The sequence below is a fragment of the Cetorhinus maximus genome, chromosome 3 (assembly GCF_964194155.1).
Source record: "Cetorhinus maximus chromosome 3, sCetMax3.hap1.1, whole genome shotgun sequence".
NCBI lineage: Eukaryota > Metazoa > Chordata > Chondrichthyes > Lamniformes > Cetorhinidae > Cetorhinus > Cetorhinus maximus.
Genome location: NC_135881.1, coordinates 82,943,932 through 83,016,020, shown reverse-complemented (window position 1 = coordinate 83,016,020; position 72,089 = coordinate 82,943,932). Strand labels below are relative to the sequence as shown.

The 72,089-nt window shown below is 44.0% G+C and overlaps 1 long non-coding RNA gene across 1 annotated transcript; it reads left to right on the top strand.

Moving 5' to 3' along the window:
• The first annotated feature begins 17,847 nt into the window (after window positions 1-17,847).
• LOC144672896 (uncharacterized) lies at window positions 17,848-46,752 on the top strand. The gene is made up of 3 exons (XR_013574200.1): window positions 17,848-17,923; window positions 40,610-40,742; window positions 46,469-46,752. It is a non-coding gene; the product is annotated as an uncharacterized LOC144672896 (long non-coding RNA).
• Window positions 46,753-72,089: the final 25,337 nt, after the last annotated feature.

Sequence of the window (72,089 nt, the reverse complement as noted above, 5' to 3'; positions counted from 1 at the left end):
GCCCAAAAAGGGAGGGGGCAGTTCTGGACTTAATATTTAGAAATGAACCCGGGCAGGTGGAAGGCGTATCAGTAGGGGAGCATTTTGGAGATAGAGACTGTAACTGTTAAATTTAGGATAGTTATGGAAAAGGATAAGGTTGGGCTGGGAACAAAAGTTCTAAACTGGTGAAAGGCTAATTTTACTAAGATGAGATACAATTTGGCCCAAGTTGACTGGGAGCAGCTACTTGCAGATAAAATTGTGTCAGAGCAGTGAGAGGCATTCAAGGAGTAAATAGTGAGAGTACAGGGCAAATATGTTCCCGTAAAGACAAAGGGGGAGACGAAGTCTGGAGAACCTGGATGTCAAGGGACATAAAGGTTACGATTAAGAAAGAAAGAGAAGCTTATGGCAGATACTGAGGGTTCAATATGGCAGTTCCCAGAGGAGTATAAAAAGTGCAGAGGGGAACTTAAAAAGGAAATTAGGAAAGCTAAGAGAGTGCATGAGAAAGCATTGGTGGGTAGAATAAAGGAAAACCCGAAAGGTTTTTTTTTAAATATATAAAGAGCAAGAGAATAACTAGGGAAAGAATAGGGCTAATTAGGGACCCTGGAGGTAATCTGTGTGTGGACCCGGAAGACGTGGGTACAGTCCTGAATGAATACTTTGCGTCGGTCTTCACAATGGAAAAGGACGACCCAGGTATAGATATCAGGTTGGAGGACGGTGAAATATTAGAGGAATTAACATAGAGAGAGAGGAGGTACTAGTGGGTTTAGCGGCCTTAAAAGTGGATAAATCTGCCGGCCAGAATGAGATGTATCCTAGGCTGTTGAGGGAGGCAAGGGAAGAGATATCAGGGGCCTGGCAGTAATTTTCAAATCCCCTGTGGCCACATGTGAGGTGCCAGAGGACTGGATGATTGTTAACGTTGTCCCATTATTTAAAAAGGAGGAAGGAATAAACCAGGAAATTGCAGGCCAGTCAGTCTAACATCGGTGGTGGGGAAGTTACTAGAAAGAATTCTGAGGGACGGGATATATCTGCACTTGGAGAGACATGGATTAATCAGGGATAGTCAGTGTGGATTTGTTAAGGGGAGGTCATGTTTGACAAATTTAATCAAATTTTTTGAGGAGGTAACCAGAAGTGTTGATGAGGGTAATGCATTTGATGTGGTCTTTAGCAAGGCTTTTGATAAGGTCCCTCATGGCAGACTGGTCAAGAAAGTAAGAGCCCATGGGATCCAAGGCAAAGTGGCACACTGGATCTAAAATTGGCTGGGAGGCAGGAAGCAGAGGGTGATGGTAGAGGGATGTTCCTGCGACTGGCAGTCTGTTTCCAGTGGGGTTCCACAGGGCTCGGTGCTGGGGCCCTTGCTGTTTGTGGTGTACATAAATGATTTGGACTTAAATGTAGGGGGTATGATCAAGAAGTTCGTGGGTGACACAAATTTTGACAGGGTGATAAGTAGGAGGATAGTCGTAAACTGCAGGAGATATCAATGCACAGGTCAGGTGGGCAGAGCAGTGGCAAATGGAATTAAACCTGGAGAAGTGTGAGGTAATGCACTTGGGGAGGTCTAATAAGGCAAGGGATTACACTATGAATGGTAGGACCCTGGAAAGTACTGAAGATCAGAGGGACCATGGTGTGCACATCCACAGATCCCTGAAGGTAGCAGGGCAGGTGGATAAGGTGGTTAAGAAGGCATATGGAATACTTGCTTTTATTAGCCGAGGCATAGAATACAAGAGCAGGGAGGTTATGCTGGAACTGTATAAAATGCTGGTTAGGCCACAACTGGGGTACTGCATACATTTCTGGTCACTACATTATCGAAGGATGTGATTGCACTGGAGAGGGTGCAGAGGAGATTTACCAGGATGCTGCCTGGGCTGGAGGGTCTGAGCTATGAGGAAAGATTGGATAGGCTGAGGTGGTTTTCCTTGGAACAACGAAGGCTGAGAGGAGACCTGATAGAGGTATGTAAGATTATAAGGGGCACAGATAGGATGGATAGGAAGACACTTTTCCCATTAGTAGAGGGGTCAATAATCATGGTGCACAGATTTAAGGTAAAAGGTAGAAGGCTAAGAGGGGAGTTAAGGAGAAATCTTTTCACCCAGAAGGTGGTGGGAGTCTGAAATTCACTGCCTGAAAGAGTGGTTGAGTCAGAAACCCTCATAACATTTAAGAGGTATTTAGATATTCACTTGCATTTCCATAGCCTCCAAGGCTACGGGCCAAGCGCTGGAAAATGGGATTAGCGTAGTCAGATCTTTGTTGACCGACGCGGACATGATGGGCCGAATGGCCGCCTTCTGTGTTGTAGACACCTATGAGTTTATGAGGTATACCAGCAGCTACTGCTAGTACCTTTCAGCATGCAGCCTGAGTCACTGTCAGATTGCTCCAAATCTCTGATAATCCAAGTTAACAGAAGTTGGTCATACCTTGTAGGAATGCTTTGTAATAAAAAACACTTTGTCTTTATTGCATTGACCACCATGTGTAATTTACCAGCTAAGCACACTATGTTCTACGGTGTCACTTGCACACTCGTTTTCATCCTGCAAGTGTTCCCTGACTCACAGACACAAATGTAAAAGTAGCAGAAGAATTCTCACATGATATGTAACTCATTTCCAGTGCCTGATTGCAACCCAATTAAGGAATACCTTCTGACATCTGGATTGCATTGCATTTGATAGCATGCAGAAGGGATGATTATAACTTTTGAGGGCAGCAAATCAGCCACTGTTATCCAGCCCAATTTTAATTTTAATAAAAAGTTCAGGCCGGATGTGTAATGGGTATATAACCTAGCCAGCTCCTTCACAAGGAAGATAAAAAGCTTGCATTTGTACAGTATCTTATCGCATCACTCACAATGCTTTGCAATCTACTGTAGTAGATGAATGTTGCAGTGATCTTATATGTAGCAAAAAAGTGCAAACAGTAATGGACTGAATGATGAATCATGTTTTATGTTTTTAGGTAGTGCAGAGTATGGGAAAATATTGGCTCGGACGCCAGGAAAAATCACTATCATTCTTTGAATAGTGTCATTGAATCACTAACAGCCACTTGAGCCATTAAAACGGGCATTTAGGACTCAGTTTAATACCATCTAAAAGGGAGCACTTATAACAGTGCAGCACTCCCCTCATTGCTAGACCAGCATTTCAGGTTAGATTGTGTTTACATCTTGGAGTAGGGTTTCAATCTGCGACCTTCTGATTCAGAGGTTAGAGAGTCAGCAACTGAGCCAAGACTAACATAGAAATGTTGATATTTTTGGTGGTGGAAGTTGTGTCCAATCACTATGTTCTTTTTGGGTGATCTTTTTTTATAAGGACTAGAGGAGTGATAATTAGTACCAAAAATGGCAGCACTCCTTATCCAGCATAAGGGTAACCTGAGATTTCGTAAGATATGTTTCTTACTGTTTTCTACAATGTAGGGATTGATTTTAACCCTACTCAGTCAGTGGAAAATAGGCAAATGGCATTAAAAATCAAGGGGGTTATTTATGTGTTCATAACTTGACTCTTTCTCATTGTTGCCAATGTTAACTTACATAATACTGCAGGAAGTTGAGCAGCTGATCTAAGGTAGGCAGAAGCTACATGGATGTCTACAAATCAGAATCAAAAGGATCTCAACTGCATTTTAGCTGGAGCCTGAGAAGGAAGCCAACAGCTTTCTGTCTAGGTTGAAGTAGGTTTTAGTGTCTGCCAAACAGCCTCTGGCTGATCAAACTGCTTTTCCCATCTGCCAGCCAGCTTTGGCTTTACACCTGATTCAGGTGAGCTACTGACCAACAGAATTTAGTTGAAGTCCAGGAGTTAAAATATCCTAGGCCTCTACTTTAAGCCAGAGTTTCGCATTTGACCTGCCCAAAGCTCATTCAGGGTTCAAATTGAACTTAGAATTTCAGTGTTTTTGATCATTACCCCCAGCTTGTTTTCTTACAGGAATCAAGTGCCTTACTTGCTGTTTTGCCAGGTAACTGAATCACAGAATTGTTAAGTGCAAGAAGGAGGCCATGCAGCCCATTGTGCCTGCACCGGCTCTCAGAATGTGCATTTCACCTTGTGCCATTCTCCTGCCTTTTTTCATAACCCTGCAGATTGTTTCTTTTCAAATAATCATCAATTTCCCACTTGAATGCCTCGATTGAACCTGCCTCCACCACACTCTCAGGCCGTGCATTCCAGATCCTAACCACTCGCTGTGTGAATGAGTTTTTTCTCATATCGCTTTTGCTTCTTGTTTTAATTACTTTAAATCTGTGCCCTCTCGCTCTCAGGCCTTTCACAAGTGGGAACAGTTTCCCTCTGTCTACTCTGTTCAGATCTCTCATGATTTTGAATATCTCTATCAGATCTCCTTTCAGCCTTTTTTTCTCCATGAGAAAGAGTCCCAACTTCTTCAACCTATCTTCATAACTGAAGTTTCTCATCCCTGGAACCGTTCTCATGAACATCTTCTGTACTCTCTCCAATGCCTTCACATTCTTCCTAAAATGTGGCACCCAGAACTGTATACAATACTCCAGCTGAGGTCTAACTAGTGTCCCATACAAGTTCAATATAACCTCCTCGCTCTTGTGCTCTATGCCCCTATTAATAAAGCGTTGGACATTCTATGCTTTATTAACTGCTCTCTCCACCTTCCACCTTTAATGACTAATGCACATATCCACTCAGGTCCCTTCTGCTCTTGCACCCCTTTAGAGTAATACCCCTTATTTTATATTGCTGCTCCATGTTCTTCCAACAAAATGCATCACCTCACATTTCCCCGCATTGAACTTCATCTGCCACCTATATGCCCATTCCACCACCTTGTCAATATCCTTTTGAAGTTCTACACTGTCCTTCTCACAGTTTATAATGCTTCCAAGTTTTGTATCTTCTGCAAATTTTGAAATTGTTCCCTGTACACCAAGGTCTAGATCATTAATACATATCAGGAAAAGCAAGCCTCCCAATGCCGACCCCGGGAACTCCACAACAAACTTTTCTCTAGCCCAAAAAACAGCCATTAACCATTACTCTCTGTTTTCTATTACTCAGCCAATTTTGTATCCATGTTGCTGTTGCCCCTTTCCTTCTATGAGCTATAATTTTGCTCACAAGTCTGTTGTACGGCACTGTATCAAATACCTTTTGGAAGTCCATGTACACCGTCAACAGCATTGCCCTCATTAACCCTCTCTGTCACCTCTTAGAAAAACTCTAGCAAATTAGTTAAATATGATTTTCCTTTAAGAAATCCATGCTGACTTTCCTTAATTAACCTGCATTTGTCCATGTAGCTATTAATTCTGTCCCAAATTATAGTTTCTAGAAGTTCCCCTACCAACAAAGTTAAACTAACTGGTCTGTAATTGCTGGGCTTATCCTTACAACCATTTTTGAACAAGGGCATAATGTTTGCAATTTTCCAGTCCTCTGGCACCATCCCGAGTCTAAGGAAGACTAAAAAATTATGGCCAGTTCCTCTGCTAGTCCCACTCTCATTTCCCACAGTATCCTTGGATGCATCTCATCCAGTCCCAGTGCCTTATCAACTTTAAGTACAGACAGTCTATTCAATACCTCATCCTTATCAATTTTAAACCTCTCTACTGACTGAATTCCTTCCGCTTTCACCATGGCCTGGGCAGCATCCGTTCCTTAGTAAAGACAGTTGCAAAGTAATCATTTGAATACATCCTTTTTGGTCCCTAATCCGCCCTACTCCTCCTTTTACCATCCTTTTGCTATTTATCTGCCTATAGAAGACTTTGGGATTACCTTTAATGCTAGCTACCAGTCTCTTTTCATACTCCATCTTTGCATCTCTTATTTGCTTTTTGACCTCCCCTCCGAACCTTCCGTATTCACCAAGGGCAACTAGGGATGGGCAATAAATGCTGGCCCAGACAGCAAAGCCCACACCCTGTGAATATTTTTTTAAAAATCTGCCTGGTTCTTAATTGTATTTTCTACCTGACACCTGTCATAAAAACAGTTTTTCTTCTTTATCTTAATTTCTACCTCCTTTGTCATCCAGGGAGCTCTGGATTTGTTTGCTCTACTTTTCCCTTTTGAGGGGATAAACCTTGACTGTGCCTGGACCATCTCTTCTTTGAAGGTAGCCCATTATTCAGCTACTGCTTTTCCTGCCAGCCTTTGGCTCCAATTTATTTGGCCCAAATCCATTATTATCCCACTCACATTGGCTTTCCCCCAGTTAATTGTTCTTACTCTGTATTGTTCATTGCCCTTTTCGATAATCATTCTAAACTTTATGATGCAATTATCACTGTCCCCTAAATGTTTTCCCACTGACACTTGATCTACTTGGCCCACCTCTTTCCCAAGAACCAGGTCTAGCAGTGCCTCCTTTTTTGTTGGACTGGACACATACTGCCACAGAGAATTCTCCTGAACACACTCTAAGAACTCTTGCCCTCTCTGCCCTTTACGCTACCACTATCCTAATCTATATTCAGATAATTAAAGTCCCCTGTTATAACTATTCCATATTTTTTGCACCTCTCTGTAATTTCCTTGTAGATTTGTTCCTCTACGTCCTTCCCACTAGTTTGTGGCCTATAGACTACATCGACTAATGTAATTGCACCTTTTTTATTCCTTAGCTCTAGCCAAATCAATTCTGTTCTTGACTCCTCTGGGACATCCACTTTCTCCAGCACTGCAATACTCTCCTTAATCAATACCACCACTCCTCCCTCTTCCTTTCCTATCTTTCCTGAACACCATGTATCCAGGAATATTTAACAACCAGTCCTGCCCTTCCTTGAGCCAGATCTCTGTTATAGTTACAATAACATAATGCAACACGGCAATCTGTGCCTGTAACTCATCAATCTTATTTACTATACTCCATGTATTCACAAAAAAGCACTGTAACCCTGATTTAGACACTATTACTTTCTCCCTTACTCTGACCCCACCTATTAACTTACTATTCTCTATCCTAGTGCTATCTGTCCCTCCCAGTGTTTTGTGCACCTTGGTATTCCTCTTTGATATTTTATCCTAATTCCCACACATCTGCCAAATTAGTTTAAACCCTCCACAACAGCACTGGCAAGGAATTCAGTTCAGATGCGAACCATCCAGCTAGTACAGGTCCCATATCCCCAGAACCAGTCCCAGTGTCCCAAGAATCTAAAGCCCTCCCTCCTACACCATCTTTTCAGCCACGCATTGATCTGCCTTTTCCTCCTATTTCTGTACTCACTTGCATGTGGCACTGGGAGTTATCCAGAGATTACTAAATTTGAGATCCTGCTTGCTAATTATCCAACTAGTTCCCTAAATTCTCACTGCAGGACTATGTATCTCTATCTATCTATGTCACTGGCATCAATGTGCTGGCTGTTCACCCTCTCCCCTCAGGTTGCTCTGCAGCCAATGACATTCTTGACCCTGCACCAAGGTGGCAACAAACCATCCTGGATTGACGTCTGTGGCTGCGAAAGGCTTATCTGTTCCTCTAACTATTGAATCACCTATTACTATTGCTCTTCTAGACTTTCTTATACCCAGCCACCCCCTACTCCCCCACCCCGTGCAACTGAGCCACCCATGGTTCCATGGACTTGGCTCTGGCTGCACTCCCCAGCAGAACCATCATTTTAATTAGTATTCAGAACTGAATACTGGTTGGAAAGTTGGATGTACTCAGGGTACTCTTTGTACTGCTTGCCTGTTCCTTTTTGACTGCCTGGTGGTCACCCATTCCCTCTCTCCCTGCATACTCTTAAGCTGTGGGGTCACCACAACTATAAACTTGGTATCCACGTAGCTCTCAACTTCACGGATGCATCACAGAGATGCCAGCTGCTGCTCAAGTTTTGAGCCCGAAATTCAAGCTGCTAACAACTGATGACACTTCTTGCAGAAATGTTGTCCAGTTCACAGAAAGCATCCTAGAATTCCCACATTGCACAGAATGTGCACTCTTGAGGTTAGAGCAGCCCTGCCATTCCTTTATTTATTAGTTAACCTTGCTACTGCTAAAAAAAGAACTTACTTTTTAAAAAAAATAATTCATGGGATGTGGGCTTTGCTGGCTGGGCCAGCATTTATTGCCTATCCCTAGATGTCCTTGAGAAGATTGTGGTGAGCTGCCTCCTTGAACCCCTGCAGTCCATGTGGTGTAGGTACACCCACAGTGCTGTTAGGAAGGGAGTTCCAGGATTTTGACCCATACTGATACTAATACACCTTACTAGTACTGATAAATCTGACTAATACTTAACGCACATTCCTAGTTGTAATAAACCTTACTTAAAAATAAAAGATAATTCTCACCAGCTACTCACTTGTTTCTGTTATTATTGCTTAGAATCAATCCCTCAGCACCAATACTCACCAGCCAATCAACTTATGAGTTTCCTGTAATGACAGACCTCGATTTCTGTTTCCTAACGTGGCTCTGACTCTCCTCAGTCCCACTGCTCTCAGAACCCTTGCTACTGTCCCTCTACTCTCCTATATTATCTCCAACCATATTGTCATTCTGGCTGTATGCCTGGGTGTCTTTAATTTGGTGATGGCTATGATTTGGACCGCTCTTTGCCAGAAATTACAGTACTTCCACAAGACTGCTAATAATTTGTCATTACCAAGGAAATTGTAACAAAGCAGCTTTAATGATTAAAAGTTTAAAATATTACCCCCTTTGTAAACTTATTCTTTCGCTGATAGGCATTGATTATTCTGACCATGTCGCATAATTAGTAATCGTATCCTGAAGCAAAAATACCTTAATTCTCATATTGAATTGAAACTTGTTTTATATTTTTGAATGAAAATGTTCAACACCAAGTTGGGTTCTGTAGTGCATATGGTTTCAGCACGTGCAGTTTTGGTTGCAAAATGGCATCCATGTGTGCACACTTTTGGCAGTAGACCTGCCAGATGCCATTCTTGATAGACCAGCAGTGTGGACATTTGGAAAATGCACCAGAGGTCTGCGGACTAACCAGATCATGACATCCAGTCAGCGTGGAATACTGATTTGACATAAGCACTTTCTTTTTTTCAATTCTTCCTGTTGTATCTCCCTTGGCCTACAGCATGAGGTGGAGATTAAACAGAGGCAGCACAGAAGAGGACAAGCTGTTCACAGAGATAGGGGGAATGGGAAGGGTTCTCTGCAAGAGATCCGATTTACCCAGGATCTTGCAAGCACATTTCTCTTGCCTCCAAATAAGCCAGAAGCAGTGTGTGGATTAACTCCATTTTATGAAGGAGGTGCTCACAGAAATCTGCCACACAGACCTGCAACCTCAGAGCAGGGCGAGGAAGGCACTGCCAGTGTCTGTGAAGGTGACCATGGCTCTGAGCTCCTTCACATCTGGATCTCTCCAGCCGGGAGCAGGTGACATCTGTAACATCTCAGTTTGCTGTACCCTGGTGCTTAACGGTGATGTTTGACGCTCTTCATGCCGGAAGATGGATGTTCATTGCCGCAGAATTCTTAGCCTCTGACCTGCTCTTGTGGTCACAGTATTTATATGGCTAGTCCAGTTAAGTTTCTGTTCAATGGTAACCTCAGGATGTTGATGGTGGGAGATTCAGTGATGGTAATGGCATTGAATGTCAAGGGGAGAATGTTATATTCTCTCTTGTTGGAGATGGTAATTGCCTGACCCTTGTTTGGAATGAGTGTTACTTGTCCAAGTTTTGCTGCATATGGACACAGACTGCTTCAGTACTTGAGAAGTCATGCATGGTACTGAACATAGCACAGTCATCTGAAAACATCCCCACTTCTGACCTTATGATGGAAGGAAGGCCATTGATGAAGCAGCTGAGGATGGTTGGGCCTAGGACACTACCCTGAGGAACTCCAGTGATTTCCTGGGGCTGAGATAATTAGCCTCCAACAACCAACTCCATCTTCTTAATGCCAGGTATGACTCCAACCCGTGGAGAGTTTTCCCCCCGATTCCCATTGACTTCAGTTTTGCTAGGGCTCCTTGATGCTGTAATTGGTCAAATGCTGTCCTGATGTCAAGGGGAGTCATTCTCACTTCACACCCTAAATTCAACTTTTCTGTCCATGTTTGCATCAAGGCTGTAATGAAGTCGGGAGCCAAATGGCCCTGGCTCAACCCAACTGAATGTCAGTGAGCAGATTATTGCTGTGCAAGTGCCACTTGATAGCAAAACACTTTCCCTGATGATTGAGAGTAGACTGATGTAGCGATAATTGCCAGTTTGGAATTTTCCTGCTTTTTGTGGACAGGTCATTCCTGTGCATTTTTCTCAATGTCAGTTTGATGCCAATGTTGTAGCTGGACTGGAACAGCTTGACTAGATGTGCAGCTAGTTCTGAAGTACAAGACTTCAGTTCAATTCGCGGGTATAGCCATGGCCCATAGATTTTGCATCTTCAGTGCTTTCAGTTGTTTCTTACTATCACGCAGAATGAATGAAATTGGCTGAAGACTGGCACCTGGAGGTCTTGTAGGGTCCAGTCTAGCAGGCCAGGCACAGGGGTGAAGTGGAGGAGGTTTGGGTGGATGGCTGATGTAGAAAGGCCAGGGGTGGGGGGGGAATTGGGGGTTGAGGGAAGATCTTGGTGGGCTCTCCGATGGGCCCAGAGGCCTATTGAGGAGGCACCCATCCCTTGAGCGAAAGCTTCTGGACTGAATATTCGGCATGGCCCACCCTTGCCACTGGTTAAATGCCTGGGGACCTTGGGAGGAGGCCAAGATAGATCATTCACTTCACACTTCTGGAAGAAGATGGTTGCAAATGTTTCAGCCTTGTATTTTGACCTGATGTGCTGCGCTCCTCCATCATTGAGGATGGGGATATTTGTGGAGCCTCTTTCTTCAGTGAGTTTAATTGTCCACCATGATTCACAACTGGATGTGGCAGGACTGCAGAGCTTACATCTGATCTGTTGCCTATGGAATCGCTCAGTTCTGTCTATCACTTGCTGCTTACGCTGTTTGGCATGCAAGTAGTCCTGTGCTGTAGCTTCACCGGGTTGACACCTAATTTTTAGGTATGCCTGGTGCTGCTCCTGGCATGCCCTCCTGCACTCTTCATTGAACCAGGATTGATTTCCTGGCTTGGTGGTAATGGTAGAGTGAGGCATTTGCCAGGCCATGAGGTTACAGATTGTGGTTGAGTACGGTTTGTGCAGTGCCAGTTTGCTGAGCTGGTGGTTGTATCAGATCAAATGAAGGTCCTTCTTCATCATAAATGTCCTGTTCCTCTTGCAATTTAATCTTCTGCATCACTGCTTGATACCAACAAAAACAACTTACATTTATTTAGCAGCTTTGAAATAATGTAACATCCCTAGGTGCTTCACAGGAGCATTATAAAACAAAGTAAGACACCCATCCACATAAGCAAATATTAGATCAAATGACCAAAAGCTTGGTCAAAGAGGTGGGTTTTAAGAAGTATCTTAAAGGAGAAAAGTGAGGTAGAGAAGCAGAGAGGTGTATGGAGGGTGTTCCAGAGCTTGTGGCCGAGGCAGCTGAAGGCATGACCACAATGGTGAGCAATTAGATTAGGGAATGCAACAAAGCCCAGGATTAGAGGAGCGCAGATATCTTGAAGGGTTTGGGGAGATTACAGAAATAGGGTGGGGCAAGGCAAAGGTGGGATTTGATGAATAAAACACTATGTGAGGCTAATGGTTCATTTGTAAGGATATGTTATTGAAGATGCATTCACTAACCTTGACCACTCATGTGAAGTCATTAAATTTCTTCCTGTACTGCATCCCTGTACTCAGGGTTAGGCTGTGTGCATTGACAGTAATGGCTATCTGCTCCCATTACCTTCTCAGTATCTTTCTGGAGAGCCTCCTGGTCCCCTGAGGGATGAGGACCTCTCTATTTCTGTCCACCTCCCTGTCAACCCTGCAAAGTCCTCCTTACTAACATCTGGGAGCTAGTGCCAATATTGGGAGAGCTGTCTCACAGACTAGTCAAGCAACAGCCTGACATAGTCATCCTCATGGAATCATACCTTACAGATAGTGTCCCAGACTCCACCATCACCATCCCTGGCTATGTCCTGTCCCACCAGAAGGACAGACCCAGCAGAGGTGGCGGCACAGTGGTGTACAGTCAGAAGAGAGTTGCCCTGGGAGTCCTCAACATCGACTCCGGACCCCATGAAGTCTCATGGCATCAGGTCAAACATGGGCAAGAAAACTTCCTGCTGATTACCACGTACCGCCCTCCCTCAGATGATGAATCAGTGCTCCTCCATGTTGAACATACTTTGGAGGAAGCACTGAGGGTGGTAAGGGTGCAGAATGTTCTCTGGGTGGGGGACTTCAATATCCATCACCAAGAGTGGCTCGGTAGCACCACTACTGGCTGAGCTGGCTGAATTCTAAATGACATAGCTGCTAGACTAGGTCTGCAGCAGGTGGTGAGGGAACCAATAAGAGGGAAAAACATACTTGACCTAATCCTCACCAACCTGCCTGCCGCAGATGCATCTGTCCATAACAGTATTGGTAGGGGTGACCACCGTACAGTCATTGTGGAAATGAAGTCCCGCCTTCACATTGAAGATACCCTCTATCATGTTGTGTGGCACTACCACCGTGTTAAATGGGATAGATTTCGGACAGATCTAGCTACTCAACACTGGGCATCCATGAGGCGCTGTGGGCCATCAGCAGCAGCAGTATTGCACTCGAACACAAGCTGTAACCTCATGGCCCGGCATATCCCCCACTCTACCATTACCATCAAGCCAGGGATCAACCCTGGTTCAATGAAGAGTGCAAGAGGGCATGCCAGGAGCAGCACCAGGCATACCTAAAAATGAGGTGTCAACCTGGTGAAGCTATAAAACAGGACTACTTGCATGCCAAACAGCATAAGCAGCAAGTGATAGACGGAGCTAAGCGATCCCACAACCAACGGATCAGACTTAAGCTCTGCAGTCCTGCCACATCCGGTCGTGAATGGTGGTGGACAATTAAACAACTCACTGGAGGAGGTGGCTCCACAAACATTCCCATCCTTAATGATGGGGAAGCCCAGCACATCAGTGTAAAAGATAAGGCTGAAGCATTTGAAACAATCTTCAAGCAGAAGTGCCGAGTGGATGATCCATCTCAGCCTCCTCCACATGTCCCTGGCATCACAGATGCCAGTCTTCAGCCAATTCGATTCACTCCATATGATATCAAGAAACCGCTGAAGGCACTGGATACTGCAAAGGCTATAAGCCCTGACACCATTCCGGCAATAGAACTGAAGACTTGTGCTCCAAAACTTGCCGCGCCCCTAGCCAAGCTGTTCCAGTACAGCTATAACACTGGCATCTACCTGGCTATGTGGAAAATTGCCCAGGTATGTATTGTACACAAAAAGCAGGACAAATCCAACCCGGCCAATTACCATCCCATCAGTCTACTCTCGATGATCAGTAAAGCAATGGAAGGGGTCATCAACAGTGCTATTAAATGGCACTTGCTTAACAGTAACCTGCTCATTGATGCCCAGTTTGGGTTCCGCCAGGGCCACTCAGCTCCTGACCTCATTACAGCCTTGGTTCAAACGTGGACAAAAGAGCTGAACTCCCGAGGTGAGGTGAGAGTGACTGCCCTTGACATCAAGGCAGCATTTGAACGAGTGTGGCATCAAGGAGCCCGAGCAAAACTAAAATCATTGGGAATCAGGGGGAAAACTCTCCGCTGGTTGGAATCATACCTAGCACAAAGGAAGATGGTTGTGGTTGTTGGAGATCAAACATCTCAGCTCCAGGACATCACTGCAGGTGTTCCTCAGGATAGTGGCCTAGGGCCAACCATCTGCAGCTGCTTCATCAATGACCTTCCTTCCATCATAAGGTTAGAAGTGGGAATGTTCGCTGATGATTGCAGAATATTAAGCACCATTCACGACTCCTCAGACACTGAAGCAGTCCATGTCCAAATGTAGCAAGACCTGGACAATATCCAGACTTGGGCTGACAAGTTGCAAGTAACATTCGCTCCACACAAGTTCCAGGCAATGACCATCTCCAACAAGAGAGAATCCAACCATCGCCCCTTGATGTTCAATGGTATTACCATCACTGAATCCCCCACTATCGTCATCCTGGGGGTTACCATCGACCAGAAACTGAACTGGTCTAGCCATATAAATACTGTGGCTACAAGAGCAAGTCAGAGGCTAGGAATCATGCAATAAGTAACTCGCCTCCTGACTCCCCAAAGCCTGTCCACCATCTACAAGGCACAAGTCAGGAGTGTGATGGAACACTCCCCACTTGCCTGGATGAGTGCAACTCCTACAACCCTGAAGAAGCTCGACACCGTCCAGGACAACACAGTCCGCTTGATTGGCACCATATCCGCAAACATTCACTCCCTCCACCACCAATGCACAGTAGCAGCAGTGTGTACCACCTACAAGATGCACTGCAGGAATTCACCAAGGCTCCTTAGACAGCACCTTTCAAACCCACGACCATTACCATCTAGAAGGACAAGGGCAGCAGATAGATGGGAACACCACCACCTGGAAGTTCCCCTCCAAGTGACTCACCATCCTGACTTGGGAATATATTGCCGTTCCTTCACTGTCACTGGGTCAAAATCCTGGAACTCCCTTCCTAACAGAATTGTGGATGTACCTACACCACATGGACTGCAGCGGTTCAAGAAGGCAGCTCACCACCGCCTTCTCAAGGGCAACTAGGAATGGGCCATAAATGCTGGCCCAGCCAGCGAAGCCCACATCCTGTGAATGAATGAAAAAAAATGATGAGCAGAAACAGATAAATACCTTAGCATGGAGATAGCTCCTCGCCTGCACCCTTTACTGTGCATGTGTAAATATTTCTACTTGTTAATAAATACTTATTACAGTTAACCTGCTGAAGACTACAAAAACTTCTTTAAGAGACACCGCACTGTAATCAGCACCCTCCCAACATTGTGGCAGCTTGGGATCAAAAACCCTCAACCTCTCCAAAATGCTGAAACAAATCGAGATGCTGGAAGATGAAAACAAAAAGAAATTTCTGACCTGAGAGAAACTCACAACAGAATCAGAAGGTTCAGAGAAACTTCACCAGAAAACACTCCAGAGAAAACACTTGAAAAATGAAGGCAGAGATTTTTACTGCACAGAAGACTCCATTAAATCTCTCTTGGAAGTCCAGCTGCAGAACACAGATTCCACAGAGCCTGCAAGGATAGCTAAATCTTTTAAAGTTCCAGGCTGCAGCCTATCCTGAGAACCCTTCCCTAATTCAGCGTCAGAGGCACTGTGGAGGAAAACCCGTCGCTAAATCTCAATTCCCCAGTTGGAGCTCCAATGTGTAGCCTCCGAATTAGTAACATAAGACAAAAGAGTGAACAATTTAAGTCTCTTGGAAACGTTGTCACTACCCAGCTCAGAAAACAGCAAGCATAACTAAATTTGAACATCTCATTACTCGTCATTGCAAAATGCGGAACTAAAGAAATCAGAACAAAGCCGATCCAGGCAGCCATTGCTAAGAGTCTTCTTCAAGAAGATCACCATCAAAACCGGCAAGTGCGGGAAATCCCTTTGTTTTGGAGACACCAGTGGTGCCATCTTGAAAGCCTGTAAGTTCTTAAAGCTGCATCTACAAATTAAATTTTTTTAACATGGATCACAAATCAACACTTCCAACTTCATTTGGACTAACCTAAGGGCCAGACCACTCAAGATTGGGGTCTTTGGAGGAAAATATTTTTAAGATACTGCATTTGCATTAATCTTCTGTTTTAAATAAAAAGTCAGAAAAGACCAGGTGAAAATGCTACTTTACTCTATAGACCCGTTTAGAGACATCATTATTGTAAGGCAAGGTATTAATGAGTGATCCACCAAATGCGAGGAGATTTTAAAATCTTTTGACATTTATTTTAATTTGCGAAGCAATGAAATACTGAAGAGAGCTAAATTCAATAAGAGAGCCCAACTGCCAGGGGACCAGGCAATTCCTTCATCAATGATCTCTACAGGATGGCAGAAGGGAGTAATTATGGAGATTTAAAGTCTGAACTCATCAGAGACAGAATAGTGGTGAGTGGTACAGACAAAATACTCTCTGACCTCCTCCAGCTGAAGAAGATCTAACCCTAGACAAGGCAATCTAGATATTTAGACTGACTGTACTCCATGAGCAGCAAAAGACAATCGTGAGGGGAGAGAATAAAACATGGGGCAGAAGCCAACCCTCAGTCCAGCTTATCAGGCCACAAAGACACAAGGACAATCCAAGTCAGGAAAAGAGCGATTCCCAAACCAGCCAGCAGAGTGACCTTGCCAGCGCTGCAGTGTGAAATGCCCTCACAGGAGAGATCAGTATCCTGCACGTATAGCCCATTGCTTCCACTGCAACGGCTGGAACACTTTGGCAAACTGTGCAAGTCAAAACCCCAGAAATACACAGAAGGCCCAAAAGTAATCCACGAGATCGAGACCGATGACACAGAAGACACACAGCCATGCTTCTTGGGTGACGTCAAGGATTGTGGTTTCTCATTCTGGAACGCTGACATCTTTATCGATGGCCATTTTGAATTATATTCAGGTGCCAGCGTGACACTCCTGCCAGACAAGGAACCTTGGCTCAAAGACTTCTGGCTTCGAACAATGGACACTCCACTTTATGGGGCAGGAGGAATCCGACTTCCAGTCATTGGCATGATCCTGGAACCACTGAGGTATGATGGAAAACAGATCTTTGAGCTGATGTCCGTCATCCGTAACCGACCTTTCTGTCTCCTGAGCAGGGATGCCTGTGTAGCTTTGGATCTCCTCTGTTGTTAGACAACCAAAACTGCACGGTCCTAAGTATTCAAACACTGAAGAGCATTCAAACTCGGACTTTAACTCTGAACTCTCTTCTCTCTTTATGGAGCAGGTTTGTCCATTCCCATTGCAGGTCCCATAAACCCTCCAGTGGTTAGATCAACCTACTGCCCATGAGTTAACCACAATGCCTCCAGTGGAAGTGCTACAAGAGAGTGATCAGCCACTTGAGAAGCCTCTATCTCCAATTATGATGATAGTACAGCTGGTCAACACAGCAACCAGCGTGCACACACTGCAGCTTCCAGCCAGTGTGCCACGACTACAAGATGTGCTGGAACCTGGGAACAGTCTCCTACCATCGTCAACAAAAGGCAGAGGTGAGTGTACCACTAAACCTTCTTCTCACCACAGGAATGCTCTTCCTCAGCCACAGAGGGTATTGAGATGGCCTACATGTAGAAAGAAGAAAAGAAAGAAGGGACATGTAGGCGAGCACAACATTCATCCACCCTGCAAGAAACGGTTTAGAGTAGCAGCAACCACTGATTAATATAACAGCCGAATTGACCAAGTGCTGTTCAACATGAAGGAATGGAAGAAAAGAAGGAAAGCATACCCAAATGCCAGTCCAACCTCCAAGCCACAGGAAGAACCAGGAAAAGAGACCCTACCACTCCTCCGACAGGACAGCGATTGAGATATGGTAGGGTTATAATGCCTTCAGACCACCTGGCCCTTTAAATTCAAGGAGTCAAAGTGAGGAGATGGGATAGTGAGAATGTTGTAATAATACTAATACAGCAATAGCAATAATGTACTACTTACAATAATGTCATAACAGCAATGTAAATGTATGAGACTGATAACAATATAAGTCATGAAATGAACTGGTGTAACACCATATACATTGGTGGGGGGGTGGGGGCGGGCGGTGAAGAGGTGTACTATAAGGGTCTGGCACATACAGAGTTAATGTGGGACTGAGTACAGTACCACCCAGACAGTGATGTAAGAAGGCACATGACCTGGACCCAGGGTTCAGTGTGGTGTTAAGCAGAGACGTGTAAAGACCTAAATCTGGAGATAGCTCCTTGCCTGTACCTTTGCTGTGCATGTGTAAGTAGTTCTATTGTTAATAAAGACTTATAGTTAATTCTTTAACAGACACCTTTCTGTAACCAACACCTTCCCTAAGCAACCACACAGCAAGACCTTTAATGCTGGGCTGCATGCAACTATATTTTAAATGAGCAAGCAGCACATAGCTTGCCTGCTGCCTACATCACAACTAGCAGAGGAGGGTTAATCATAAATCACAATGCCCTGCCTCTTTTCGGGCCTTATCCTTTTTTTTTAAACCCCCTTTATTCTGGCTGAATGTGCATAAGGCAGCCAATCCAGAATAGAGTTTCTCCTTTGGCCTATTTCACTGCACATCCCTAACAAAAAAGTTGTTCTTTTATATTCAATAAAAAGACAGGAAAGTGAAGCTCAATTATCTAAAAAGGTCAATATGGCAAAGCAGACTAGTGAGCCAGAAATAAGAAGAAAGTAGTTTTAGTGAAACATTTGTTTATCTTTTGGAACAGAATATCCAACATGTCCCAATGCCAAAATTAAACTCCCACTGCAGGAAATGAAAATGATTAAAGTACCGTTTACAAGATTCAAGAAAATCTGAGCATTGGTAATTCACCAACTAGAACACAACAACATTATATGATGTAAGTAAAATGTTCCACTGCAATGCAAGTGGCCAGTTTAAATACAGTCTTCCCTTAGATTTCAATTTGATCCTAATAATATTTGTCATGTTCAAAGTAAAAACTTTTCTTTAATTACAAGTCTAATGATCTAAGTTATGACTGGCTCTGTTTATACTGCACTCAGGTGTTGGAAAATCCCACACATCAACCTACATGTGGAAAATTGCAGCCCTAGCCCAAACTCACTCACTGTTCATGAAACACCCATCAGGCCTCCTTCTACCGCCAAATCTCCTCCACACTGCATTAGATACTTATGGCCTGCAGCTGCAATTAACTTCCAGCAGATAATTTTGAACTATTATTCAGTGTTTTATTGAAGATTCATATGATTTTGATCAGGGTCGGATTAAGTTAAGTCTAGTGGACAATTTTCAATAAAAGGAAGGTGATACTGCAATAGGATGGGGAATAAGCAGGAGGCAAGAGTCAAAGTCTGTCAGGGTTTATTGGATCTTGTAACTAGGGGAAAGCCAACTCAAGCAGTGGAAAGTGAGGGGAGTGAGTAGCATGAAGGCTGCTGATAAATGTTAGGAAGACAAGGCTTATCTCAGTTTGTATCTTTACTAGACCAACTGTAAAGATTGATGCAAGTATGGAACTGTCATTGCAGCTGCATTTCAGAGAAAAACATTCCTAATAATTAGAAACATACCTGACCCTACAATAGAATAGCATGCAAACTCGGACATAATCTAGAGCAACAGAGAAAGGGGACGCAGTGGCATAGTGGTAATGTCGCTGGACTAGTAAGCCAGCGGCCAATGCTCTGGGGACATGGAGTCAAATCCTACCATGGCAGATGGTGGAATGTAAATTCAATTAATAATTCTTAAATTAAAAGCTAGACTCAGTAACCATGAAACCATTGTTGATTGTCCTAAAAACCCACCTGGTTCATGCCCTTTACAGAAGAAATCTGCTGGCCTACATGTGACTCCAGACCCACAGCAATGTGATTGACTCTGAACTATCCTCTGAAACAGCCAAGTAACCCACTCAGTTGTATCAAACTGCTACAAAACCTAAAGGAAGCAATGAAATAGGACAGACCACCTGGCATTGACCTAGGCACCGGAAACAACTACAGCACAGTCAGCCATGTCAGCCCTGCATAGTCCTCCTTACTAACATCTAGGGACTTATGCCAAAATTGGGAGAATTGCCCCACTGGCTAGTCAAGCAACATAGTCATACCCATGAAATCATACTTTACAATGTCCCAGACACTACCATCACCATCCCTGGGTATTTCCTGTCCCACCAAGAGGATAGACACACCAAAGGTGGTGGCACAGAGGTATACAGTCAGGAGGGAATTACACTGGGAGTCTTCAACATTGACTGTGGATCCCAGGAAATCTCATGGCATCAGGTCAAACATGGGCAAGGATGCCTCCTGCTGATCACCACCTACCACCTCAGCTGATGAAGCAGTACTCCCCCACATTGAACACCACTTGGGGCAAGCACTAAATGTGGCAAAGTCACAGGATGCACTCTGGGTGGGGGAACTTCAACATCCATCACCAAGAGTGGCCCAGCAGCACCATTACTGACTGAGTCCTAAAGGATAATGGCTGCTAGACAGGATCTACAGCAGGTGATGAGAGAACAAACAAGAGGGAAAAACCTACCTGACCTTGCCCTCACCAATCTACCTGTCACAAATGCATTTGTCCATGGTAGTATTGGTAGAAATGACCACCTTCACAGTCCTTGTGGAGACGACGTCCCACCTTTGCACAGTATACAGGATAGTTTTGTAGACCTGCCTGCCAAGGAACTAACTAGAAAACAGGCTATTTTGGATCTAGTATGGTGCAATGAGAAAGGGTTAACTAATAACCTTGTAGTAAAGAAGCTTCTGGGAAACAGTGACCATAATGTGATAGAATTTTTTATTGAGTTAGAAAGGACTTAATTGAGTACAAAACTAAGGCATTAAATCTAAACAAAGTAAACAAATAGGTATGAGGGTGATGTACTAAGATAGACTTAGAAACTACATGAAAAGATATGATGGTAGACAAGTATTTAAAGAATTAATATATAATTTGCAAGACTTAAATATTCCTTTAAGGCACAAAAGCCAAGAGAAAAGCCACCTGACTGGCTTATAAAAGCAGTTATAAAGAGGTTTGTAATTTAGCCAAAAAGAGCAGTAAGCCAGAGGATTGGGAGGATTTTAGATTTCACCAAGGGAGGACCAAAGAATTTAATAAGAGAAAAGAAAATATGAGAGTAGACAAGCAAGAGACTTCCAAACAGATTGCAAACTTTTCTATAGGTATGCAAATAGCAAGAAATTAGTGAAAGTGAACGTGGGCCCATTAGAGGCAAAGACAGGTGAAATTATAAAGGGAAGAAAGAAAATGCATCAATCTTTTTTTCCACTTCCTTTTAAGAGGCAGGCTGCCTTAAGAAAAAGCAGGCTACCTGCACTACATAGAATCATAAGCCAGGATTTTCTGCTCCTATTTGTGGCAGGCCTCATAGCCGGTGGGAGTGGAACATATTGGGAGGTTACAAAATTCAATTTCACGTCATTGTGAAACCAGTTCGCTTCACTCATCAATGGTGGGTCACATTTCCCACCACCACACATCAGAAGCTTAACCTCAATACTTTAACATCTCATTATAAACCCTGCTCGCCGAAATCATCCCCCCATGCTGGATTATGAGCTCACGTCAGCTTGATTGCACGCCAACGTGTTTCACAATGGTACATAAGCAATGTGCACCTGGCAACCTGCACTACGCTCAGGACTTCAGGTTCATTTGCCTACCTTGCTTCGAGCACTCGCAGTCATTGGCATCAGGCTTCACAGGCAGCACCACATTGGTTTTAGTAGGGCTCATGGGAGGTCTCTACCTACCAGGCTAGCCGTAAGGCGGGGGTGGTTTTCAATGGCTGCAGGGCTAGTGCATGTTTGGGGAAGGGGGTGCTATCCCAGGGTGTGTGTGGGTCACATGTTGATCTGCGCAAGCGGCCTCGAGATGGTGAAGGCTGTGGAGGCAGTGTCCAGGGGAAATGAGGACAGATGGATATGTGAGGATGTGTGTGAGAGAGTGGTAATGCCCTTTGAGCTGCCAGTGAGTGAGATGCCTGCGAATGTGTGATGGCCTTGTGAGCTTTTTAAATTAATTCACGAGGTGTTGGTGTTGCTGAAGCTATAGTTTAAAAGGAACGGGTTGCTGTACTTTCCAGACAACTGTTCATTATACCAAAAAGTTAAAAGATGAAGAAAAGTCAATGAACAAATTTAAATGCTTATTGTTTACCAAGTAACTAATTAAAATACATTTTTCCCATTATACAAAACTCATTTTAATATTAAAAAAATACAAATATGCAGCAGAACCACACGACAGATGGAAACAGCTTTTTTTTACAGCTGTTTATTACTTCAAAAAGACATTAAAGAGTATGTTCATTAAGATTGTAAATGAGGAAAAGGACTTTTGAGTTTACTGTGTAAATGGTTGAGCTCCAACAATCAACCATTCCAGTCAACATTGAAAGCCAGAGCGACATCAATGTAAACCACACAACCGCTGTTTACTTCTTCAAAAGGCCTGAAATAAAGCACCACTAATTGGAGATGGGAAAAGAAAGTTTTGTTTTTCTTTAATAGTGTAAACAACTACTCAATAATGTTCCAATAGCAAGAAACAGGCAAAGCGAAGAACACTATCCAAATAGAACAACCATCACTGCATCTGAGGCATGTTTCCCTTTCTCAAATTGCTTTCTCATTGAATGTGGCATAAAAGGTGGTTCTGGGTTAGAACAGTTTGCGATCAGATTTTTATCTTTGAAGAAAACTAACCTTTACAAGACAGGGTTCACCTGACCTCACAAACTTGGTATTTCTGGCCAGATTTCTCTTTATTAAAACTGAAGTCTGAAAATAAAATCTGTGAAGCAACACGTATTGACCAAAAAAATAGTGTCCTACATACAATACCTCTATATTAGTTCCCACATGATCCAACAAGCAGCTTCTAAAAGAATTATGAGGGTTAAATTGGCCTGAATCTGAACTTTGTTCCTCCTTCCACAGATACAGCCTGACCTGCTGAATATTTCAAACATTTTCCATTTTTATTTTAGATGCCAAGCTTCTGCATTATTTTGCTTTTGTTCAAGTGGATTTTAGCTACCTAGATTTTAGGAAAGATTTAAAATTGAAATCTAAAATTGAATCCAAACATGCTTTTCTGCTATGAACAGAATTTAGCATAAAGGGCCATATTTACAGATTAAGGACAACAAAATAAAATAGGAAGTGAAGGAGGAACATTTGCACTAAAAGGGTGATAAGTATGTGCAACAGATTTGCATCACACATTGATAACGTTAATAAAGATTGGGCTGACTAACATGCATTTACTGTCCCTTGATATGATTTTTGGAGACCAAAATGGTTTTCTGGCTCCATCAATCTTCATGATCTTAAATGTTGTGGCATTTATAGATTTTGATATACATCTAGGCCCAATGGATGCTATGGGGAGAATTTTCTCCCTGTCAGGGGGATTGGGTGGGAGTGGGTGTGGGCGGGTGTGCAGCTGATCGCCACCCACGATTGGCTGTGCACCGCCATTTTACTTGGGCGTGCCAATTAAGGCCCGACCATCGTGACGTGCACCCGGAAACGCTGAGCATCCCTGTGCAGGCGGGGTGCCTGCGCTGTTTCACGCATGTGCGCAAAAGGGCGCAGAAATCTCCCTGAGGCACAAAGCTGCCTCAGGGAGATTAGTATGATTTTTAAAAATTTAAATAAAGGGGAAAAAAAAATTAAGACAAGTCCCCTCATGCAACAGTGTCACATGAGCTGGGACATGCCCATTTAAAATTTTCATTAAGGTTTTTCATGGGTTGTGGGCATCACTGGCAAAGCCAGCATTTGTTGCCCATCCCTAATTGCCTTTGAGCTGAATGGTTTGCTAGGCCATTTCAGGAAACAGTTAAGTGGACCTGGAGCCTTATGTTGGCCAGACCAGGTAAGGATGGCATATTTCCTTCTCAAAAGGGCATCAGTGAACCAGATGGGTCTTTACAACAATTGATGATAGTTGTCATGATCACCAGAACTGAGACTGGCTTTACATTCCAGATTTATTAATTGAATTTAAATTCCACCAGCTGCCATTTGAACCCATACCCACAGAGCATTAGCCTGGGCCTCTGAATTACTATTTCAGTAACATTTCCAGTACACCACCATCTCCCCCAGCATGGCTGGTGGAACACAAAATCTTAGTGGGTTTCAAGACAGCACTAGAAGGATTCTTGTCAATAAATGGGATTCAGAGTTATTAGAAATGCTCCAATGTATTTCTGTGGATAGGAGCTACAAGATGGACTGGAAGACATCTGCTGCTAGAAACTGTTACTATGTTACAATGTTATGTTACTAGTGTAAACAGAATACTCCATTGGGAACAAGGATTATGTCTCACTTTTATGGAAGACTTGTATATCACCTATGATTTTTCACTTTCAATTTATTCCACTTTTCATTCATATCCATTGAGAATCTTCTAAATATATATTACATTTCCTGTAGCACAATAGAAGGCTTATGTATATAGGAAACAATGAGGTATGAATACTATTAGGAAAATAAGATGGAACAGATTAAAGCCACCTATAATAAGAACAAAGTAAACCATTCAACAGAGAACTAACGCAAGACAGTTACAATTTACAAAAGATCCTCTTTCCTGGGCAATGTATACAACGACTAACTACAGGTTTAATAAATGAAAAATAATGAGGAGCCATGCACTGATCTAACTAATTCTAGCACATGTCTCATTTAACTAATTTAATACTACTAATCTTTTTACTATCTTCATTTGAGTGCACAGCTAACTTACAGTGCTTCTGAATTGAAAACTGAAAAGTTTAACATATACATTTCATATTAAATTAGTAATCCACAGCACAGTGATTACTAATCGACACAGGCAAGAGCCTATGCACTTTGACCAGGCTGTGATAACTGTTTTAATGAACAGTGAGAAGATGCACCCATTTATTAATATTGATAAGTTTGTGATAGAATACTCTCCCCTTGACTGGATGAGTGCAGATACAACAACAATCAAGAAGCTCAACACCATTCAAGGCAAAGAGTCTGCTTGGTCAGCACTCTATCCATTAGCCTAACCATCCACAACCAGCCACACCGGCATAATGTAGCTATAGAGTGTACTATCTATTGGTTGCGCTGCAGCAACTCACCAAGGCTTCTTCAACAGCCTCCAAAACTAGCAACCTTTAGGATACAGAAGGCCAAAGGCATTAAATGCATGGAAGTAGCATCACCACCAAATTTGCCCCAGTCACTCATATTTCGCTATTCTTTCTTCATTCCTGGATCAAAATTTTAGAACTTCCTGCCTAACAGTATTTTAGGAATGCCTTCAATATACAGACGACAGTGGTTCGAGAAGAAGGCTCACCACTTTCTCAAGGGCAATTTGTGATGGGCAATAAATGATGGCCTTGTCAACAATACCCATAATGCAAGAGAATTTAAAGGAAAAATTTGTAGAGATGTTCATTTTCAACATTTGATAAATCACCACAATGGGGAAGGTTTTCACTAAATAGTAGCAGCACTGTGAACAGAGTGAAAAAATCCTTCAAAATCATAAAACATATACTTTAATAGCCAAAGGACAATTTCTTCTAAAACAGAAATTTAATACTGGAGCAGAATAAAACATTCACATATGGAATAGAAAGATTGAAAAAAAAGTTAATGAGCAAATTATTGAAGTAAAACTAACTCACTTAGCCACACTGTTCTCAACCTAAAATGGAAAGTGTGCAGCAATGCAGGAGGCAGTGTTATTCCTCTCCATTTTTGAAGAGATCAAAGTCTTGATTTTGTCAGTTCAATAATTTTTGGAGTGGATTACATAAATTTGTCCCAACAAAACTGTAAGAGATCTGGCCAAAAATTATTTACTAGGTCAGCATGGTCTCTCATGTCCAAAGGAATCTGTGAATGCCATTTGAACCCAATAGGATGAACTTCTGTGGTGGTTCCAAAAACCAGGCACCCAGTAGCTTTAAGAGAGTAGTTTACCCTCTGGGATGACAGAACTCCAGCATCTAGAGAAGATCAGTATGAATCACCAAAAAAAAAGCAAGCATATAATTCTGCTGCTTTCAATTCAGATATGATTTTATAATAGCGGCCATAGCAAGATGATATTATTATATTGTATGTCCTTTAATTTAAATCCTTTAAAAAAATCTTGTTTCACCCATTTACTTTGTTGCTTGTTTCGTCCTTCAGATGTGAATCCAGAATAAACAGCTGAATCCTATCAGAAGCCAGGGAAACTCCACACACTGAGAAAGCAGAGAGTATACTTAAAGTACATGATGTTTTCAGTCCAGTATGAGGTAGATGGATCCTTCTGAATGATAGATGGTGGTCTCTCAAAGCCAATACAATAGTCTCTTGCAGAATATTAAATAAGGACCCAATCCTCATTGATACAAACTGAAAATCTGCTTTTGCCCATTTTGAACATATATTCAGCTCTGTTCTTTAGTCTCTTTGTTCAAGAGCCTCTGTTCAAGAGGGCAGATAGACAACATGGTCACGAATGGTACCCTTAAATGTACAGCTACCTGGCGTGCAACAGCAGCTCGGGGCATTCATTGACTATCCTTGTGGAGAAGCACCTAGGTTTCATTCACTGTATCCCCCCGCTGGCACAATTGAAATCAAGATTTCACGGCGAGCGTGCAAAACTGTTTCTGACCACTCTGTGGCACAATGTGGGTTATTTTAGCTCCCTTCACCCAGTGGAAATGGGGCAGTTGTAGTGTGAGCTTATTGTCCGTAGGGGCTATAACCCCAGAATAGTTTGACGATTAGTACATGAGGAAGCATCACTCCTCAAAAGAGGCTGTCACACACCTGTATTGTTTCTTACAGCAAGAACTGCAATCCACTCTGTCAAGTGGTCATACATCGTCTATGCCACTCAAAAAGTGACCAGGGCCCTTAACTTCCTTGTCTCCAGTTGCTTCCAAACTGCAATGATTGATATCAGCTACCTAATCAGTATGCTGTCCATATATACATAAAGCAGGCCATTAAAGTCCTCTTTGCCAAGGTCAATGACTATATAACTTTTCTAATGAATGCCAGCAGTTAGAAAGAAAGTGTTATGGGCTTTGATATAATAACTGGCTCCCGTGAGTGCAGAGTATTATAAACTGCATAAATGTAGTCATTAGGGACAAACAATCAGCCAAAAACATTTGTCAACAAAAAAGGCTACCATTTATTCAATGTGCAACTGGCCAGTGATCACCAACACAGAACCATGCTGACCTCTGTTTGCTTTCTTGGAAGTTGTCACAATGCTCTCATTCTGTGCCAGTCAGCTAACCCCCACTATTACACCCAACTCAGCACATCGGTGGATGATTGCTAAGACACAAGTTTTACCCCCTGCACTCAAGAATCAGGACACCTACCCATAGCCCAAGCTTGAAGACACAAGATGAAACCACCCTGATCAGCAGAACTATCATTCAACGTGCTATTTGGCGACTCAAACAATGGTCCTGCTGCCTAGATAGCTCTAACAGCTTTATGCAATACAGCCCACACAAAGTCTCTCATATTTGGTTGTGTGCTGCATTCTGCACAGCCTTATTATGGAAACATGGAGTGCATATGGAACCAGATCAGCAAGAGGATCTTCCCACATCTGAAGATGGAGGTAGATGAAAGCAAATACAGTAACAGTTCAATCATGTAAAAACAGAATGCTGCTAGTGCTGTTGTGAAGGCGGTAAACAACAGGTGAATGTGTAACTTTGTAAGCGCGAGAGAGCGGCAGAGAGATCAGAACCAGTGCGAGTGCAGGGACGCTTCCAAAAGTGATGTCAGGACAAAGGTGAGAGCTGATTGGTGAGTAGTGGGTAAGTGTTTTTCTCCAGTTTTTTTTTGCAGTTTTTCTCCACTTTAATATAGATTAATCTAAGAAAAGGTAAGGGTTCTGATTTTTATTTAAAGTACATAAATAATATAACTTTTTTGTTACTGTATTTAACTTAAAGTAAGGGTTTTTTTTCAATTAGGGACATAGCAGGGCAGCTCAGTCCTGTGTTATGTACCACCTGCAACATGTGGGAAGTCCTAGATGCTCCTTGCGCTCTGACCGACCACATGTACAGGAAGTGCCACCAGCTGCAGCTACTTGAGCTATGGTTTTAGAGCTTGAGCGGCAGCTGGAGGCACTGAGGTGCATCCGCAAGGCTGAGAGTTTCGTGGATAGCATGTTTTTAGGTGTGGTCACCCCACAGCTTACGGAAGTGCAGACAGAGAGGGAATGGGTGATCATCAGTCAGAAGAAAGGTGTCAGGCAGGTAGTCAGGAAATCCCCAGGGTGTATCTCGCTCAAGAACCATTTCTTTGTGTTTGAAAATAGTGAAAGTAACAGTTCCTCTGGGGAGTGCAGCCACGCTCATGGCACTGTGAGTGGCTCAGCTGCACAGGGGGGAGGAAAAAAAGAGGAAGAGTAATCGTGTAGGAGACTCGATAGTAAAGGGAACAGACAGGTGTTTCTGCAGCCACAGATGTGACTCCAGGATGGTTGTCCTGCTTTCTACCTTTCTACCCTTAATGTCACCTATTAACACATTCCTTAGATAATATCACCACCTTCAACAACTCTTTGTCCTTTTGTTTATGACATATTTTGGTTATCTCCACCTATCACTGGCCCTCTATCCAGCTCTACTTGTCCCCCCCCCCCTCTAAACCAGCTTATATTTCACATCTTTTCTATTTTTCCTTAGTTCTGTTGAAGAGTCATACGGACTCAAAACGTTAACTGTGTTCCTCTCCGCAGATGCTGTCAGACCTGCTGAGTTTTTCCAGGTATTTTTATTTTTGTTTTGGATTTCCAGCATATGCAGTTTTTTGCTTTTATCTAGGATGGTATGCTGCCTCCCTGGTGCCAGGGTCAAGGATGTAACTGAACAGATGCAGGGCATTCTAAAGGGGGAGGGCAAACAGACAGAGATCATGGTACATATTGGTATCAATGACATAGGTAGAAAGAGGGATGAGGTCCTGCAAGCAAAATTTAGGGAGCTAGGAAACAGATTTAAAAACAGGACTACAAAGATAGTAATATCTAGATTACTAAATTATTATTAAAAATAAGAGGATAACTAGGGAAAGAATAGGGCCCATTAAGGACCAAAGTAGTAATTTGTGTGCGGAGCTGGAAGCCGTAGGTAGGGTTCTAAATTAATATTTTGTGTCGGTGTTCACAAGTGAGAGGGACGACGTGGGTATGGAAATCAGGCAGAAGGACTGTGACATAATTAAAGAAATTAGTATAGAAAGGGAGGAGGTTCTAAGTGGTCTGGCAGGTTTAAAAGTAGATAAGTCTCCAGGCCCGGATGAAATGTATCCCAGGCTGTTGAGTGAGGCAAGGGAGGAGATAGCAGGGGCAATAATTTTCAATATCTCTCTGGCCACAGGAGAGGTGCCAGAGGACTGGAGGACAGCCAATTTGGTACCATTATTCAAGAAGGGAGGAAGGGGTAAACCAGGGAACTACAGGCCAGCCAGTCTAACCTCAGTGGTTGGGAAACGATTGGAAGCAATTCTGAGGGACAGAATTAATCTACGCTTGGAGAGGCAGGGATTAATCAAGGACAGTCAGTGTAGTTTTGTTAAGGGGAGGTCATGTCTGACCAATTTGACTGAATTTTTCAAAGAGGTGACTAGGTGAGTAGATGAGAGCAATGCGTTTGATGTAGTCTACTTGGACTTCAGCAAGGCTTTTGATAAGGTTCTGCATGGGAGACTGATAATGAAGGTAGGAGCCCATGAGATCCAAGGCAATTTGGCAAATTGGATCCAGAATTGGCTGAGTGGCAGGAAGCAGAGGGTGATGGTGGAGGGGTGTTTTTGTGACTGGATGCCTGTGCCCAGTGGGGTTCCACAGGGATCGGTGTTGGGTCCCATGCTGTTTGTGGTATATATAAATGATTTAGATTTGGATGTAGGAGGGTTGATCAGTAAGTTCGCGGATGACACGAAAATTGGCGGGGTGGTAAATAGTGAGGAGATTACAGGAGGATATAGACAGGCTGGTTAGATGGGCTGATAGTGGTAAATGGAATTTAATCCGGATAAGTGTGAGGTGATGCACTTGGGCAGGCCAAACAAGGCACGGGAATACACAATGAATGGTAGGACCCTGGGAAGTACCGAGGATCAGAGGGATCTTGGTGTGCATGTCCACTGGTCCTTTAAGGTAGCAGGACAGGTAGATAAGTTGCTTAAGAAGGCATATGGGATACTTGCCTTTATTAGCCGAGGCATAGAATAAAAAAGCAGGGAGGTTATGCTGGAACTTATAAAACGCTGATTAGGCCACAGCTAGAGTATTGCGTGCAGTTCTGGAATCCACATTATAGGGAGGATGTGATTGCACTAGAGATTGTGCAGAGGAGTTTTTCCAGGATGTCGCTTGGGCTGGAGAGTTTTAGTTATGAGGAGAGAGTGGATACACTGGGGTTATTTTCCCTGGAGCAGAGGAGATTGAGGGGGGACATGATTGAGGTGTATAAAATTATGAGGGGCATAAATAGGGTAGACAGGAAGAAACTTTTCCCCTTGGTGGAGGGATCTATAACCAGGGGGCACAGGTTTAGGTTAAGGGGCAGGAAGTTTAGAGGGGGTGTGAGGAAGAATTTTTTCACCCAGATAGCTGTGGGAATCTGGAACTCACTGCCTGAAAGGGTGGTAGGGGCAGAAACCCTCATAACATTTAAGAAGTATTTGTATGTGCACTTGCGATGCCATGGTATACAAGGCTGGAAAATGGGATTAGAATAGTTAGGTACTTGTTTGACCGGTGCAAACTCGATGGGCCAAAGGGCTTTTTTCTGTGCTGTAGGCCTCTATGACTCTATGAGAGTTGGTATAATGTCCCCTTGTGATTGGTGGAGAGGTTTTTTTAATTTGCTCATGGGTTCTGACTATCGCTGGCAAGGCCAGAGTTTATTGCCCATCCCTAATTGCCCTTGAGCTTGTGCTGGTGAATCACTTTCTTGAAACCCTGCAGTCCATTTGATGTAGGTACACCCACAGTGCTATTTTTCTGTAGCAGTTTGATACAACTGAGTAGCTTGTTAGGCCATTTCGGGGAATAGTTAAGGGTGGAAATTTATTTTATTCATTCACGGGATGTGAGCTTCACTGGCTGGGCTTGCATTTATTGCCCATCCCTAGTTGCCCTTGAAGTGGTGGTGGGGAGCTGCCTTCCTGAACCGCTGCAGTCCCTGTGGTGTAGGCACACCCACAGTGCTGTTAGGAAGGGAGCTGCAGGATTTTGACTCAGCGATAATCGGGTGGCGGGGGGGGTGGAGGGTGGGGGGAGGGGTGTTGGGGGGCGGTGGACATAAAATGCAGCAATCCATCATTCAAAAGTTCATTGACTTTGGCAGGACTGGAAAATACTGCTGGCGGGAGGGATTGTAAAATTCCTCCTGAACTGTCAAACACATTGTTGTTGGTCTGGAACCACATGTAGGTAGATTTCCTTCCCTAAAGGACATTAATGAACCAGATGGGCTATTTCGTGATCATTATCTCTGAGACTAGCTTTTTATTCCAGATTTATTAATTGAATTTAAATTCCCACAGCTGCCATGGTGGGACCACGTGCCATGCTCTGGAGCATTAATCTGGGCATGATGAGTAGGAGAGGGAACTGTTCAGGGTGCTTGGGGAAAGGAAATCCTTGCAGAAAATTGGAAATCAAAGATCCTTGGCACAACCTGGTTGTTCTGGTTAGGTTGTTGAAGTGCTTTCTGCACTGAATCTAGATCCTGGGGTGATGTCATGCATCCACAATGTCTGCCCTCTTCTCCAGGCCTGCTGCAGCATTTGTTTGGACAACATACTGCATCTGAGAGGAAAAGTATCTCCTTCTGCACCCTCACCTGCTCCACAAGCATCAGCGCTGCCGGGTCAGTGGACAAAGGTGCTCTTGTCCGAGTCATTTCAAACTTTTCAATCCTCTGCAGTGGAAGTAAAAAGACTTCAGCTGAGTTGAATGAACCTTCTCTTTAAGAGTTGCATTCACATTTTAAATGATTGACAAACCCACAGAATCCCACTCTCTGATTGGGAAGGCCGTCGGTCATTGATGTAATAATGTAGGCAGTCTCCCAATGACATTCCAATGAGATCTCACCATAAAATTTGGGCTTCAGACGAACGCTATCAGGTAGGTGTAATGCATGGCTGGTCTAATAGCTGCCTGAAAATCACCTGGAGGTAAAATCACCTCTAATATGGCCATGTTAGAACATAGGAGTAGGTTATTCAATACCTCAAGTCTGTTCCGCAATTCAATGAGATCATGGCTCATCTATGACCTAACCCTGCACATCCACATTTGCCCCATGTACCATAATATCTTTGGTTAACAAAGATCTATCAATCTCTGACTTTAAATTAACAATTGATCTAACATAATTGCTTCTAGCTGAAGAGAGTTCCAAATGTCTACCATCCTTTGTCTGTAGAAGTGTTTCCTAATTTCACCCTCGAAAGGTCTGGCCCTAATTGTTAGATTGTGTCCCCTAATTAGTCCTGGACTTTCTAGTGGAATTAGTTTCTCTCTATCTACCCTTATTGGCTCCCCTCAATGGATGGATTTTAATGGTCACGGGTAGGGGGGTTGGGTTGGGAGGGTACCCATCCGCCTGCTGGAAAATCGGAAGCAGAAGCCACTGCTAGCAATACAGTTCAGGCTAGGCAGAGGATCGGTGATGGAGCTCCAGGTATAAGGGTGGGTTCATCAGGGCTAGACAAAAAGCCCTGGTGAAGGGAGGGAGGGGCGGTTAGTATTTAGGGCAGGTGGAGGTCTTCACCCATGGGCAACTCATGCCTCTGGCAGGTTTCTCCATTGGGTATGGGTTGCAAATAAAAGCGCACCCCCTTACCAGGCCACAGGCATACCCACCGCAGTTTACCTAGCGGGTTGCACGTGTGTCAGGGCCTCCGCCGAATGCTGGTTAAATTTCAGTGGTGGAGGGATGAGGCCCCTAAGTGGCCTTTAAGTAGCCACTTAAAGGCCTCAATTTAAATCCTGGCGAGAAGGCTGTCCTCAGGCCTTCCCGGCCCTGATTATAGCCGAAGGAGGTGGGAAGACAGCAGGTCCAACTTGCACTTTCCAGCCTGATCACACGCACCCCCCATCTGCCACTGAACCCACCGCCTGATAGAGGGGGACATTAAATTCTGCCCAAGAACTTTAAAACTTCGATTAAATCACCTGATAACCTATGAATTCCAGGGAATGCAAACCTATTTTTTCTCCTCACAATTTAACTCTTTGAGTTCAGGTATCATTTGGACAAATCTACATTCTCTCCAAGGCCAGGATATCCTTCCTGAAGTGTGATACCCAGACCTGTTCACAGTACTCAGTGTGGTTTAAATAGGGCATTGTAAAGCTGAAACATGGCTCCTACCCGTTTGTATTCTAGTCCTCTAGATATAAGGGCCAGCATTTCATTAACCTTTTGATTGTTTTTTGTGCCTGTTCACGGCTTGCTGTCCCAGACTCTGCTGCATGAGAAACACATTATTATTGTCAGGCTGGTTATTGCGTGGGTGAAATTACTACTTGTAGGTTTAGCAAGTTCTCTTGCAGCTGTTTAAGAAAAGGGCCACCGGTTTGTGGAATATCCACTTGGTGAACATTAAGGAGTTTGATATTTTTTATTTCCACTTCAAAGAAGAAAATTTGGATTTTGTCCAGGAAAAAAAACAGCAGTAAATCTGCTACCATAGGCAAGAGGGAAATCTCAACCTATTTGAGTTTTTAAAAAATAAACTATTAACCTGTATTTTCATTGCTATCCATAATTTTCACAGTAGCCATCTCTGATGGAGAATATTGAAGGATCCAAACAGTATTTTGTTGGCTTTACAATTAACTTCATCCAATCCGATGCCTCCCCTTTAGAAGCTAAGGAGGAACAATTAATGCAGGCATTTAGGACAGGACTTACCAAACTAGAACAATTACAATGTATGTTAGGGTAGGATTTTCAGGCCCTGCAGGAGTGGGAATGGAGGTGAATGGGGCCTGAAAATACCGACACCGGCCAGTGTGCCAGTTTCCCAGTGCCGGCCATTTTAGGGTGGCGGAGTGACATGTTTCCATGTGGTGGGTAACCAATTAGGTTCTCTAAATTTGGAAACTCCAATCAAAGGAGGTGATCTGGAAAATTCCGGACCAGAATTTTCCAGCTCACCTCCAGTTTTCTGCATGAATGGGGGACAGTTTATAGATGCCTGGGGGAGGTCTTCTGGTGAAAGTCCGAAGTAGGGCCCTTCCTGCCTGCATGGAATGAGACTAGTCACATGGTTCCTTCTAGAGGGGACCCTGGCACCCCCCTACCTGAAAAGATTGACATCATTTGCATTCAACAGTGTTCATTTGCGCTCATTTGATATCAGTTGTGCTCAAAAGCAATCATTTAGCTATCATTCAACATCTATTGTATTCAAAAGCAATCATTTGGCCGTTATTTGACATCAGTTGCACTCAAGACCAATTATTTAGCTATCATTTAACATTACGAGTACCGTAACTGACATCAATGACATCAATTGCCCCAAACCAGAGCACTCAAACATTCACGATCAGTAACATCACTTAAGCATTCAGACACCAAAAACAAACATAGAGTTTATTTTCCATATTTCTGAATTTCAATAGCTTCAAACATCATAAAACTGAACAAGGAGATTATGTTTTGATTAGGTACACTTAAGTTTTTCTTCATAACCTATAACTCATGCAGCACTACCCTGCCTCCCCCTCTCCACGGCCACCCACTTCCTCTCCCCTGCTTTGGAGCAGTTCTCTCCCCATCAACACCACCACTGCCCCCCCCCCCCTGCTCCAGAGCAATTTTCTCCTCTGCCACCCCTGCCCTCCTGAGCAATTTTCAGTCTCCCCAGTGCCCCGAGCAATTTTCTTCCACCTTGTCCCAAACTTTCAAAAGTCAAACTTTTCAGGTAGGGTGAGCCAACATAAGGCAGTATTAGGTCATATAACCAAAAGCTTGGTCAAAGAGGTTTAATGGGCTTTGAAGATTCAGGGGAAATTACAGACCACTTTCCCCACAGTGCAGGCTTCTGATCCCTACTTAACTCTGACATCAGGATCCTGAAGCCTAGGGGAAAAATCCTGGCCTGGGTGCCTGAAATGGAGTGCAGGATTTCCTGGTCCTGCCAGTGGCGGGCCCCTTGGCTGGTGAGACCGGAAAATCCCGGCTGGAAGCTCTTTCAGTCCTTTGCATTTACCTTGATTGGTGTAAAAATCCAAACCAGAAACATGCCCCACTTCACCCCCAAGAATGCAGCAACTTTCTTCCTCTCTTCCCCAACTCCACCTCCCCATCTCTCTCTCTCCCCTTACCTCTGTCTCCCCATTCTCCCCCCTCCCCACAGTCCTGTGACTCCTGAGGCCCTGCTTTTGTGCCCAGCTGAGCAGGGTGGTGTCTGTCCTCCCTCCTCTGAGGGGAAGTGACCACAGATCCCTCTGCCTGTGATACCTCCTCCTTCACACAAGTGCCCTGCTCCTCACCCAGTGCAACCCTACCTACACGTACGTGCGGACTCATGGAGGCGAGAGCATCTGCGCTGAAAGCCAAGAAAGTGCAGCCCCCCGATTCAGTGACACATCCCTTCTGGACGCCATGGAGACCCACCGTGAAGTCCTCCACCTCTGCTCTGGCCGCAGATGGCCCATCAGTCTCACCACTCCAGCTTAGGAGGTGGTGGCAGAGGTGGCCTGTGCCAATGCTGCACTCAAGATGTCAGCCATCCAGTGCAGTTAACCATCTCATCAATCTCAACTCACCCACTCACAGCCCGTCACACAATCAATGGTATCTCACTCACTGCCAGCTCAAGGGACATCACCACTCATTCTCTCACACACACATCCTCACATCTCCATCTGGACTCATCTCCTCTGGAGACTGCCTCGTCATCCCGTCAGCACTCATCACACACAGACACCTGGCATCCTTCTCATTTGGCCTGGCATGCACCTTGCTCACTCTAATGATTATGGGCAGGATTTTGCCCCCATTGGGGGTGAAGTTGAATGGCAAGCGCACGCAGGCACGCCTCCAATCGGCACCCCCAATTGGGGGCACGGCACCATTTTACATGGGAAGGCCAATTAAGGCCTGCCCAGCGTGATATCCGCACGGAAGTGCTATGTGCTCCCTGTGTGGGCGGGGGGGGGGGGGGGGGGGGGGGAATCCCTCAGCCGAGAGTGCGGTCTTTCGCGCATGAAAGAGCGCATTCATCTCCCTGAGGCTAAGTGCCACCTGAGGGAGATCGGCTCTACTCTCAAAAATATTAAAAACAGAAAAAAAAATTCCCTGACATGTCCCCTCATGTGACACTGTCACATGAGTTGGGACATGTCCATAATTTTTACAAAAACTTTAATAAAATTTTTTAAAACCTACATGAACCCTCATCCCGCCCGTGGATGAGGTTTCATGCTTTTTCTAATTCCCACCTGGGCTCCTGGCCTGCCCGCCAACCTTAAGGCCATTGACAGGAAAATTTAAATGGGGCAGGGTGACATCGGGAGTTCCGCCCGACATCACCGCGTGTCATTTTACGGGTTGGCGAGTGGGCTCCGCCCCTCACTCGCCGATGGGAACATCATGCCCTATAAGTTAAACCATTTCTTACTGTTATGGGGATCATGTGATTGTATAGACCAATCAGCCCTGAATGTGGGGAACCTTAGTAACGGAGCTTTTTAGCCTTGGTCTTGGAACAAGCATGTAGTCTCCTCTTAAGTCTGTTAATAAAGTTCACTGTTTCTTACAAGAAACCCGTTCTGTACTCGCCAGGTGTGTTGCAACTGGCGACAAGTATAAATAGCGCCGATGCAGCACCTCATCTCACGACTGAGTATTCCAATATTTTAAGAGAAGATAAGAAGTATACTCACCAGCAATGCCTCACTTTGGCAGAATTTACCCGTACGATTTATCTGTCGAGGACTGGAGTCAATACATTGAGCGATTAGGGCTCTACTTTGTAGCTAACAAAATAACGGCGGAGGGGAAGCAGAAGGCAATTCTCCTAAGTGTCTGCGGGAGTAAAGCCTATAACGTAATCCATAGCTTGATGACTCCGAATGTGTCAAATTCCAGATCCTTCATTGAGCTAGTAGGACCTCGTGAAAGGACATTTTCAGCCTAAACCCTCTGTGATCATGCAAAGATTCAAGTACAACTCTCGATTGAGGGCCCCCAGTGAGTCAGTCGCAATGTCTATCAGGAAGTTACAACAGTTATCGGAGCACTGTGACTTCAGTGATACTTTAAGCGACGTTGCGAGATCGTTTGGTTTGCGGCATAAACAACGATGTCATTCACCGCCGTTTGCTTGCAATCTCCATGGAGATAGCGCTAGCAATGGAGAGTGCTGAGAGGGATTCACAGGCTTTGCCATGGCGCCATTTTGCAGTTAGGGTGGGAACCTGCCGCTGGGCGTGGCGCGAAGACCAGGGAGGCTACCGCAAAGCGGAACACGGCCCCTATCGCTAGAAAAATAAAAAGAAATACTGGAAGCAGCTCACCAGTAACCCAGAAGTTAAAGTGTTTCCATTGTGGGGGAAATCATGCATCTGAAATCTGTAGATTTAAAGAGGCAGAATGCACTACTGCCACAAAAAAGGACATGTTGTTAAACAGTGCAGGACTAGATCAAGGCAGCCATTCAGACATCAAGTTAAGTTAAATGAAGTGCACAATATAGAACAGCCAGAAGTTACTGAGGCTGCCGTTTATTCCCTGCACAATCTGAAGGCTAGGAACACTGAACCAATCACTGTTATGCTTCAAGTAAATGGAAAGCCTCTGTTCATGGAGGTTGACACAGGAGCATTGACCACAGTGGTGGGAGAACACATCTTTAAATACCTCAGAGAAGGTACCCAGCCATTGAGTTTGGAGAAAACTGCTGCTCAATTAAAAACATACACAGGGGAAGCAGTACAGGTGAAAGGCATCACCTCTGTACCTGTATCATACAGGCAACAGACAGCTCAATAATTGTTGTAACAAGAGAAGGACCTAGCCTTCTAGGCCATGATTGATTGAAGGAAAGCAAACTATATTGGTCAGAAATTTTTCAGATCAGGACAGGAGAAATTCCAGAGTTGCTGACAAAGCATGACCAAGTATTCCGAGATGAGTTGGGGAAAATCAAAGATCTGCAACTAAAATATACATGGACCCTGAAGCAACACCCCGGTTTTTTAAGGCAAGACCTGTGCCTTACACTCTTACACTCTGAGAGAAAAGGTTGATGCAGAATTATGTCGTTTGGAGAAATTGGGAATAATCCAGCCAGTCCAATTTTCAGAATGGGCAGCACCCATTGTCCCTGTAATAAAGCCGGACCAAACCATTTGCGTCTGTGGGGATTATAAATAAATGGTAAACAAGGCTGCAAAATTAGACAAACACCCAATCCTAAGGATTGAAGGTCTGTATGCTAAACTCGCAGAAGGAAGATCCTATATTAAACTGTATATAAACCATGCGTATCAGCAGCTCGAGTTGGACAACACATCAAGAAGTCATGTCACCTTAAACACACAGAAGGGCCTGTGCCAATATACATGCTGACTCTTCGGTGTGTCTTCTGCCTGTGCGAATTTTCCAGAGAACCATGGAAAGCCCACTACAAGGACTCCCGCGAGTTATAGTGTATCTCGACAACATCCTAATCACAGGATCCACGGAGCAGAACATGTGGCAAACCTGGAAGAGATTCTGAAAAGATTTTTAGAGGCTGGTGTTTGTTTAAAAAAAGAAAAGTGTACCTTCCAAGCAAAGGAAGTTGCATATCTGGATGATCGTGTGGATGCCCAAGGGTTGCATCCATTAGAGGAGAAAGTCAGGGCAATCAAGGAAGCACCCTCTCCAGCATTGTAATGAGCTGAATCATTTTTGGGCATGGTAAATTATTATGGTCGATTCTTGCCTAATCTATCTACAGTGTTAGCCCCTTTGCTTTTATTATTGAAGGAGAACCACAGATGGTCCTGGAAAGCACAGGAAGAGGAAGCCTTTACAAGAGTTAAGAAGCTTTTACACTTGTCATGTCTGCTAGTGCATTATGACCCATCTAAGGAATTGATACTCACTGTGATGCATCTCCCTATGGAGTGGGAGCAATATTGTCACACAGGATTGAGGACCTCAAGATGTGGTACTTGCATTAAATTTCCTGGATTCCTCACCAGTCTGCACCAGGCAGATAAAGAATTGGACAAATTGGGATCCAGTTTTAGCAAAAATCCACAAACAAGTATTGCAAGGATGGTCAAATGCACAAATCCCTGGGGAATAAAACTATTCTTTGTACGTCGATCTGAACTGAGCTGTCAAGATGGTATCTTATTATGACGTGCAAGAGTCACTATCCCTGTGCAGGGAAGAAAACCATTATTGGAAGAACTTCATAGTGTACATCCTGGTATTTCAAAAATGAAGATGCTCACACAAAGTTATATTTGGTGGCCATCTATAGAAAAAATGGTGAAACACTGTCTCCAGTGCTAGCAACAGCAGAAGTTGCCCATTTCAGTTCCACTGCATCCATGGGCGTAGCCTGGTTGACCCTGGGTTAGACTACATATAGACTATGTAGGTCCATCTCTAGATACCATATTTCTCGTGATTATCGATACATATCCCAAATGGATGGATGTGTTTGAAATGAAATCACTTACTTCGTCTGCAACCATTGAAAAACTGCGCCAAAGTTTCAGTGTCCATGGTTTACCTAAAGCTATTGTGTCAGACTATGATACTGCTTTCACTAGCACTGAATTCCAAAGATTCATGAACATAAATGGGATTAAACACACCAGTACAGCACTGTACCATCCCTCTCGCCTAATGGCTTGGCAGAAAGAGCAGTACAAACCTTTAAAATAGGCATGAAGAAACTATCAGAGGGAACATTAGAAACACGAACTTCAAGATTCCTGTTCAGCAATCGCACAACTCCTCATGCGACCATTGGTTTATCACCTGCAGAATTGTTAATGAAGCGCTGACTTCATACAAGATTGAGTCTAGTATTCCCTAATTTAGAGGGGAAGGTGGAGAGAAATCAGGGCAGTCAGAGATGAAATCATAACGTTCACAGTAAAGGTCGAGAGTTTACAGTGGGAGAGACAATTTTTGTACAAAATTTTGCAACTGGACCGAGATGGATCCCTGGCACAATCGTCTGTGAAACAGGACCTTTATCTTATCAGGTGGAAGTGGAAAACAGGATTGTTAGGAAACACGTGGATCATCTCAGAAGTCGAGAAACCCTCCAACAACCAGTTAATCCACCTGAAACCAAAGTAAAAACTTCGACTCCTAAGGTGCCAGATTGGCAAAGAATAGACATACCGGATGTCTCTGCTGAAGTAAATAATTCTGAATTGCCACTGTCTAGGGATTTCCCTGAAGCTACAGTTCCTGTGCAAGTAAATCCAATAGAAGAATCTCCAGCTGTGGAGTTGTGTCGCTCTATCCAAATCCGAAAACCTCCTCAAAGACTAAATTTATAATGGCATGAACTGTATATAATTGAATATAGTATGAGTTATGATGTTTTCTAAAGTAGAGGGTAAAACAAAAGTAAAGGGGGAGGAATGTAATGATTATAAGTTAAACCATTTCTTACTGTTATGGGGATCATGTGACTGTATAGACCAATCAGCCCTAAGCGTGGGGAACCTTAGAGGCAGAGCTTTTTAGCCTTGGTCTTGGAATAAGCATATAGTCTCCTCTGAAGTCTGCTAATAAATTTCACTGTTTCTTACAAGAAACCCGCCCAGCTCTCTCCAAGTTTATTACATTCACACCCTCTACATCTGTCTTTATGCAGGACAAGATGGGACACAATCAATGGGAGAGGTCCCAGACCTGGGGTGGAGTGCCAGAGATCAAGGTTCTCACTCCGTTTGAGAGTCGCTTGTTGGAGCTGGCTGGAGAGGACATGGACCGTTCCTGCGGTGACAGTGAGGTCAGCGGCAAACACACATGTGAGGGTCCTGCACCACATCACCTCTCTCTCAACTGTACTCGGAGTCCAATGTTCTGTGTTCAACGTGCTGCCAAGCACATCTGATAGGTTGCCCTCAGGCAAGCGTGACCCCAACCCCAGCGCTGAGAGCACCTCAGATGAGGACCCTGAGGGAAGCTCCATTGAAGACCCATCACAGCGCTCACCCATACCCTCCAAAGCACAGTGACACACACCTCAGTGGGACCTACTTGTAGAGTAGCCTTGGGATCACAATCTGATGAGCACAGCACACAATCTGCGATGGCTTAGTGGTATTGTTGCTGGACTAGTAATCCAGAGACCAAGGCCAATGCTCTGGGGATCTGGGTTCGAATTCTGTAACAGCAGATGGTGTAATTAGAATTCAATAAAAATCTGGAATTAGAAGTCTAATGATGACCATGAAACCATTGCTGATTGTTGTAAAAGCCTATATGGTTCATTAATTTCCTTCAGGGAAGGAAATCTGTTGCCCTTACCTGGTCTGGCCTACATGTGACTCCAGATCCATAGCAATGTGGTTGACTCTTAAATGCCCTCTGAAATGGCCACTCAGTTGTATCAAGCTGCTACAAAGTCACAAAAAAGGAATGAAACCGACCTAGGCAATCTCAGCCCTGTCAACCCTGCAAAGCCCTCCTTACTAACACCTGGAGCTAGTGCCAAAATTGGGAGAGCTGCCTTATAGATTAGTTGAGCAACAGCCTGACATAGTCATCCTCACAGAATCATATCTTACAGACAATATCCCAGACACCACCATCATCATCACTGGGTATGTCCTGCCCCTCCCGCAGAGGTGGTGGCACAGTGGTATACAGTCGGCGGGTAGTTGCCCTACGAGTCCTCAACATCGACTCCAGACACCATGAAGTCGCATGTCACCAGTTTAAACATGGGCAAGGAAACCTCCTGCTGAATACCAGTGCTCCTCCATGTTGAACACCACTTGGAGGAAGCACTGAGGGTGGCAAGGGCGCAGAATGTACTCTGGGTGGGGGACTTCAATGTCCCTCGCCAAGAGTGGCTGTGTAGCACCAGTACTGGCTGAGTCCTAAAGGACATATCTGCTAGACTGGGTCTGCAGCAGGTGGTGAGGGAGCCAACAAGAGGGAAAAACATAGTGGGGGATTCAGTGATGGTAATGCCATTGAATTTCAAGGGGCAATGGTTGGATTCTCTCTTGTTGGAGATGGTCATTGTCTGACACTTGTGTGGTGCAAATGTTATTTGCCACTTGTCAGCCAAAGCCTGGATATTGTCCAGGTCTTGCTGCATTTGGACATGGACTGCTTCAGTATCTGAGGAGTCGCAAATGGTGCTGAACATTGTGCAACACTCAGCGAACATCCCCACTTCTGACCTTATGATGGAAGGAAGGTCATTGATGAAGCAGTGAAGATGTTTAAGCCTAGGACACTACCCTGAGGAACTCCTGCAGTGATGTCCTGGAGCTGAGATGACTGATCTCCAACAACCACAACCATCTTCCTTTGTGCTCCATATGACTCCAACCAGTGGAGAGTTTTCCCCCTGATTCCCACTGACTTCAGTTTTGCTAGGCCTCCTTGATGCCAGACTCGGTCAAATGCGGCCTTGATGTCAAGGGCAGTCACTTGCGCCTCACCCCAGGAGTTCAGCTCTTTTGTCCATGTTTGAACCAAGGCTGTAATGAGGTCAGGAGCTGATTGGCCCTGACAAAACCCAAACTGGGCATCAGTAAGCAAGTGCCGCTTGATAGCACTGTTGATGACCCCTTCCATTACTTTACTGATGATCAAGAGTACACTGATGGGGCAGGATTTGTCCTGATTTTTCTGTACAGGACATACCTGAACAATTTTCCACATAGCCAAATAGATGCTAGTGAACTGCACTGGAACAGCTTGGCAAGCGGCGCGGCAAGTTCTGGAACACAAGTCTTCAGTACTATTGCTGGAATATTGTCAGGGGCCATAGCCCTTGCAGTATTCAGTGCTTTCAGCAATTTGTTCATATCATGTGGAGTGATATCATCCTCACCAACCTGCCTGCTGCGGATGCATCTGTCCAGGACAGTATCAGCAGGACTGACCACCACACAGTCCTGCTTTCACATTGAGGATACCCTCCATCTTGTTGTGTGGCACTACCGCCATGCTAAATGGGATAGATTTCGAACAGTCTAGCAATTCAAGACTGGGCATCCATGAAGCGCTGTGGGCCATCAGCCACAGCAGAATTGTACTCAACCACAATCCGTAACTTCATGGCCCGGCCATATCCCCACTCTACAATTACCATCAAGCTGGGGGATCAACCCTGGTTCAATGAAGAGTGCAAGAGGGCATGCCAGGAGCAGCACCAGGCATACCTAAAAATCAGGTGTCAACCTGGTGAAGGTACAACAGAGAACTACTTGCATGCCAAACAACATAAGCGGCAAGTGATAGACAGAGCTAAGTGATCCTGCAACCAACAGATCAAATCTAAACTCTGCAGTCCTGCCACATCCAGTTGTGAATGGTGGTGGATAATTAAACAAGTCACTGGAGGAGGAGGCTCCACAAATATCCCCATCCTCAATGATGGGGGAGCCCAGCATATCAGTGCAAAAGATAAGGCTGAAGCATTTGCTACAATCTTCAGCCAGAAGTGCCGAGTGGATGATCCATCGTGGCCTTCCCCCGGAGGTCTTCAGCATCACAGATGCCAGTCTCCAGCCAATTTGATTCACTCCACGTGATATCAAGAAATGGCTGAAGGCACTAGCAGGTCAGAGGCTAGGAATAGTGTGACTAGTAATTCACCTCCTGACTCCCAAAGCCTGTCCACCATCTATAAGGCACAAGTCAGGAGGGTGATGGAATACACTCACTTGCCTGGATGAGAGCTGCTCCCACAACACTCAAAAAGTTTGACACTATCCAGGACAAAGCAGCCCATTTGATTGGCACCACATCCACAAACATTCACTCCCTCCACCACCAACGCACAGTGGCAACAGTGTGTACCATCTACAAGATGTACTGCAGGAATTCACCAAGGCTCCTTAGACAGCACCTTCCAAACCCATGACCACTACCATCTATAAGGACAAGGGCAACAGATAGATGGGAACACCACCACTTGCAAGTTCCCCTCCAAGCCACTCACCATCCTGTCTTTGAAATATATCGCCATTCCTTCACTGTCGCTGGGTCAAAATCTTGGGACTCCCTTCGTAACAGCACTGTGGGTATAACTACACCATATTTACTGCAGCGGTTCAAGAAGGCAGCTCACCACCACCTTCTCTGGGGCAACTAGGGATGGGCAATAAATGCTGGCACAGCCAGCGAAGCCCATATCCCATGGATGAATATAAATAAAAAGGAGGCAGGGACATCAGCTTTAGCACTGACGAAGGGTCATACAGACTCAAAATGTTAACTCTGTTTCTGCAGATTCCGCCCAGAGTCTGATAATATGATCTCGGATCCCAGCCCAAGGACACCTTCTGGACAGCCCTGAGCACAAACTGGCAGTGTACCATGGCCAACGCATGCGCAGACACAATGCCTGCAGAGATGGAAGAAATCAGGAACGTGTCCCAGGAAGATATGACCCAGGACGCAAAATAAAAAGCCAAATTACAGGACAGTCCCAGAAATTCCAGGACACTTGATCACCCTGGTTGGACAGGCTGCAATACAATGCAACTTCTTAATGAGTGCCCTCTGTTATCACCATGTCCACGATGATCACCTATTTCACCAGGACTATTTGCTCCTCTCCTGTAATACTGGGAATTTCCACAACTCAATTCTCCATTGGTATGATTATCTGGAAGTATGGCACTTCCCCACCTGTTTGGCCCTCTCCTGGGCACTTCATACCCGTTTCTCTTGAAAGAACAAAAGGGAGTGAAATAAGACACTGCTGTCCTCTGTGGCCAATGCCATCTTCTCCTATTCATTAAAGGTGCATGTTTCAGTGGTTACAGGTCCTCAGCTACACTGTGGCTCTGAGCCATTCTGAGGGGTAGTAAGTGCCCTGGGCACACACTCCTCCGATGTTCAGGAACAGCATGCCCTGTTATTCCTCCGATGGTGTTTCTACTGGAGGGTGAAAACCCAGAGGCCTGTCCTGAGAGTTGGAGTTTGCACTCATCTTGCTAGAATGAATCAGGTCATTGAACCTCTTCTACACTAGGATTGGCTACCAACATTTCTGCAACTCACAGTGGCTGCTATTCCAACCCAGGCTTGTTTTGTCTGTACAGATGGCCTTCTCCTGCCACCCTCCTGGAAAATGATGTCTCTCCTCACCCTCATGGCCTCCAGCATCACTTCAAGGTCACTGTCAGAAAAATGAGGCATTACCTTGCCCTGGGTCCCAGGTCCCTGACTCTCCTGAGACATTATGAAATTATCTCTCTACTTGCAGCAGGGAATTGGCAGTCACAGTGATGGCTGCCCATGCTGACTTTCAGTCTGGTTCGCACTTCATTTGGCCCGCTTCCATTCTCACACCCATGGCTACTAATTGGCCTCTGAACCCATCTTCCTTTCAATTAAGCCCATGGAAAGCATGTTTCAATTCTGTTTTCCCCCAGGCACAGGTTCGAAGCCCAGAAAGAACCCTGACTTCCATTTCCTGCCCTGACCTGAAGATTCAGCCAGGTCAGAGGATGCCTCCATGTTTAAGCATCCTCTCTGTTTCTTACCTGCCATTATATCTTGCTGTTCCTCTCAAGCTGGAAGGCCGGAGTTGCCCTCCAGCTTTACAAGCCCGCTAGCCCCCACTTAATTGGAAAGGGAACCTGTCTCCATGCCAGTTAAGAGGGCATCTCTCTGAGAATCACAATGAATGACTGTTTTCCTCCCAACTCTGTCCCCACTGCTTGGGGCATGGGTTGGGACCGCAAAAGTAGTCATGATGTCTGTTCCCCCTCCTGTCAGGGAAATCCAGCCCTTAAAGTCTGATGTGTTAAAACCTAATATTAGATAGGTTTAAAATCCATCAATATATTAGAATATGGGCACTCACTTTAGAGACAATGATACTTTAGCCTTTGACAGCTACATTCAGGTTCCTACAATGTGGCCAAGTTGATTAAAGTTTGCTTTAGGTTAAATTTAAGTGTGATTCCAAAACTTGTGTGCAAAGGGGAAAACTCATAATAGCGTGAGTACGTAATACACAATCTTTCCATCCATTAAAATTCTAAAGTTAAAGTTAAAATGAATGGACAGAAAATCTAAGGCTCTGCATCTAACAACTTTCCAAGATGCACTCACTGTGAGGGCTACTCCCCGCTGGATTGTAAAATGAAGCCCTGTAATTCTTATTGCTGTCTGTGATTTGATTGACCACCATAATAGCTGCGTCATGGAACTGTGGAGGTCTTGGAAACTGAATGAAACTGCGGCAATGAAATGATGCCATGTGACAGTAGAACAAACTCTCCCTGCTATTTTCGAGGAAGTATTAATTTATTTATTCTAAGCATCGTTGGCAAGATTACCATTAAGAGTGGGAAAGAGGCAAATCAGAGCCTTCCAAATGAGCTCATGGCTTTGTACAGTGCTGTCCCATTCAATGAATATGTGTTTGAGCTGAAAAACATAATAGAAAGAATCATACAATGAAAGTTGAATGTGAAGGTACTATTTCAGGGAACACTTTGACATTTCTTTCTCTTCTGTTTTTTTTTAGGGATCGGTGAGTAGAACATGCCACAGCTAGTGCTCTTTAGCAAACCAGCATCTCACAGCAACTTGCGTTACCATCTGCCTCTGCAAACATGAGCACAGCATCCAGCAGCATCTAAATAGCAATGGCAAAGACAAAGTGTGGAATGAATCACAACAACGAAGGATGAGGAGCTGATGAGGACACCCAAAGATAGAAATCTGCTGTCCAGAGTTGCAGCATTGTTTCTGTCTCTGTTGTGGTACCTGAGCATTTGCACCAATTGGGATTGGCATACAAACATATATTGCTTTATGAACATGTTTGTCTACATGAGTTACTTTTGTTCATGCCATATACTTTGCAAGCAGTATTGAGGGATTCACCAAATTGTAGGTGAACTATTTGCTGCATCAGACTCTTCCATGGGTCACATGGCAATTCCTGTGGCATGTGCAGTAGTCCTCAGTAACACAGGTCATTAATAACATAGACAAATAGAGACATTTACAGCACAGAAGAGGGCCATTTGACCCATCAAGTTCATGTTGGCCTAAAAAGAACTATCCAGCTTAATCCCATCTTTCAAGTCTTGGCTACCACATTTCAAAAGCATATCCAAGTGTGTTTTAAATGTCCCCACCCCCGTTTCAGGCGGTGAGATGCAGATCTCCACCTCCTTTGGAGGTGGGGGTGCGGGGAGCGGGGAAATACTCCTCCACTCCCCTCTAATCCTTACACCAACTACTTTAAACCTATGCTCCCTTCTCTGCTAACAGAAATAGGTCCTTTCCAGCCACTCTAGCTGCAGCTCATAATTGTGTACATCTCAATGAAATCTTCCCTCAACTTCCTCTGATCCAAAGAAAATAACACCAGTCTATCCAATCTTCCCTCGTAGTTAAAATTCTCCATTCCTGGCAACATCCTCATAAATTTCTTCTGTATCCTCTCTAGTGTGATCATAATTCTCTTGGATGCAGTGGCCAGTACTGTACACAATATTCTATCTGTGGTTTAACTAATGTTTTATACAGGTTTAGCACCACCATCCTGTTCTTACACTTTAGGCCTTGGTCAATAATGGAAAGATTTTTTGAAATTCTTTCATGGGACGTGAGCATCAGTGGTTAGGCCAGCATTTTTTTGCCCATCCATAATTGCCCTTGAGAAGGTGGTGGTGAGTTGCCTTCTTGAACTGCTGCAGTCCCTGTGTTGTAGGTACACCCACAATGCTGTTAGGAAGGGAGTTTTCAGGACTTTGACCCAGTGACAGTGAAGGGACGGCGATATAGCTCCAAGTCAGGATGTTGTGTGATTTGGAGGGTAATTGCAGATGGTAGTCTTCCCATGTGTCTGCTGCCCTTGTCCTACTACGTGGTAGAGGGTCGCAGGTTTGGAAGGTGCTATCAAAGGAGCCTTGGTAAGTTGCTGCTGTGCATCTTGCATATGGTACACACCGTTGCCACTGTGCATTGGTGGTGGAGTGAGAGAATGTTTAAGGTGGTGGATGGGATGCTGATCAAGTGGGTTGCTTTGTCCTCAATGATGAAGAGCTTTCTGCATGTTATCGGAGCTGCACTCATCCAGGCAAGTGGAAAATATTCCATCGCACTCCTGACTTGTGTCTTTTGGAAGAATAGCCTTTGGGAAATCAGAGGGTGAGTTACTCGTTTCAGAATTCCTAGCCTCTGACCTGATCTTGCAGCCATGGTTCGACTGATCCAGTTCAGTTTCTGGTCAATGGTAACCCCAGGATGTTGATTTTGGGGGATTCAGTAATGGTAATCCATTGAATGTCAAGGGAGATGGTTAGATTCTCTCTTGTTGAAGATGGTCATTGCTTAACAGTTGTTTGGTATGAATGTTACTTATCACTTATCAGCCCAAGGCTGAATGTTGCCCAAGTCATGGGCATGGTCTGCTTCAATATCTGAGGATTCACAAATGATACTGAATGCTGTCAAATCATCAGTGAACATCCCCACTTCTGACCTTATGATGAGAGAAAGTCATTGTTCAAACTGTTGCAGGTTGGGCCTAGGACACTACCCCGAGGGATTCCTTCAGTGATGTCCTGGGATCGAGATCACAGAATCACACAGTGCAGAAGAGGCCCTTTGGCCCATCGAATCTGCACCGACACGTGAGAAACACCTGACCTACCTACCTAATCCCATTTACCAGCACTTGGCCCATAGCCTTGAATGTTATGACGTGCCAAGTGCTCATCCAGGTACTTTTTAAAGGATGTGAGGCAACCTGCCTCCACCACCCTCCCAGGCAGTGCATTCCAGACCGTCACCACCCTCTGGGTAAAAAAGTTTTTCCTCACATCCCCCCTAAACCTCCTGCCCCTCACCTTAACCTTATGTCCCCATGTGACTGACCCTTCAACTAAGGGGAACAGCTGCTCCCTATCCACCCTGTCCATGCCCCTCATAATCTTGTACACCTCGATCAGGTCGCCCCTCAGTCTTCTCAGTTCCAACGAAAACAACCCAAGTCTATCCAACCTCTCTTCATAACTTAAATGTTTCATCCCAGGCAACATCCTGGTGAATCTCCTCTGCACCCCATCCTGTGCAATCACATCCTTCCTATAATGTGGCGACCAGAACTGCAAACAATACTCCAGCTGTGGCCTCACCAAGGTTCTATACAACTCCAAAATGACCTCCCTACTTTTGTAATCTGTGCCTCAATTGATAAAGGCAAGTGTCCCATATGCCTTATTCACTACCCCACTAACATGCCCCTCCGTCTTCAGAGATCTATGGACACACACGCCAAGGCCCCTTTGTTCCTCAGAACTTCCTCGTGTCATGCCGTTCATTGAATACTTCCTTGTCAAATTACTCCTTCCAAAGTGTATCACCTCACAGTTTTCAGGGATAAATTCCATCTGCCACTTATCTGCCCATTTGACCATCCCGTCTATATCTTCCTGTAGCCCAAGACACTCAACCTCACTGAAATACCCAACCAATCTTTGTGTCATCTGCAAACTTACTAATCCTACTCCCCACATAGTCATCTATGTCATTTATATAAATGACAAATAATAGAGGACCCACACGATCCTTGTGGTACGCCACTGGACACTGGCATCCATCCTTCTGTCATCACCCTCTGTCTCCTACAACTAAGCCAATTTTGAATCCACCTTATTAAATTACCCTGTATCCCATGGGTATTTGCCTTCTTTATAAGTCTCCCATATAGGACCTTGTCAAAGGCTTTGTTGAAATCCATATAAACTACATCAACTGCACTACCCTCATCTACACACCTGGTCACCTCCTCAAAAAATTCAATCAAATTTGTTAGGCATGACCTCCCTCTGACAAAACCATGCTTACTATCCCTGATCAAATTTTGCCTCTCCAAGTGGAGATAGATTCTCTCCTTCAGAATTTTGTCCAATAGTTTCCCTACCACTGATGTGAGACTCACTGGCCTATAGTTCCCTGGCTTATCTTTACAACCCTTCTTAAGTAGTGGAACCACATTAGCTGCTCTCCAGTCCTCTGGCATCTCCCCCGACGCCAGAGAGGAATTAAAAATTTGGGCCAGAGCCCCTGTGATCGCCTCCCTTGCCTCCCTCAGCAGTCTGGGACACAAATCATCTGGACCTGCAGATTTGCCCACTTTTAAGCCTGCCAACACCTCCAATACCTTGTCTCTCCCTATATCAATTTGCTCAAGAACCTCGCAGTCTCTCTCCCCGAGTTCGATACCTTCATCTTCATTCTCTTGGGTAAAGACGGATGTGAGGTATTCATTCAACACTCTAGCAATGTCATCTGGCTCCACCCATAGATTGCCCCCTTGGTCCCTTTTGGGCCCTACTCTTCCCCTAGTTATCCTCTTCCCATTGATATACTTATAGAATATCTTGGGATTTTCCCGACTTTTACCAGCCAGATGATTGGCCTCCAATAACCACAACCATCTTCCTTTGTGCTAGGTTCCCTCAACTAATGGAGAGCTTTCTTGATTCCCATTGACTTCAATTCTGCCTCGGCTCCTTGATGCCACGCTCAGTCAAATGCTGCCTTGATGTCAAGGTCAATAACCCTCAACTCACCTCTTGAAGTTAATTTCTTTTTTTCATATTTGGATCAAGTCTATAATGAGGTCAGGCACTGACTGAAGTATCCTGTGTGCCTTCTTGACCACCTCATCTACCTGCCCTACCACCTTTAAGAACCTGTGGTCAGACACTCCATGTCCCCTTTGTCTCTCTGCACTTTTCAGAATCCTACCATTTGTTGTGTACTCATTGCTTTGTTTATTTTCCCCAAACGCTCTATCTTATACTTCTCTGGCTTGGATTCCTTTTGCCACTTTTCTGCCCACCTGAGCAGTCCATTAATATTGTCCTGCAATCTACAGCTTTCTTCCTCACTAGCAACCACATGGCCAATTTTCATATCATCTACAAACTTCTTAATCATACCCCTACATTCAAATCTAAATCATTGATATATGCCAGGAACAGGAAGGGGCCTACTATAAACAGTCTGCCAGTCATAAAAATACCTGTCAGCCATCGACCTTTGCTTCCTACAACTGAGACAATTTTGGATGCAACTTGCCATTTTCACTTGGGTCCTATAAATTTATAATTTTCAGATCAGCCTGCCATGTGTCATTACTGAGAACCTTGCTGAAATCAATATGGACTATGTCAAACACTCTAATCTGATTGACCCTCCTTGTTAAACAATGGTACATCAACAGTCATCTTCCCATCCTTCAGTACCATACCTTTAGCCAGAGAAGATTGGAAAATGTTGGTCAGAGCTTCTTCCCTTGCTTCTTTTACCAGTCTGGGACACGTTTCATCTCAGTCTAGTGATACGCACTTTCAATGATGCTACACACCATGATATTCCCTCTTTCACTAGGTTTATCCCATTCAATATTCCACACATTTCCTTGACTCCAATGTCTGCTTCATCTCACTTTTTTGTGAAAACAGGTGCAAACTAGTCATTAAAAATCATACCCATACCTTCAACTCCACACATAAGTTATCTATCTGGTCTCTAATCGGCCCTACACCTTCCTTCATTACCCTTTTGCCCTTTAAGTATTTATTTATAAACTATCTTTGAGTTTCGCTTGATTTTCCTATTCAATTTCATCCCGGCACTGACCAAACTCCTCTAGGCTTTCTGCAGTATTGAGCTTTTGGCATCTGACATATGGGCTGGAATTTTGACCCCCACTGGGAGCACGCTGACAGGCAGCGGAGAAGGTGGGGTATAAAATCGAGTGTGATGGTAGGAGGGGGGATGCCGTGCATGTTGTCTACATGCCTCTGCTAGTATTTTGCCAGCAGTGAAGGGTGCTCAAGCCACTTGGTGAGGCTCCCAAGTAAACTCTAGTGGCCTGGCTGCCGGCTTCGGGGGAGGGGGGCGTGGTGGTGGAAGCGGGGTGCAGGGTCACTCCTGTTTGATCACCCTGTGACCAATAAAGGACATCCCTAGTGGAAAGGGCCATCACCACTTGAACCCCTTTTTGATCCCCTTTTTTCAAATATTTATTTTTTACTTTTATATATATATATATATATATATAGATATATTTCCCACCTATTTTTAATTTATTTCCATTTTTATTCATTGCTTTATCCCCACCTTTTAGCCTATTTCAATATTTCTTCCCACACCGTCCCCTCCCCTCACCCCATCCCCACTCGGGCCATCTGTCACTTGCTCATTCTGCTTTCTACATTTAATGCCACCATTAGCATCGGCTTTAGCCAGTATCACCACCATCAACACCTCTTCAACCTTTTGTTTATGACATCTTTTGCAATCTGTCCTTTGCCTCCACCTATCACTGGCCTTCTATTCAGTTTCACCTATCCACCCCCCTTAAACAGTATATATTTCACCATATTTTTACTTCTCTTTAGTTCTGAAGAAGTCATACGGATTCGAAACGTTAACTTTGTCTTTCTCTCCACAGATGCTGTCAGACCTGCTGAGTTTTTCCAGCACTTTTTGTTTTTGTTTCAGATTTCCAGCATCTGCAGCATTTTGCCTTTACCATTCAGTGGTTGTTCCCTGTCCACTTTTGTCAAATCACATATCTGATCAGAAAAATTTGCTTTTCTCCTATTCAAATCTTTTATTCTTGGTCTATCTTTATACTTTTCCATAAATCAGTTATATTTAGTGTAGTTTTGATCAGAACCACCAAAATGCTCATTCTTCAACCTTCCAAGCTTCATTGCCTAAATCTAAGTTCCAAACTGCCCCTTCTCTTGTTCAGCTTACTACACACAGCTAAAAAAGGTTTCCTGAATTTTAAGAACTCTGTGCCCTCTACACTTTTTACACTATTTCTATCCTAGTTAATATTTGGGTATTTGAAATTCCCTGCTATTTCTGTCCTTCTCAGCAATTTGCCTACATATTTGTTCTAACTCCCTCTGACTGTTTGGGGGTCTATGGTACAATCCCAGCAGAGTGATTGCCCCTCTTTCAATCCTCAATTCAACACATATGGCCTAATTTGATGGTCCTTCTAGCATATCATCCCTCCCAACTGTAATTGTTTCTCTAACCAATATTGTGACTCTCGCTCTTTTTTTAATTCCCTTCTTTATTCTGAGTACCCTGTAACCAAGAATATTGAAGCTTTCCTTAAGCCATGTTTAAGTAATAGCTGTGATATCATACTGCCAAGTGCCTATCTGTATCCTCATCCTCCTTATTCATTACACTTCTTGCACTGAAGATATATCAATGTGGAGGGAACCAACAAGAGAACAACATGCTTGACCTCACCCTCACCAACCTGCCTGCTGCAAATGCATCTGCCCTTGACAGTATCAGTAGGAGTGACCAACGCACAGTTGTTCTGGAGATGAAGTCTCGGCTTCACATTGAGGATACCCTCCATCATGTTGTGTGGCACTATCACCATGCTAAATGGGATAGATTTAGAACATATCTAGCAACTCAAGACTGGGCATCCATGAGGCACTGTGGGCCATCAACAGCAGCAGAATTGTACTCAATCACAATCTGTAGCGTCCTGGCCCAGCATATCCTCCACTCTACCATTACCATCAAGCCGCTGGATCAACCCTGGTTCATTGAAGAGTACAGGAAGGCATGATAGGAGCAGCACCAGGCATACCTAAAAATGAGGTGTCAACCTGGTGAAGCTATAACACAGGACTACTTGCATGCCAAACAGCATAAGCAGCAAGTGATAGGCAGGGCTAAGCAATCCCACAACCAACGGATCAGATCTAAGCTCTGCAGTCCTGCCACATCCAGTCATGAATGGTGGTAGACAATTAAACAACTCACAAATGTCTCCATCCTCAATGATGGAGGAGCCCAGCACATCAATGCAAAAGCTAAGGCTGAAGCATTTGCTACAATCTTCAGCCAGAAGTGCCAGGTAGATGATCCATCTCAGCCTTCTCCAGAGATCCCCAGCATTACAGATGTCAGTCTTCAGCCAATTCTATTCGCTCAACGTCATATCAAGAAACAGCTAGAGGCACTGGATGCTGTAAAGGCTATGGGCCCTGACAATATTCCAGCAATAGCACTGAAGACTTGTGCTCCAGAACTTATTGCGCCCCTAGCCAAGCTGTTGCAGTACAGTTACAATGCTGGCATCTACCCAGCCATGTGGAAAAATGCCCAGGTAGTCTTGTACACAAAATCAGCACAAATCCAACCCAGCCAATTACCGCCCCATCAGTCTACTCTTGATCATCAGTAAAGTAATGGAAAGGGTTATCAACAGGGTTATCAAGCGGCACATGCTTAGCAATAACCTGTTCACTGACACCCAGTTTGGGTTCCGCCAGGGCCACTCAGCTCATGACCTCATTAAAGCCTTGGTTCAAACATGGACAAAAGAGCTGAACTCCCGAGGTGAGGTGAGAGTGACTGCCCTTGACATCAAGGCAGCATTTGACAGAGTGCGATTTCAAGGACCCCTAGCAAAACCAGGGTAAATGGGAATCAGAGGGAAAACTCTGCTGGTTGGAGTGATACATAGCACAAAGGAAGATGCTTGTGGTTGTTGGAGGTCAGTCATCTCAGCTCCAGAACATCACTTCTGGAGTTCTTCGGGGTAGTGTCCTCGGCCCAACCATCTTCAGCTGCTTCATCAATGACTTTCCTTCCATCCTAAGTTCAGAAGTGGGGATGTCCGCTGATAATTGCACAAAGTTCAGCACCATTCATGACTCCTCAGACACTGAAGCAGTCCATGTCCAAATGCGGCAAGACCTGGACAATATTCAGGCTTGGGCTGACAAGTGGCAAGTAACGTTTGCACCACACAAGTATCAGGCAATGACCATCTCCAATAAGAGAGAATCCAACCATCGCCCCTTGATGTTCAATGGCATGACCATCACAGAATCCCCCACTATCAACATTCTGGGGGTTACCATTGACCAGAAACTGAACTGGACTAGCCATATAAATACTGTGGCTACAAGAGAAGGTCAGAGGCTGGGAATCGTGTGATGACTAACCCACCTCCTGACTTCCCAAAGCCTGTCCACCATTTGCAAGTCACAAGTCAGGAGTGTGATGGAATACTCCCCACTTGCCTGGATGAGTGTAGCTCCCACAATACTCAAGAAGCTTGACACCATCCAGGACAAAGCAGCCCACTTGATTGGCACCACATCCACAAACATTCACTCCCTCCACCACTGATGCACAGTAGCAGCAGTGTGTGCCACCTACAAGATGCACTTCAGGAATTCATCAAGGCTCCTTTGACAGCACTTTCCAAACTCATGACCACTACCATCTAGAAGGATAAGGGCAGCAGATAGATGGGAACACCACTACCTAGAAGTTCCCCTCCAAGTCACTCACCATCCTGACTTGGAAATATATCGCCGTTCCTTCAGTGTCGCTGGGTCAAAATCCTGGAACTCCCTTCCTAACAGCACTATGGGTGTACCTACACAACATGGACTGCAGCGGTTCAAGAAGGCAGCTCATCTCACCTTCTTCAGGGAAACTAGGGATGGGCAATAAATGCTGACCCAGCCAGCGAAACCCACGTCCCGTGAATGAATGAAAAAAAAACATTTTTAAAATTGTTCATGGGATGTGGGTGCCACTGGCTAGTCCAGCATTTATTGCCCATCCCTAATTTTTGTTGTTCAGAGGACATTTAAGAGTCAGCCACATTGAAGCGGGTTTGGAGCCACATGCAGGTGAGACCAGGTAAGGACAGCAGGTTTCCCTCTCTATAGGACATGAGGGAACCAGATGGGCTTTACAACAATTGGCAATGGTTTTGTAGTCATCATCATACTTATAATTCTAGATATTTATTCAATTCAAATGTCACCATCTGTTGTGGTTGAATTCAAACCCAGGTCCCTAGGGCATTACCCTGGGTCTCTGGAATACCATTCCAGTGACAATACCACTATGCCACCACCTCCCCATACTAAACAATTCCTTTGTTGACTATTTTCTATCTATTGTTTCCCCAGCTTTCCTAATTTCTTAAACATTTTCTGCTTTCTATAGCCATGCTTCTTTTCCTTATGAATCTATACCTGGATTCACATCACTCACCAAGCTGGTTTAAATCCTCCCCAATGCTACAAGTGAACAGTGGCACACCTGTCACATCAGGTACAGAAGCCTCAGCCTTAAAGGTGCTTTCCTGTATAGCTGAGGTTCAGAGACCTTATAAAATTCCAAAATTCTGCTCTCGCACAGGCCAAAGGATAGGAATAGGAAATGCCCAACAGCAGTGACCTATGAAACAGCTGAATTTCAGGTCCAGTTAGTGCCCTTGTGCAATTAACAATAAATGTGCCAGAATGTGAGCAGGAGCAGTCACAACACCAGATGGGGCTAACTCAGCTGCATGGCAAAAAGCCATTTGAGTCCCAGCAGGCTGCCATAAAAACTCTACAACCAGCCACCCACCTTTTCCTTCCAACACACAATCACTTTGAAGTATTAGATTAAAACCTAGGTTTAAAATGAGTGGGGAAAACATCTGGGTTGGGAGTGCAGAAGCAGAAAACCTCGGCCTAAGTGTGACATGTCACGAACCACAGCATAGCGTTGCTAAAGAAGCTGAAAATATTCATAACAAATTCAACAGTTTGCATATATGTCCTACACTTGACTTGCTGATGATTTATGTGAACTTGTATAAAATAATTCAAGGCCACAACAAAAGGCGGACATTGATAGTAGTTGAGAAAGTGCACAGAAAAATGTAGTAGCAGATTGAGAGAGAAAGTTTTAATCCAGGTGTTGGAGAAGTTCCCCACATACCTGTGGAGATTTTTTTTCTGCAAAAATAGGATTATACATTTCTTCAGAAGGATGGAAAAGAGGAAAAGGTATTGGAACAGAGTATATGTTGTTAAACTTACATAGTATTTGAAAGCTGCAAGTATCTTGCTGATTAAACCATCTTATTGCCATTTTGATCTCTGAATAGTGATGATCAGCTGCAAATTTTAATTATCACCTTTTCTGCCCTATTATAGGACTGTCATGAATGTATTAACTTATATAATATTATTGGAAAATATTTTGCTTTTAAAATAGAGGTTTAGTCTGTGGGGTGTCTTAATTGGATTAAAGCCAGCTCGTCTGGGTGCTTTGATGTGTACTAGTTGTGAGGTGTAAGAGAGGTAGAGTGTATTTGCATTTTTTGAATAGAGCATTCAAGAAGTGGGGTGAAATCTGGCACCTAGCTAGCAGAGACCAAGCAATATGTTTTTACTACTAATAAAATTGGTACAATGAAAGGGGTTTTATTGTTAGAAGAGGTGGAGTTCAAAGAGGTTGGTGATACAATGAGAATTTATATTCAATGTGATGTGCTGGATATAACCAATAGCAGTTTCCGTGTGTGCAGAGCAGAGGCAATGTAAGATCAAAGTAGCTGTAAGCCTACAACTGACTCCACAGGAACCAAAGTGAGAGGAACCTCATTTTGAATTTGTAAGGTGAAACTGCTATGCCTGGTGTCTGATTAAGTCTATGGGTTACTGTTGCCTCAATGGAGATTAGTTTGGGAATTTGTTAAAAGTTATGATAGTAGTAATTTGTAGCCATGTATATGTGTTTAATGTGTTGTAACTTAATAAACTGTTTCATTTAGTTTAATATAAAACCTCTTGGGAACTGGTGGTCTGATTCCTGAATTTAAAGTTGCATCTCAAACATATCATTTAAAAAATATAGGTTACAACAGTTGTTTAAAGTTTCCCTCTGGGATTTTTAAATAACTCAGCTTTACCAATTGATGGGTCATAACAAGGGCTGAAGTATCTTTACTTCAACTATTTTGGGCTTTATCCCTATTTCTGATGAAAGTCCACTGACATGAAAAGTTGTCCCCTGTATTCCTGGGGATCTGGGGTGGGTGCAGGTGAGGCTAAGAATGTACGGAAAAAGGAAAAGGCCAGAAACGAGGAGGCCTTGATGACCTTAATGGAAGGGCCTTATTAAAATGTTGCTCCTGCCTGGCAGCCAACAAATGAACAGCCTGGCTGGTGGGCAAGAGCAGACAGCAGCGGTGGGAGACCGCTAATGAGGAAAATTAGGGATGGTCCTTGGAAATCAGGAAGGGGAAGACCTGTGATCGGGGTTGAGGAAACAAAAGGATTCCTTGAGAAGGGGGTGCATTTGTGTCCTCATAGCTCCCAAGCAGTGCTGAAACTGTGCTGCCACTTACAATGGGGAGCTGGCAGCTTCTGCCTCCCTTTCACTGTAGAATTTTCTGACTAATGGAAAACCCACTCAGCAGGAGTAAATTTTAAAATGAGATCCCAATTGCACTGCAGGAATCCAATTTAAATGTGTTAATAAGTGTCCACACTCTATAGTGGACACTCCCCTGATATCTTTGTAAAGAAGGTGGCAGATTAAAGTTGTGCTTCGCTTTTTAACTCCGCCTTTGATCCTCTCCCATCCATTATTTGGGGGAGGGGACACGGGGTTGAGGCCATGAACACTGTTTCTCTATTCATCGATGCTGCCTGACTGGCAGACTGTTTCCAGTTTTTTCTGTTATATTTTGAGTTATCACTACTCTTTTGTAAATCTATTCAGATAACTATATCAAATGTCAGAGTGTGCCTTGGATACCTACAGATAGCAATCAAGGACAATTGATGGTTATCCTTATTTCTTAGCTTTGTACACCTTATTCCATTTTTTCTTCTATGTGTGGTGGAAGGGAAACACCTGGCAGGATTATTAAGTTGTTGTTGCACCCAAGAATATTTGGATTGCCTGGGCACAGCACATAGTGGAAAATAAGGCCTGGAGGATTGCATATCCATGAGAGAACCTATTTGATTTTCCATCCATTAGTTTGAAACAAATAGAGAAATCAGGCAGGTTGCCACTTGCCTAGCTTTCCTCTGTGTACTATGCCCAAACAATCCAAAACACCCAGGCTCAGTTGCGGGAAAAACTGCCTCACTATATTCTCCCTGTTATACCACAACTGCACTCAATGCATTATGTGGGTTATTGGCCTTTTTGGGATAGTTAATGAATGATGCAGCAATAAGTATGTTTTGATAAATTCCTTGGTCATGTTTTACAATCAAAAGAATTTTGAGGAATATGTCCTGAGTAAAGAAAGTTACAGGTCTGTCTTTAAAAGAAGACAGATTAAAAATGTACTCTAATTTAGTGCACTTTCAGTGCACTAAGAGGACATTTATCCTGGCAAGAGGGAAGCTTGCATGATTAATAGTCGTATAAGTCATCTGATCCCTTGGATTGAGTTGCAAACTTGTATTCTCAAGCATCAACAGTTTTATGGAACATGATAAATTATGATCTTTTGAGAGTTTTGAAAGTCAGGAATTTACATGTAGTCTGTAACTTTGTGGTTGCTGTGTGGTGGTTGTGTTTTGAAGACCATGAGGTAATTTACGCAGTATTTCACAAACTTTAATGAATGTTTATTGGGGAGCTACTTGCATGGTAGAAGGTTTCAAATACGTTTGGCACCTTTATGTATTTTTGTAGCAATTTTCAGTTAATAGGAGTGAAGTGGAAACCCACAAGAAACTTTTCTCATACTGATGCTCAGCTAGGATGAGCTAGCATCACATAGGAGGTATGTTTTATATCTGTACTTTCAGAGTTAGATGTCTGCATTTTACCATACTACACAATATACATGTTATAGTATTCTATGTATTGAGAATAAATCAGTTTCACTTCACAATGGAACTTGGGACACCCTTGCCTCCAAGAACGACTTCCAGAACTACAGAATCACACAGAAAATGTAAAGCGGAGACTGGGTTGGAGAAATAAACTAGTTAAATAAATAGGATGGGATGGCTGAGGAAGTCTGAGTGAGTATACAAGAATCAGTAGAAGAGGAAAATGACCCTAAGACCTTCAAAAGGAGACCAACTAAAGACAGAACTGAGAAGAGAGAACAGGGGACTGGAGTGGGGATTATCTAATGGAAGTAAAGCAATATTGATAAATTGTAAGAAAACAGTTAATTGTGTTTTTATCAGTAACAATGACTGTTGCTCTCTGTATATTAGAACTGTAAATCTATATCAAATTACTCAATTGTTCATTAGGTTAGGTAGAGGTTATGGCACAGGCAACTTTGTTAATCCTTTACAGATTAAAATAATAAAGACCTTGAACAAACTGCATTTGAGACAGACAAAGAAATGGATGACTGGAGAATGGAATGAGTTATATGCCTTTTGGGATAGTTAATGAATGCTTCAGCAACAGGTATGTTCTGATTTGTTCCATAGTTATGTGTTAGTTGTTATCAAAACAACTTTATAGAATATGCTGTTAGCAAAGTTGGAAGTTCCTGCAATTGTGCTGAAAGCAGACAGATTTAAAACATGCCTTTAAAGTTTGCTCTTTGATCTTCTTATGAAGGAATAATTGTTGAAATATGTTTCAAGGCTATTAGAAATAGGGCCAATACATTTTCAAGGCATTTTCATATTAGAGGTCTTGGAGACCTTTGATTTTAAAAAAAAGCTCAGGTCTTGCTTTGAGTTCAATTTGAATAAAACCAGGGCCTGAATTTTTCATTCGTCAGGAAGCGAACGGGAAATGGGCCTCTGGCCGCGATCAGCCCCCAACCATGAGAAATGCTCAGCGCTGCTGGGGTGGGGGCGGGAAGAGGGCGTGTGCCAACCTAACTGAGGGTGCGGGTGAGTGCTTCTCGTGAGCTCCCTGAAGGCAGGCAGCTACCCCAGGGAGCTGCAGACCTCCACAGAGTAAAGGAAATGACAAAAATGTTGCAAAATATACCCATGCAGCACAATCCAGGACCTGAAAGCATACCTCATTAAAAAATCAGTCTCCAGATATCTCTTTTTATTTAATGTCCCCACAGAGATTTCATCCTGCCCTGGATCGAGGTTTGAGCAAAAAGTTGAATGCTGCCTGGGAGAATAGCCCATCCCCCAACCGTAAATTTGGACAGGACACATAAAAATCACTGTTAATTACATCGTTAATGGGCTTAATTGTCCGCGGCAGTCAGAAGCACACCCGCCAAGCGAAATATCATGCGAGTACTTGATAACATCTGGACGCTTACCCAACATCATCTCGTGCTTTTTCACGACCATTTGGGTCAGGCACGCGCCCGCCCACAGGACGTAAAATGCTGGTCCAGATCAAACCAAGTCTCACAACAGAGATATTTCATTCATTTTTCAATAAAATTCACTAACTGCAAATTTATATGCAAAATTTCAACCATTTTCAGTTCTAATTATGCATTGTACCGCAAGGAGAGTGGTAGTCATTATTAATGATAAGAAGGCAAGAATGTACCACAACATGAAAATATCATTGGACACATCAATCCCTTCTTACTACAGACCAAAAATAAAGGCTCCAATTTCATTTCATCACAAAGAAAAATCTTGCAAAGTTTTTCTTTGCCTCTTCCAGGGATAAACGCAGGCAAAATATCAGAATAATTCCATTAACATATTTTTGATCGGTTGCCTTCGGTGGTAGGTTTCTATGATCATAATAGTGAAGGAGCCATCCATCATGCCCCATTAAACATTTGATCATTTCCATCTGTCTACAGGTCCCTTTAATCTTATAGTCAATCTTAAAATCAATCTTATTTTAAGGTGCTTTTTAATAGATTGCATTACATATACCCACTGTTCTTTAGAGTTTTTTTTTCTCCTTAAATCAATCATACTTCAAATGAATTAATGTTCTACAAACCACATTGGGAAATAAATATTCCAGGGTGTACAATATTTCAAAAAGACAGACAGAATAGCCAATCATAAACAAGAATCGTAAATGTAAACAAAACCAATTACATAGGTATGAGGGAAAAACCAGCTAAGGTTGATTGGAAAATAGACTAAAAAGTATGGCAGCCAATAAACAATGGGAAACCATTTAAAGAAACAATAACTCAGCAAGAAAGATCCATCGTAGCTTACTCAGGAAATTAAGGATTGTATGAGATTAAAAGAAGAGGCTGATAAGGTTGTAAAGAATAGTAGCAATTGTGAGGCTTGGGGGTGTTTTAGAAATCAAGAAAGGGCCACCAAAAAGTTGACTGAGAAAGGAAAAAAATAGAATATGAAAGGAAAGTAGCCAGGAATATATAAAAACAGATTGTAAGGGTTTTTACAAGTATATAAAAAGGAAGAAAGCAGCTAAAGTAAACATTGGTCCCTTAGAAGCAGAGGCAGGAGAAATTATCATGGGAAATGAGGTAATGACAGACATTGAACAAATATTTTGTGTCTGTCTTCACAGTGGAAGACACAAGTTACGTACCAGAAATAGGGGTAACCTAGAGATTAATGAGACTGAGGAAATTAGTATCAGCAGAGAAAAAGTACTGAAGAAAACTTGATAGACTCAAATCCAATGAATCCCTAGGACCTGATGGCCTACACCCTAGGGTTCTAAAATAGAAGCTGCAGAGAAAGTGAACTCATTGGCTATAATTTTCCAAACTTCCCTAGGTGTGATTTTTATGGTCCCTGCCAGCATATTTGAATGTAGGGTTCTTGAGGGGGCACATAAAATAAAGTGGGTGGCTAGCCTGTCCTCCATATTACAGGGGCACATAAGGCATCAGGCAGTCCACTAGCTTGAGGTCTATTGAGGCTCTTAAGTGACCAATTAATGGTCACTTAAGGGCCTCATTATACCTCTGCTGCAATAATACATGCGTCTGGGGAAGGTGGTGGAAAGCCGAGCCTGACAGCTTTCACCTCACTGGCTGAAGGCAGGCAGGGAGGATGGGGTGGTACCACCTTTGAGGGGTCCCCTGTGCCTATTGGGGGCACCTATTCAAGATCGTGCACCCACTTTGTGCTTCCCCCCCCGCTTCTAAAACCCGACCTTCATCACCTTCCCCCCATTCCGCCTCGATGGGGTTATGGAAACATCCCTGACCAAACTGGCCGGACTTAACTGACGTATGGTCTTCATTTTAAGATCTTCTCTGGACTCTTATAACCCCAGCAGTGGCCTCTACTGTGTTCTGGTGCTGCAGGACTAAGAGCTGCCAGCCAATCAGATCAGCTGGCAGCTTTCGAGGGTGGGATTCCCTGTCACTGAGGGGCAGATTACCCACTCTTAAATCATTCAGGCTGCTCCCAATGTATTGTCATTGTGGGCCAGCCAGATTTAAAGTTGGCATGGGATCTATAGGCCAGTTAGCATGGAAAAGTGTTGGAATCTATTATCAAGGAGGTCTTAACAATGTGCTTAGAAAATCATAGCCTGGTCAGACAAAGTCAATGTGATTTTAAGAAAAGAAAATTGTGTTTGACAAATTTATTAGAGTTTTTGAGGATGTAACTTACAGGGTAGATAAAGGGGCAGCATAGATGTAGCATGCCTGGATTTCCAAAAGGCATTTTACAGAGGGCCACACAAAAGGTTAATGGGCAAAATAAGGCTTATGGAGTTGTGGTGATATATTAGAATGGATAAACAAATAGTTAAGGAAGCAAAAAGTAGGCATAACTTGGATGTTCTCAAGTTGGCGGGATGTAACTAGTGCAGTGCCACATGGATCAGTGCTGGGGCCTCAGCTATTTACAAATTTTATTCGTGACTTAGAAAAAGAGACAGAATAATGTAAATATACTTGACTAACAATACAAAGCTAGTGGAAATATAAGTTGTGAGGAGGACACAAAGAGGCTGCAAAGAGATATAGACAGAAGTGAATGGGTAATAAAATGGCAAACGGAGAAGTATGTAGGGAAGTATGATGTTAGTGAATTTAGTTGTAAGAATAAACAAACAGAATATTTGTTAAAAGGCCTGAAACTTGTAAATATTAATGTTCAGAGAGACATGCATGTGTTCGTACAAGGCGCTCAGAAAGTTAGCATGTGGGTACAGAAAGCAATTAGGAAGATAAATGGCCTGTTGACTTTTATTGCAAGGGGATTGTATTACAGGAATAAAGAAGTCTTGTTGCAATTGTACAGGGCTTTGGTGAGACCACAACTGATGTACTATGTGCAATTTTTGTCTCCATATTTAAGGAAGTATATACTTGCATTGGAGATAGTATAGAGAAGATTCACTAGATTGGTCCCTGAGATGAGGGGGTTGTCTTATGATGAGAGGCTGAGTAAATTGGAACTACACTTTCTGGAGTTTAGAAGAATGAGAGGTGGTCTCACTGGAACATGCAAGATTCTGAAAATGCTTAACAGGGGAGAAACTGAGGTTGTACCTGTTGGCTGGGGAATCTATAACATGAGGGGCACATTTTCAGGATAAGGAGTCAATCATCCAGTATTGAGATGAAAGGAAATTACTTCACTCAAAGGGTTGTGAATCTTTGGAATTCTCTACGCCAGAGGCTTGTGGATGTTCCATTGTTGAATATGTTTAAAGCTGGGATAGTCTGAGTTTTGGTCTCTCAGGGTATCAAGAGATATGGGGAGTGGGCCAAAAAGTAGAGTTGAAGCCCAAGATCAGCCTTGATCTTATTGAATAGTAGAGCAGGCTCGACAGACTTTATTGCCTACTCTTGCTCCTATCTCATGTGTTCTTGTGTACTATTCTGAAGACACATCCAGATAGCAGGATATTCACTATCTTTGCTGAGCTGCACTTTGAAGGGAACTCAGAGGTGAGTGCACAGTAACATTGCGCAGCGCTCGTGAGGGTCGCCTGTTGGACCTCAAGGTTGAGGTGACACGCATTCATGCAAGGGCACAGGCAAGCTGCTTTTTCCCAGCTGGCTGACAGTGCAGTGCCAGGCAAGGGCTGCCTTGCGATTGAGGCAAGTTAGTTGGGGGGGGCAGGGGCTGCACTGCAGCTGAGACAAGTTGGGCGGGAGGTGCAAGGGCTGCACTGCAATTGATGGTAGTGCACAAGCACGTGCATTGGGGGGAAAGGGGGAGGGAAGTGGCCATGCATTAGGGAAGCCTTGTCTAAAGCGACCATTCCTCCACAGCTGAGACAGTTCAGGCTCAGCCACAATGACATGCTTGGAGCTGGGCCTCTAGCTTATCTGCCTACTCAAGCCATGCAGAGGCCCGAAAGTGTCATCAAATGCTCCAGAACACTTCACCCCTTGGTCATAGACTGCAAACTAATGAGCATCTTAGTGGACTGTAGAACAATTGGACGATTGCGCAAGTTGTACCATCTCCTTGCGAAAGCTGGCCATGGAGCAGTTACTGGTGGAGGTGATCACAACCTCTTGCAATGTCATCATTCAGGTCTTTTTTTTTAATCATTCATGGGATGTGGGCTTTGCTGGCTAAGCCAGCATTAATTGCCCATCCTTAGTTGCCCTTGAGAAAGTGGTGGTGAGCTGCCTTCTTGAACCGCTGCAGTCCATGTGGTCTAGGTACACCCACATTGCTGTTAGGGAGGTAGTTCCAGGATTTTGACTCAGCGTTGGTCAGGGGGGTGGGGTTGTGGATGTAAAATGCAGCGAGCCATTCAAAAGTTCATTGACTTTGGCAAGACTGGAAAATACTGCCGACGGGAGGGACTGTAAAATTCCACCTTAACCATCAAACACATCCTCCTGAACAGTCAAACACATTGCCGTAGGTCTGGAATCACATGTAGGGCAGACCGTGTAAAGACAGTAGATTTCCTTCCCTAAAGGACATTAATGAACCAGATGGGTCATTTTGTGGTCATTATCACTGAGACTAGCTTTATATTCCAGATTTATTAATTGAATTTAAATTCCACCAGCTGCCATGGTGGGATTCAAACACATGTCCCCAGAACTTTAGCCTGCGTCTCTGGGTCACTAGCCCAGTAACATTACCACGACGCCACTGTCTCCCCTTCTGTAAATAAATGCAAGACTGGTTAAAGATTGATTCTAGAGTCATACTTCACCACCTGGCTTTCTTGATGAGAACATATGAGAATATGTAATGTTATGGGAGGTAGTGGCTAATTGTTATAAAAACCCACCTGGTTCACTAATGTCCTTTAGGGAAGGAAATCTGTTGTCCTTACCTGATCTGGCCTAAATGTGACTCCAGACCCACAGCAATGTGGTTGACTCTTAAATTCCCTCCGAATAAGGGCAATTAGGGATGGGCAATAGATGCTGGCCTAATCGGCGCCTACATCCCATGTCCAAATAAAAAAAAACTGCTCAAGCTTTGAAGAACTGCTGTATTATATGCTCCCTTTTAAATGGTAAAGAATAAAATCTAATTTCCCAACACTGTTGGTTGAGTAACTCCTTTCAGGTTAGTCCCTCTGTTTTTGCCACTGCTCAGTAGCTTTCAACAACTTGAAATTAATCATTATTTGGAACACAATTTTTAAGAAGGTATCCGTTGTCAGGATTTCAGTTTTAAGGGATTATGGAGTAAAAACAGAAAATGCTAGAAATACTCAGCAGGTCTGGCAGCATATATGATTTCTCTCTCCATAGATGCTTCCAGACCCACAGAACACTCCCACATTCTCTAATTTTTTTTTGGATTTCTAACATCCAAAACATTTTGCTTTTGTGTTGTTATTATGAGATGTTTTTCACCATGTGTTTCCTACACCTGCCCTGGGTAGCTTCCATTCTACATTCGTGTGATGAAGTATTCTTACTATAATTACAAAACAATTAATCTTAATATCAGGTGCTCTTGTCAGGTGCTCACTTCCTCTGCAGTGGAAGTAAAAAGACTTCAGCTGAGTTGAATGAACCTTCCCTTAAGAGCTGCATTCACATTTTAAATGACTGACAGACCCACAGAATCCCACTCTCCGATTGGGAAGGCCATCTGTCATTGATGTAATAATGTGGGCAGTCTCCCAATGACATTCAAATGAGATCTCACCATAAAACTTGGGCTTCAGACGAACGCTATCAGGTAGGTGTAATGCATGGCTGGCCCACTAGCTGCCTGAACATCACTTAGAGGTAAAATTACCTCTAATATGGCCATGTAGGTCATATAGGCCATGTAGGAGTGGGTCATTTAACACCTCAAGTCTGTTCCGCAATTCAATGAGATCATGGCTCATCTGTGTCCCAACCTGCATAGTGTCTTAGTGGACTGCAGCACAATTGGATGATTGCGCAAGTTGTACCATCTTGCGAAAGCTGGCCATGGAGCAGTTACTAGTGGAGGTAATCACAACCCCTTGCAATGTCATCATTCAGGTATTTTTTAATTCATTCATGGGATGTGGGCTTTGCTGGCTAAGCCAGCATTTATTGTCCATTCCTAGTTGCCCTGAAGAAGGTGGTGGTGAGCTGCCTTCTTGAACTGCTGCAGTCAATGTGGTGTAGGTACACCCACAGTGCTGTTAGGAAGGGAGTTCCAGGATTTGACCCAGCGACAGTGAAGGAACTGCGATATATTTCCAAGTCAGGATGGTGAGTGGTTTAGTGGAGAACTTCCAGGTGGTGGTGTTCCCAAGTATCTGCTGCCCTTATCCTTCTAGGTGGTAGTGGCTGTGGGTTTGGAAAGTGCTGTCTAAGCAGCCATGGTGAATTCCTGCAGTGCATCTTGTAGATGGTACACACTGCTGCTACTGTGCGTCGGTGGTCGAGGGAGTGAATGTTTGTGAATGAGGTGTCAATCGAGCGGGCTGCTTTGCCCTGGGTGGTATCGAGTTTCTTGAGTGTTGTTGGAGCTGCACTCATTCAGGCAAGTGGAGTGTATTCCATCACACTCCTGACTTGTGCCTTGTAGATGGACAGGCTTTGGGCAGTCAGGAGGTGAGTTACTTTCTACAGGATTCCTAAACTCTGACTTGCTCTTGTAGCCATAGCATTTATATGGCTAGTCCAGTTCAGTTTCTGGTCAATGGTAACCCCAAGGATGTTGATGGTGGGAGATTCAGCGATGGTAATGCCATTGAATGTCAAGGGGCAATTGTTAGATTCCCTCTTGTTGGAGATGGTCATTGCCTGGCACTTGTGTGGCCCAAAGTTACTTAATTACTTGCCACTTGTCAACCCAAGCCTGGATATTGTCCAGGCCTTGCTGCATTTGGACATGGGCTGCTTCAGTATCTGAGGAGTCGCAAATGGTGGTGAACATTGTGCAATCATCAGCGAACATCCCCACTTCTGACCTTATGATGGAGGGAAGGTCATTGATGAAGCAGCTGAAGATGGTTGGGCCGAGGACACTACCCTGAGGAACTCCTGCAGTGATGTCCTGGAGCTGAGGTGACTGACCTCCGTCAACCAGAACCATCTTCCTTTGTGCTAAGTATGACTCCATCCAGTGGAGAGTTTTTCCCCTGATTGCTATTCACTCCAGTTTTGCTAGGGCTCCTGATACCAGACTCGGTCAAATGCGGCTTTGATGTCAAGGCCAGTTTTGGCCAGTCTCCCCCATTGTTCAAGCTAACAGTGCAGCTTTGCAGTGCAGCTTAGGAGAATGCCTGCGCCTGAGCTGAGAGCACAGCATTTTATCCACCAGGCAAAGCTGCTGCCAGTTGGTCAGTTGGAGTGGTGCGGAGGTGTCTGAGGTTTCGGGTAGCCATGCAGTGCACAAAGTTCTGGCCATCCAAATGGTAGCCAGCACTCTCTGGGATGCATTACGAGGCCTTCAGGCTTAACCAAGAGAAGGTTCTTAGAACACCCAAGCTAACCCACGTGTCTCTCTCCTTTATCCTGCAGGAGGACTACATCAGAAACATGGAGCCTGGTGACCTAGCTATATGCCTCATGGCTTACAGAGTGTGGAGACCTACATCCTCGGCAGGTCACAGATCGCTGATGTCTTCCAGGTTCCGCAGAGAATGAAGAGTTGGTTCCTTGGAGACAAGTGCTACCTGCAAAGGATGTGGCCGATAACACCCACGCAGCAGAGGGAAGGTGCAACGAGGCTCATGTTGCAACTTAGTGGAGAAAAGCATCGGAATGTTTAAAATGAGGTTCCGGTGTCTGGACAGGTCTGGTGGAGCTCTGCAATATAGTCCAGCTATGGTGCCATGCATTGTCACCGCCTGCTGCGCCCTTTACAACCTGGCGATGCAACGGGGAGAGGAACTGGCTGAGGGGGAGATGGAGCAGCTGTACGTCTCTTCCAATGAGGAGGACAGCAATGGAGATGAGAGTGAGGAGGTTCACGAGGGCAAGGGTGTCCGCGATGAGGCCATTGCACTGGCCAGAAGGCACACTCAAGAAGCTCTCATAGCTGCTGGATTTGTGGAGGTTGATGACTTTTATGCATTGAATGCCTTTTGAATGTCTTACTGAGTTTGCCATGCTTGGCAGCCAGGCATTGTTGGATCACAGAGTCCAGGTTTGTTTTGGTTAGTTCAATTACTGCTGTAGAATAATTAAGCTGTGCTGTTCAATCATCTCCATGAGTATTGATCTATCTTTAGAAGATATCTGCTACACCAATATTAAAAGATAACAATGATGAAATGCAGTGAGGAGACACCATAGATCCTCACATTGCATCTGTGACATTTGACTCCAGTCTGGCTGATGGCAGCGCACATTGCCCTCTCTGACTTCATCACCCCCCTTCAGGGATGAGGTTTCATAAAAAATCCAAAGGCCGCCTGGCTGATTTGCCCACCCGCCAACCGTAAGGTTGGACGGGCAACAAAAAATTGCTTTCAATTACTTGATTAAGGGCCTTAATAGGCCTCTTAATTGTCAGCGGGCGCGCTGCCAACTCTCGCATGCGCCCGCTGACCGAAATATCACGAGTGCACGATGATGCCGGGATGCTCGCCCACTATTTCATGCCCGATTGGATCGGGCATGTGCCCACCCGCGGGACGTAAAATCCTGCCCATGGACTCCCTTGGCTATTTCTTAGATGTGCCTGCGAAAGCATTCGCGCATGGCAGTGGCCTGTGAATCAGGACACATCACTCACAGCATGCTGTCTGATGGATGTTGCACTGCTGGATCTTCACTTGGTAGGGCACTGCTGACCTCCCCATCAACACAGTCCATATCCTTGCCAGCCAGCTGGATGACTCTATTTTCAAAGTACGTGAGGAACTTGATGCCAGGCATTCCTCCACCAGTCTGTGACCTCTCCCTGCTGTTGTGTGCCAGCTTGTCCTTCATGAATAGAGAGGGAGAGAGTGTAAGCAGGATGCCTGCCAGGCCAGATGATAAATATGCCTAGCATATGTGGGTAGTGAGTGGTCCCATGGATGGGATGGGGACAATGAAGGTTTGTGTGAGAGTGAATGGTGATGTCCCTTGAACCAGCAGTGAGTGAGATCCCTGTGGATGTGTGATGGGTTTGTGAGTGTGTGAGTTGAGAGTGATGAGTAGAGTGACCTGGTGAAATGGGAATCATTCATCCTCTTTTCGCACTGGGTGGCTGTCCTCTTATGCAGGGCATTGACACTGATCACTGCTGCCACTGCATCGCAAGCCAGGTTTGTGATGTTGCTGCCCCTCCTGCAGCCAGAGCTGGGGTAGAGAGCATCACGGCGGGCCTCCACTGTGTCCAAAAGGCATTCCAGAGATGCGTCACTGAATCGGGCGCTGCAATCTCCTTGCCCTTCAGGGCCATTTCTTCTCTACGGCAGTCCTGGGGTGAACAGCTGAACTTTAAATATGTTGCCCGGCGTGACGAAGCAGCGAGTTGACAGCGTAGTGGAAGAATGAGAGCCTGCCTGCCAGTGAAACGGCGTGTTTCTTCGAAATGCATGATTAATGAGGTGGGTTTTGGGATGGTAGTGTGAAAAGCCACCATTGTGACTGATAGGTAAAACATTCTTTTTCCTGCCTGCTGTTGCACTTAGTGCAAATCTGGGACGATTCTCCGCTCAGTCTTGCCTTAGACATTAAATTCCCTCTGCGCTTGGAAGCATTACAATTTTGTGTCCCGACAGCCCAGCCCTTCAGGTGTATTGCATTGTGAGTTCAGCATTCCACAACCCATTAGAGTTTCTTACATCTACATGTTCATTTGTTTCCACACTTTTTAAGCCTTATGTCTTATTCCCTCTCAATTTTCTTTTCTTCATTCGAATTAAGTTCAGTGAATCTGTCAACGCGCCTTAAAGGACCAAAACTTTAAATCATTTTTTTATGAATCTTCACTGAGTCATGTCTAATAAATTAAATAAAATGAGAAAATGCTTGAAATACTCAGCAGGTATTCTGTGCAGGCAGTAACTGTAGAGAGAGAAACAAAGTTAGTGTTTCAAGTTGTGACTTTTCATCGGAATTGGAAAAAAGATATAACAAGTTTTAAGCAAGAACAGATATGAGGAAAGGGAATAGGAAAGGAAAAATCAAAAGGGAAGTCCTGTGATTGGGTGGAAGGCAGGAATGGGTATTTGACATAGTGGAGGATGGTCTAAGGCAAAAAGGGATGGTAATGTGGTAAGTAAAGAAGCAAAAGATGGTTCTCGCGTAGATGCAAATGGCAAGGGCAGAACAATTACCAGCAGCTGCTGTCTGCAAAAATGAGAGCAGTGGCTACGATCTGAAATGATCAAACTCAACATTGAGTCAGAAAAGCTATTAAGTGCCTAATTGAAAGATCGTATGCTATTCTTCGAGCTTCTAAGAGTTAGGACAGTGTAAGAGTTCGAGGACAGAGTGGTCACAGTGGAAGTGGAATAGAGAATTAAAATGACAAGTGACCAAAATGTACTTATTCCATGTAGATGCCAAATGAAATTCCACCCTCCACACTTTGGATCTACCCCCAATTGCAGATGTCCACCTGATAATAAATGAAAGTCCTTTATGGTCGGGTGCCTGAAATTCAATACATGCTCCTGAATTTCTCATCTTCTATGTTTTATTGTTGTTATTCTTACTTGAGTTTTGTTTTATTTAGTTGTGTTTTGTTAGGTTCAACAAACTCCTCCCTGCTATTTTAGTGATACTCCCTGAGTTGTTGATGTATTCATGTGAGAGGGCAAAAGAGATCTAGATCTTCTTAATCTCAAATCTTTAAAAGCAGTGTCACATGCAAATAGTTCAGATGCATTTAAGGGGAAGCTAGATAAGTGCACAAGGGAAAAAGGGGGGAGAAAAGATTCTATAGATAATAAGGTTAGAAAAAGTAAGGTGAATGGAGACTTGTATGGAACATAAACAATGACGGTTGGGCTAAATGGCCTGTTTTTCTTGTCTATGTACTTCAATGAACTGAGGCAGTTAATTGCTGCACTCAATATTCTAATTA